Raw genomic sequence first — 72,089 nt, 5'->3', positions numbered from 1 at the left:
CACAGCTTATGCAGGCGCTGCGCACTTCAGAGTGGTCTTTTGACCAATAGGTGCTGGGATCAGGACTTTATATCCCATTGATTGGCAGCATAAACAGCACCTAAAATATATACAAATGATTGATACATTTTTTAAGTATTTTTATTTTTTTAAGTGGGAAGGATAGATATCTTTATAGTCTCTAGCAACAGCTATGGCTTCAACACCAAGACCGAAGAAAAATGTTTTTTTTTCCTAATCTATAGGGGATTTGAAGATCCAATCTCCTGATCACTTAGATCAGGGCTTTTCAGTCTTCTTATCATTGGGGATCACTTTTTCTTATGGGGACTTTTATGTTCTGTCCCTAACCCTGCCCCCTTTTGGGCTCATCAGAAATTCTCACTTCTAGGTGGGGTTAAAATAAAACCCACTACACTTTTTGTCCAATGGGTGTCAGCACATGCTCCTTGGGGTGGGGTCTGCATCTCTGCTTTGTTCTTACATGAATGAAATAAACCATTTTCTGGTCTCCATGGGAATCAAACCCACAACCGCTATCATTGCCGGTAACAACTAAAGCTATGAGCAACAGCCTCTGCTGATATCACTGGGAGGATTTTCGATATTTGCACACTCTGAACCCACAGGCAAATGCTACTGATACATAGAGATACATCTATACATAGCAGTGTATTTTTTTGTCCCTGTATTATAGAGGGAAATTAAAAGATTTTTTTCCTATAACATTACTAAAAAATAATGAAAAACAATTACAATAATGGCATTTTCATTGAGCTTTTTAAGATAATAAACATCACAAATCAGCAAATACCATGGACATATGTGTTCCTGTACCTATAACGACCCGCACAACACAGCGATCAGACGATTTATGGCAGGGATGGCAAACTCAAATACACAGATGGCCAAAATTAAAAACTTAGACAAAGTCGCAGGCTAATGTTCATATTTAAAAAAATGTCTAGAATTGCAGACGTTTTTCCCTATCAAATATGATGATGAAACTTTTGTTAAAGGGGTTGTGCCACGAACAAAGTACATTTAATTAATAGATCTTAGAATAAAATAAAAGACAATCACAAAAAGGGCATACTGGAATAATATAATGTTATGTAAGAGCAGTAAAAAGCAAATGGCCCAATGGCCTAATTTAAATATGTAATAACAAAAGATAAAAAACTTTGACTTAATAAATAATACAGATAATAAAGTATGAAGCAAAAAAAGTGCCTCCCAAACACAGTATGATACCATCACAGTGATTTCCTCCATGGTAACCCTCCACACACACGGTATGATGACCCTACTGTGACCCCAACACAATGTGATGCCGCAACTGTGATCCCCACAAAGCTCTCCATACAGTATAATGGGCCCCATAGAGTCCTCCATACAGAATAATGGGCCTCACATAGCCCTCCATACAGAATAATAGGTCCCACATAGTCCTCAATACTGAATAATGGGCCCACATAGTGCTTCATACAGTTTAATGTGTCACCTCATAGTCCTCCATACAGTATAATGGGCCCCACATAGTCCTCCATACAGAATAATAGGCCCCACATAGTCCTCCATACAGAATAATGGCCCCACATAGTAATCCATACAGTATAATGAGCCCCTCATAATCCTCCATACTTTATAATGGGCCCCTCATAATCCTCCATACAGTATAAGGGGTCTCACATAGTCACCCATACAGTATAATGGGCCCCACATAGTACTCCACACAGCATAATGGGCCTCACATAGTCATCCATACAGTATAATGGGCTCCACATACTCCTCCATACAGAATAATAGGCCCCACATAGTCCTCCATATTCAATAATGGGCCCACATAGTCCTCCATACAGTATAATGTGCCCCACATAGTCCTCCATACAGAAAAATAGGCCAACTAATTGTCCTCCATACAGAATAATGGCCCCCACATATTCCTCCATACAAAATAATGGGCCCTAGATAGTCCTCCTTACAGAATAATGGCCCCCACATATTCCTCCATACAAAATAATGGGCCCTAGATAGTTCTCCATACAGAATAATGGCCCCACATAGTCCTCCATACAGAATAATGGGTCCCACATACTCCTCCATACAGAATAATGTGTCCGACATAGTCCTCCATACAGAATAATGTCCCCACATCGTATTTCATACAGAATAATGGCCCCACATAGTTATCCGTACAATGTAATGTGCCAACTCATAGTCCTCCATACAGTACAATGGGCCTCATAGTCATCCATACAGAATAATGGGCCCCACATAGTCCTCCATACAGAATAATGGGCACCACATAGTCCTCCATACGGAATAATGGGCCCACGTAGTGTTCCATACAGTATAATGTGCCACCTCATAGTCCTCCATACAGTAAAATTGGCCCCACATAGTCCTAGATACAGAATAATAGGCTCCATATAGTCCTCCATACTGAATAATGGGCCCACATAGTGCTCCATACAGTATAATGGGCCCCTCATAATCCTCCATACAATATAATGTGCCACCTCATAGTCCTCCATACAGTACAATGGGCCTCACATAGTCATCCATACAGAATAATGGGCCCCACATAGTCCTCCATACAGTATAATGGGCCTCACATAGTCCTCCGTACAGAATAATGGGCACCACGCAGTCCACCATACAGAATAATGGGACAACTTATTGTCCTTCATACGGTATAATGGGCCCCACATAGTCATCCACCCAGAATAATGGGCCCCTCATAGTCCTCCATACAGAATAATGGCCCCAAATAGTCCTCGATTCAATATAATGGGCCCCACATAGTCCTCCATACAGAATAATGGCCCCACATAGTCCTCCATACAATATAATGTGCCACCTCATAGTCCTCCATACAGTATAATGGGCCTCACATAGTCCTCCATGTAGAATAATGGGCCCCACATAGTCCTCCATACAGAATAATGGGCCCCACATAGTCCTCCATACAGAATAATGGGTCCCACATCTTCCTCGATACAGTATAATGTGCCACCTCATAGTCCTCCATACAGTATAATGGGCCTCACATAGTCCTCCATGTAGAATAATGGGCCCCACATAGTCCTCCATACAGAATAATGGGTCCCACATAGTCCTCCATACAGTATAATGTGCCCCACATAGTCCTCCATACAGAATAATAGGCCCCACATAGTCCTCCATACAGAATAATAGGCCCCACATAGTCCTCCATACTGAATAATGGTCCCACATAGTGCTCCATACAGTATAATGAGCCCCTCATAATCCTCCATACAGTATAATGGGCCCCTCATAATCCTCCATACAGTATAATGGGCCTCACATAGTCACCCATACAGTATAATGGGCCACACATAGTCCTCCACACAGTATAATGGGCCTCACATAGTCATCCATACAGTATAATGGGCCCACATAGTCCTCCATACAGAATAATGGGCCCCACATCTTCTTCCATACAGAATAATGGGCCCCACATAGTCCTCCGTACAGAATAATGAGCACCACATAGTCCACCATACAGAATAATGGGCCAACTTTTTGTCCTTCTTACAGTATAATGGGCCCCACATAGTCATCCACCCAGAATAATGGGCCCCTCATAGTCCTCCATACAGAATTATGGCCCCAAATAGTCCTCGATACAATATAATGGGCCCCACATAGTCCTCCATACAGAATAATGGCCCCACATAGTCCTCCATACAATATAATGTGCCACCTCATAGTCCTCCATACAGTATAATGGGCCTCACATAGTCCTCCATGTAGAATAATGGGCCCCACATAGTCCTCCATACAGAATAATGGGCCCCACATAGTCCTCCATACAGAATAATGGGTCCCACATCTTCCTCGATACAGTATTATGTGCCACCTCATAGTCCTCCATACAGTATAATGGGCCTCACATAGTCCTCCATGTAGAATAATGGGCCCCACATAGTCCTCCATACAGAATAATGGGTCCCACATAGTCCTCCATACAGTATAATGTGCCCCACATAGTCCTCCATACAGAATAATAGGCCCCACATAGTCCTCCATACAGAATAATAGGCCCCACATAGTCCTCCATACTGAATAATGGTCCCACATAGTGCTCCATACAGTATAATGAGCCCCTCATAATCCTCCATACAGTATAATGGGCCCCTCATAATCCTCCATACAGTATAATGGGCCTCACATAGTCACCCATACAGTATAATGGGCCACACATAGTCCTCCACACAGTATAATGGGCCTCACATAGTCATCCATACAGTATAATGGGCCCACATAGTCCTCCATACAGAATAATGGGCCCCACGTCTTCTTCCATACAGAATAATGGGCCCCACATAGTCCTCCGTACAGAATAATGAGCACCACATAGTCCACCATACAGAATAATGGGCCAACTTTTTGTCCTTCTTACAGTATAATGGGCCCCACATAGTCATCCACCCAGAATAATGGGCCCCTCATAGTCCTCCATACAGAATTATGGCCCCAAATAGTCCTCGATACAATATAATGGGCCCCACATAGTCCTCCATACAGAATAATGGCCCCACATAGTCCTCCATACAATATAATGTGCCACCTCATAGTCCTCCATACAGTATAATGGGCCTCACATAGTCCTCCATGTAGAATAATGGGCCCCACATAGTCCTCCATACAGAATAATGGGCCCCACATAGTCCTCCATACAGAATAATGGGTCCCACATCTTCCTCGATACAGTATAATGTGCCACCTCATAGTCCTCCATACAGTATAATGGGCCTCACATAGTCCTCCATGTAGAATAATGGGCCCCACATAGTCCTCCATACAGAATAATGGGCCCCACATAGTCCTCCATACAGAATAATGGGTCCCACATCTTCCTCGATACAGTATAATGTGCCCCACATAGTCCTCCATACAGAATAATAGGCCCCACATAGTCCTCCATACTGAATAATGGTCCCACATAGTGCTCCATACAGTATAATGAGCCCCTCATAATCCTCCATACAGTATAATGGGCCCCTCATAATCCTCCATACAGTATAATGGGCCTCACATAGTCACCCATACAGTATAATGGGCCACACATAGTCCTCCACACAGTATAATGGGCCTCACATAGTCATCCATACAGTATAATGGGCCCACATAGTCCTCCATACAGAATAATGGGCCCCACATCTTCTTCCATACAGAATAATGGGCCCCACATAGTCCTCCGTTCAGAATAATGAGCACCACATAGTCCACCATACAGAATAATGGGCCAACTTTTTGTCCTTCTTACAGTATAATGGGCCCCACATAGTCATCCACCCAGAATAATGGGCCCCTCATAGTCCTCCATACAGAATAATGGCCCCAAATAGTCCTCGATACAATATAATGGGCCCCACATAGTCCTCCATACAGAATAATGGCCCCACATAGTCCTCCATACAATATAATGTACCACCTCATAGTCCTCCATACAGTATAATGGGCCTCACACAGTCATTCATACAGAATCATGGGCCCCACATAGTCCTCCATACAGTATAATTGTCCCCACATAGTCCTCCATACAGAATAATGGGCCAACTCATTGTCCTTCTTACAATAAAATAGGCCCCACATAGTCCTCAATATTGAATAATGTGCCACCTCATAGTCCTCCATACAGAATAATTGGCCCCACATATTTTTCCATACAGAATAATGGGCCCCACATAATCCTCCATACAGAATAATGGGTCCCACATAGTCCTCCATACAGAAAAATGGCCCCACATAGTCCTCCATACAATATAACCACATTGGCCGTAACAGGTCATGCCTAGTTATAGTTGTTCATTAAAGTCAGATGCTTCCTAATGAGTCACGATCACACATGGGTCAACAGGTCAATAGCAACAATGCCATAGTGTTAAATGATTGCACACAGTCCTTATAAAACAGCATGGAGCCGGCCCCCCGAATTATCACCGAGGTATTATACACTTTACAAGTCACAAAATATAAGTCCAGCCGTAAGTGGCACAGTATAATGTGTTGGCAAGTAAAGTGACAGGCAAAGTAAGATCAAAGCTGGTGGAGATTATCGTGCAAAACATTATTGGAATTTAGAAGTTAAATTAAAGGGATTCTATCAATTCTGACATCCAAATCAAAGTAATCACAGGTCCTTGTTGGGGTTCTTGCACTTAGGCCATTAATGACATCAGTGTGCAATCAGTGTGTGATCAGTGTGTCATCAGTGTGTGATCAGTGTGCCATAGTGTGATCAGTGTGCCATCAGTGTGCCATTAATGTCATTGGTGTGTGATCAGTGTGCCATCAGTGTGTGATCAGTGTGCCATTAATGTCATTAGTGTGCCATCAGTGTGCGATCAGTGTGTCACCAGTGTCATTAGTGTGTCATAGTGTATGATCAGTGTGCCATCAGTGTGTGATCAGTGTGCCATTAATGTCATCAGTGTGTGATCAGTGTGCGACCAGTGTGTGATCAGTGTGTGATCAGTGTGCCATTAATGTCATCAGTGTGTGGTCAGTGTGTGATCAGTGTGCCATCAGTGTGTCATCAGTATCATTAGTGTGTAATCAGTGTGCCATTAATGTCATCAGTGTGTCATCACTGTGCGATCAGTGTGCCATTACTGTCATCAGTGTGCCATCAGTGTGCGATCAGTGTGCCATTACTGTCATCAGTGTGTCATCAGTGTGTTATCAGTGTGCCATTACTGTCATCAGTGTGTCATCAGTGTGTTATCAGTTTGCCATTACTGTCATCAGTGTGCCATAGTGTATGATCAGTGTGCCATCAGTGTGTCATCAGTGTGTGATCAGTGTGCCATTAATGTCATCAGTGTGTCATAGTGTGTGATCAGTGTGTCATCAGTATCATTAGAGTGTGATCAGTGTGCCATTAATGTCATCAGTGTGCCATAGTGTGTGATCAGTGTGTCATTAGTATCATTAGTGTGTAATCAGTGTGCCATTAATGTTATCAGTGTGTTTTCAGTGTGCCATTACTGTCATCAGTGTGCCATAGTGTGTGATCAGTGTGCCATCAGTGTGCCATTAATGTCATCAGTGTGCCATAGTGTGTGATCAGTGTGCCATTAATGTCATCAGTGTGTCATAGTGCGTGATCAGTGTGCCATCAGTGTGTGATCAGTGTGTCATCAGTATCATTAGTGTGTGATCACATGACCAGCGGTGGTGCATGCATGATGATTCCATATGGATTGCACTGAGTGACAGTTGGAAGTGACAGTTGGAATTGCCCAGCGACAGTGGAGGAGATGTCGTCTGACCCAAAGCAGAGCAATAATATGGATGCAAAAGAGGAGGCGATTGTGGTGAGGACAGAAGGAGTGAAGACTGGAAAACCTTCCCATGACACATCTGATGATGAGAGGAAGTCTTCAGTCAACAGGACAAAACAACCAGTCCACAAGAAAGAAGAAGTAGAGGAGAACGTGGTGAGGAGAGAAGGAGCGAAGAGACTAAGACCTTCCCATGACACATCTGATGATGAGAGGAAGTCTTCAGTCAAACAACCAGTCCAGAAGAAAGAGGAAGCAGAAGAAAAGGAGAAGGTAGAAAGTCAGATGATGGGAGCCAAGAAGAGAGGAGCCATCTTCATCTCATCGGGGGACAAAAAGGAGAAGAAAAGAAGAAGGATTACATCAGGACAGAAACCCATGGATCTAAAGCAGAAGGCTGAAGAAGCTGAAGGAAGCAGCGGTGTTCGGCCAACCGGCTCCAAAAGCACAGTCTCTGATACTGATACCATCAAGAGGAGATTATTATTCCATCATGTGCTTGGCCAGGGAAGTTTTGGGACGGTCCTGCTGGCGGAAGATTCATCTACCCGCAAACATTTTGCTGTTAAGATCATCGGCAAAAGAGCCCTGCTTGCTGAAGGTGATGAGCGTGTGATGGTGGAGCGACGGGTTTTACAGCTGGCATCTGGGAGCCCCTTCCTTGTCCACGCAGACTTTGCATTCCAGACCAAGGTACAGTATTGATTGCTCGATATTAGGAAATGTCACACGTACCACACACTGCTCTGCCTCATGGACCCCACTGATATCATCTTCTTACATCTCAATGTAGCGTGTCCCAAGGTAACCACAGAATATAAGATTAATGTGACACTTATACACATGGGATATTGTGGCCCCTACTGTTATTAATATAATTCATTGTGGGGCGCGGTACATTGGGAATCATTTATTAACAGCTTTTACTTTTCCAGGTCAGTTAAAACAATCTTAGCTGATCTCTAATTGGTTAGTATGGGTAACTAGTTTTCTAGTAGGCAGATTTATTAATGAGGCCCAATGTACCCCGCTCTATAAATGATTGAAAATATCAGATGTCATCATAGAGGTCAATGAACTGTAAAAATTCACTTCCCCCGGATTTCATGATTCTAATTGGGTGACTGGTAATATTTGTATCATTTACAGTATTAGCTGTGCACTCTATCGTTTGTAGGCATCAATGCCATGTAGTAGTCTATGGACATTTATATCCACTCTGTGATCGGGGCTGTTACAAAAGAGGCTCGATATTCTTTGTAATATTCAACCTGCTGCTGCAGAACCTCTTCCTGCCGTCATCACCTTCTTGATATGACTTATACATTGCTCTGAAGGAAATTTTTTGTATAAAGTAAAATGTGTTTATATGTTTTTTTTGGACTCTATGCCATTTCTTTGACACTATAATTTTGCATATTATTATCTTGTATAGACATGGGATTTCAGAATAGATTAAATGTATTTGTTATTTTTTGTTATTTCCTGGATGACATTGTATTTTGTGTATACCATATGGGGGACCCTGTGTACACTATATGTCAGGGCTATTGACTTTTGTGCACTTTATATACAATTTGAAAATGTGTTATTTTTGTATACAAGTATTATCTGTATCTTAATAAAGTTTTTTTAATTAATGGTGGGACAATGTTATGTACTTGGGGTCACTTTTTTTTGTATGAATATACTGTAATAAAGTACCAAATCCACTGTGTTTGAGTGAAACTTCTTCTAACTTAACCAACTAATGGAAAAAATGGTATTATATTGAGCAGGGGCGGGCTGGGCCAGGGGGCAGAGGGGCACATGCTCACTGGGCCGGCCACCAAGCAGCTGTTGAGGGCCGCCCAGCCATCTGCTGCTTTAGAGAACGCAGGGCGGCCCTGTATATGTAAATGTGTACATGTGCCGGCCGGGCGTCTGCAGCGCAGCACAGCAGACACTGCTCACATTCTTCTGCCTGCCGGAGAGAAGCTTCAGCCGCTGAGCAGTACCGGAGAGCAGACATCTTTGATTCTTATAAGTCTGAGCTCCGGATAGTGGTCAGGACAGGAGATTTATACTTTTTGTAGAGTGTGGAAGTGGCAGGATGCTGCTCACCTCCTGACAAGTCCAGGGCCAGATCCTGAATGTTATCTATGGTCGCTCTGCTGATGATCAGAAAGATTTATTGTAGCAGATGGACCCTTCATGCAGGTTGGGGTCGTGCTGTCAGTGTGAGATCATCGGCTCTCGATCTGTATGAATGTTCAAATCACATCGGACCCGAGATAGAGACACTGCAGACCTGACTATAAAGACCCCTGCCCAAGACTGATCCTGCACCGACTACAGGACAACACAGATTATATATATATACCGCCATCTCTACAAAGTGATGTCTTGTAGTCGGTGCAGGATCAGTCCAGGGCATATATGATCTAATGTCAGTGCACAATATAGAAATATGAATATCAAAAGACTGACCGTCACTTCCAAACAGAAAACAGGTGTGTACAGGCATACCTCCCAACTTTGGAAGAAGAGAAAGAAGTACAGATCGGCAAATTTGGCCATGCCCCTGGCCACACCCATTTACCATTTCTTATTCCCAGGGCTGGCTCCAGGTTTTCGCAGGTCCCGGGCCAAAGAGTCTCAGTGGGCTCCTTTAACACATACCATGATACGTGACACACAGATATGGCAGAGAAATCCCTGTGCAAGCCCCCAAATGACCCTTTTCCTGTGCAAGCCCCCAACATTACATCCTACCCTGTGCAAGTCTCTCAACATGACCCCCTTCCCTTTGAAAGCCCCCAACATGACCTCCTACCCTGTGCAAGCCCCCAAATGCTGAGACTTGTAATCCTTATTCCTCACTAAGACTATGTTAATACTAATGATGACAAAAAGTACAAAAAAGTAATAGTACTTGTAGTGCCATACCCTTTCCTACTTCAATTTGCCTGATGACAGAGCTGCTGGGACTTGTAGTGCCCGATCCTACCCAGTAAATAACAGCACATTATAGCCCCTCTCTATATACTAACCCCTTCCTACTGTACTTGCATGATGACAGAGCTGCCTGCATGCTGGGACTTGTAGCTTCGCTCTCCACCCCGTACACAATGCTAATCTTCACCACACCCCTATGTAATAACAATATTACACTTCTGTCTCCCACATCTCCCTGTCAAGTACGAAACTGTATTTCCCGGCAGCCACATAAAACCACATCTAGGGAAACAGGAAGTTCAAGGATGCAGTGTATGCTAGGAAACGTAGTCCTAGTCCAATCTATATACACCCACTATGCACTTAGCATGCGGTTAGAGTCAGCCATCTTCTCAGTGCACAGTGACAATGCGCTCTCTCACCAGCTCTGGTCAGAAGTAATGAGACGGTAACAGAGTGCACTGTCATTACACATTGTAAATAAAAAAGTAGACCAGTGTCGCCCCCACAAGTGATGTCAGATAAGAGATTCAGCAGCCAGGTATCAATTAACTGAATGCTGGACCAGAGTCCCACATATCGATCCGCTCACCTCTGGTTATGTCCTTTCTTTGTAGTAGACCTAGATACATTTAAAAATGTGGTGCAAATTTTGTTTAAGGTCATGTGCAAATGTTGCATGTTTGATGCATTTTTTTCAGCACAAATTTGGCACTGAAAATATGCAACGTTTTTCTGTCCCAGCAAAGTGAATGCAGACATCGCTTATTTTTTTCCTAGCAGATTTGCATCAGATTCAAATCTGAAGCATGTCAATTCTTGTAGCTTTTTTCACCCATGCTAATGAGTGGGGAAAAATACGCAACAAAAATGCAAGTAAAAAACGAGGCAAAAACAGGTGTATTTTATGAAGAGTTTTCTCTGCCAAGACATCAGGATTTGCAACAGAATTTTCTGCTGCAAATCCTGAATGTTTGCACAGAACTTAAGGTTATATGCACACGTTAAGTATTTGCTGCAGATGTTTCTGCACCAAAAATGTGTCCATTGGCAGGAAAACCGCTGCATAAAATCCACACGTTTTTGCTGAAGTTTTTTATGCGTTTTTCTCCACTCATTGGAATGGGGGAAAACACTGAAAGAATGGACATGCAGCAGATATGAAACTACTTCAAATCTGCAATTAAGAAATAAGCAACGTGTGCATGAGATTTCAGATATCTCAATCACTTTGCTGCGTTTTTTGCAGCAAAAAAGTGGGGAAACCGCAGCACAAAGGCAATGTGTGCACATACCTTAAGGTGGTTGTTCTTGTTAAAATCTAAGCATTAGCTAAACGAGTGCACATTAGAAAAACCACAGAAGGAATTGAGAGGCAGCGCTCTGCAGAGCCATACACTGTACTAGTCAGTGTTACCTAGCCTTATGTATGACTAGCTTTAGGCAGCGCACACGTTTTTAGAGGTGCAGTAAAGCAAGGTACGCTGTGCTGTTCTACACCCCTGAGAAAAACGTATGCCAGGAGTAATGGTGGTCACACAAGTATAGGGGTACTACAGAGTTACCTAGAAATGTCGCTTTTTTTTGTTTGTGTTTTTTTTGCAAATCTACACACTCAAGCAAGTCACAATTGAACTCAACAACATGAAACGGGTAAAAGTATATTATATATGACTAACTTATTATGCTGTATATACCAGTATATATCAGTATTGCACATACAGTATACAGAATATATGTCTGGTATATATTATAGTATGACAACAGACATCAGATATTACACTATCACATATTATCTATATGTAATATCTAATGTCTGTGCACTTAGTATGTTGCATACAGTATACAGAGGAATATGTGACTGGTGTGTGATATACAATGTGAACAGACATCATATGTCTGTACGCAAAGTATAAGGCCTCATTCACACGTCAGTGTGTCCGGTACATGTGGTGATAGTTTTCACACGAACTGGAGACACTTACACATGTAGACCCATTAAATGAATGTGCCTGTGCACATGTCAGTGTGTTTCCACGGACCATGTGTCCATAGGCAAAACATGCTGAAATGTCAATTTTTTGCACACCGTATGGGTCGGAAGATGTCCAACACACGCGCACACATCTGTGTGTCATAAGTATGACACGTACCAGCGCCTGGGAATCAGCGTACAGTTAGCGCTGTTACGAAGCGCCGGATGCTGGAGGCATCTCTCATCATTGTCCCCTGCTTGCGCTGAGATCAGCCAGCAGGGGACAATGTTAAGAGTAGTATTCTGCTCCTTCTGTCTCCAACAAGTGTAAAAATAAGAATAAAATAAAAAACACATTATACTCACCTGTCCGAAGTTGAAATAATCCAGTCTTCCACGATGTAATCCATCTAACCGACATTTGTTCATCAGCGTGATCAATGGCTTAAGGCGATCACACATGCTGAGGAACAGAGGAGAATGACTCGCTGCAGCGAGCGGGCCCCTGAACTGCGCTGAGTTCACTGACCAGTGTCCTGTCACTCACTAAGCTCAGAGCAGTTCAGGGGCCCGCTCGCTGCAGAGAGTCATTCTCCTCTGTTCCTCCGCGCGTGCGGTCGCCTCAAGCTACCGATCACACTGATGAAGAAATGTCGGTCAGATGGATTACAGCGTGGGACACTGGATTATTTCAACTTCGGACAGGTGAGTAGTGAGTATAATGTGTTTTTAGAGCTCGTACCTCTTCCATACAAATTATAAAATATAACTTTTAATATCTGTATTAAAATTTTGACAGCCATAAAATAACAAACCACAACATCAGTGCACAATAAGAGGAGGGGAGGGTGCCTCACCCTATTTAGGCCCTATTTCACCCTACCTTGCCGCGGAGGTTGGCACCCTATTTTCCTGTGCAATGGCGCCCACGCTCAACGATGACTCTCCCTGGGATCCCTATAACACCCTATATTGACGGCCAGTGGGGTACAGGGATTCTTAGTGGAGAACACACAGTTTCTTGTGACAAATAGAAACAATGCAAAAAATACTCAAAAAGTTTTTATGTATCTGTAGCCCTGATCAGTACAATTCGACCACAGATACAGAAGGGTGCATGAATATAATCAAAGCGCATAACATGGATCAATTTTTAAAATCTTGTTTGCTCGAAATCATGCCACATAGAAAGGGGAAACGCGTTGAGTTGTACAGGCATTGAGTCATATATGCACGATATATTTTCATTCATGACATGTAATCTTAGTTGTGCAGGCATTAAGTCATATATGTATAGATTTGGTAATATATTTTGATTCATGACAGTTAAACAGTGGCCATGAGCTACATATGAATTGCCTTGAGCTATTTGGGCATTTAATTGTGGTTACATCTACTAAGCAATATTTATTTGTATTAAATGGATCCCTGGTCCAAGACAATTTATTAACTGAGATCATGAGCTATATATAAACTGATCGGGCATTGAGTATTATCTTGAAACTAGATGGTGGCCCGATTCTAATGCATCGGGTATTTTAGAACATGTATGCGGCCGACCGGGCGCGACTAATCAGCGAAGCAGTGTTTAAATGGGTTGTGCACTACTTTAAATTAATCCCCCAATGCATCCTCCAGGGGCCCCTAATGAATTTTGTGCTAGTGAGGACCGGGGAGCGGCGCTGCCTGTGTGGGTACTTCCGCAGCGAGCAGCTGACCTCCGGCTACATCCGGTACTTCCGGCTACATCGCCGCTGACCTCCATGCGGCTACCGTAGGGAGATCATCGGCTAGGACCGCTGATCTCCCGACGGCAAGTGTGAAGGGAGGACCGGGGAGCGGCGCCGCCTTGGCCACCGGTCGGGGTACTTCTGCTGCGAGCAGCCAGGAGATGACCGGCTACCGCCGGTCATCTCCCGGCTGCATCGCCGCTGACCTCCATGCGGCAGATGAGCCGCTAACAGCCGCCATCTTGTTCTGAAATCCCGAGTCGCTGATTGGCCGTGGCCGGACCAATTAGCGACGCGGGATTTCCTGGACAGACAGACAGACAGATGGGATAAGCCGATTATATAGTAGATGGATCCTCTGTCCATGTCATGGAAATTAAGTAGTGCACTTTAAGATTTATCCTTCTATGTGGCATGATTTCGAGCAAGCAAAAAAGATTTTAAAAATTGATCCATGTTATGCGCTTTGATTATATTCATGCACCCTTCTGTATCTGTGGTCAAATTGTACTGATCAGGGCTACAGATATATAAAAACTTTTTGAGTATTTTTTGCATTGTTTCTATTTGTCACAAGAAACTGTGTGTTCTCCACTAAGAATCCCTGTACCCCACTGGCCGTCAATATAGGGTGTTATAGGGATCCCAGGGAGAGTCATCGTTGAGCGGGGGCGCCATTGCACAGGAAAATAGGGTGCCAACCTCCGCGGCAAGGTAGGGTGAGATAGGGCCTAAATAGGGTGAGGCACTCTCCCCTCCTCTTATTGTGCATTGTCTTGCATTTGGAGGAACCCAGGGCCAACTGCACCAACATATGGTCTCACAAGGGGTCTGAGGATCTCATCTCGGTACCTAATGGCAGTCAGGCTACCTCTGGCGAGCACATGGAAGGCTGTGCGGCCCTCCAAAGAAATGCCACCTCACACCATTACTGACCCACTACCAAACCAGTCATGCTGAAGGATGTTGCAGGCAGCAGATCGCTCTCCACGGCGTCTCCAGACTCTGTCACGTCTGTCACATGTGCTCAGTGTGAACCTGCTTTCATCTGTGAAGAGCACAGGACTCCAGTGGTGACTTTGCCAATCCAGGTGTTCTGTGGCATTTCTTTGGAGGGCCGTACAGCCCTCCATGTGCTCGCCAGAGGTAGCCTGACTGCCATTAGGTACCGAGATGAGATCCTCAGACCCCTTGTGAGACCATATGCTGGTGCAGTTGGCCCTGGGTTCCTCCAAATGCAAGACAATGCCAGACCTCATGTGGCTGGAGTGTGTCAGCAGTTCCTGCACGATGAAGTCATAGAAGCTATGGACTGGCCCGCCCGTTCCTGAGACCTGAATACGATTGAGCACATCTGGGACATCATGTCTCGCTCCATCCAACAACATCACGTTGCACCACACACTGTCCAGGAGTAGGCGGATGCTTTAGTCCAGGTCTGGGAGGAGATCCCACAGGAGACCATCCGCAGCCTCATCAGGAGCATGCCCAGGCGTTGTAGGGTGGTCATACAGGTAAGTAGAGGTCACACACAATACTGACCCTCATTTTGACTTGTTTAAAGGACATTACATCAAAATTGGATCAGCCTGTAGTGTTTTTTTCCACTTTAATTTTGGGGGTGACTCCAAATCCAGGCCTCCATTGGTTAATACATTTGATTTCCATTGATGATTTTTGTGTGATTTTGTTGTCAGCACATTCAACTTTGTACAGAAAAAAAGTATTCAATGAGAATATTTCATTCATTCCGATCTAGGATGTGTTATTTGAGTGTTCGCTTTATTTTTTTTGAGCAGTGTATATAGATCGTTTACTGTGATTCTTATAATGTGTTTTTAATTTTATTCTTATTTTTACACTTGTTGTAGACAGCGGGGGCAGAATACAACTCTCAACATTGTCCCTTGCTCGCGCTGATCTCAGCGCCAGCAGGGGACAATGATGAGAGCTGCCTCCATCACCCAGCGCTTGGGAACAGCGCTAACTATACCGCTGATTCCCAGGCGCCGGTACGTGTGATCCTGCTGTGGCATATGGGCGGCACATGGTTGCCACACGTATGCCACACAGGGAGACACGGACATCTCCGGTACTGGTTTTTCCAGTACTGGAAATATCAGGACGTGTGAAAGAGGGCTAGCACATACAGAATAATATATTACTTGCATATAGTACTGTTATACAAACATCAGATGTTATACAGGATACACATTGTTGTATGTATATTCATATATCTGACAGTGTGTGTACTGTATAACATCTCATGTCTGTACACAAAGTGTAAGGGTATGTGCACACGTTTAAGCACCACTCCAGCATTTGTTTGTTCTCAGCACTGGAGTGGCGCTTTAAGTGTAAGCCCCCTGCCCCTGGTCATATACTCATCCTCCAGCATCTTCCCCGGTTTTCAACACCGCTCCGGTCCAGCGGCACCATCATGTGAGTGCAGCTTCTGAGTGTCCGGAAGTCAGAAGTTACGTCACAAGCTCTCAATACAGGTCTATGAGAGCCAGAACGAGGCTCACATAGACTTGTATTAAGTTTTGACCTCCAGCGCACTCCTTGAAATACAGGAGCTGCAAGCAGGTCACTTTTCACAGGAAACAAACGGGCGCGGTGTCGAAAACTGATGAAGGCTACAGGTGGGTATCAGATAGGGGGCAGGGGACTTACATTTAAAGCACCACTCCAGCAATGCAATAAAAAAATGCTGGAGTGGTGCTTTAAGTATTTGGTGCAGAAACTTCTGTACCCTTTCTGCATCTCTTGGCAGAAAAAATGCTGCATATAGTAGACACGTTTTTGATGTGTTTTTTTTACTTGCGTTTTTATTGCAGATTTTTCCCCACTCATTAGTATGGGTGAAATCTGCAGCAAAAATACTTAAAAAATTTACATGCTGCAGATATTTTGCCCTTCAAGTTTTGTGACGAATATGTTAAGAAAAATCTGTCATAATTTGCAATGTGTGCACAGGTCCTAACACACAGGATAATATATGACTTATACAGTATATACATTGCTGCATGTATATACAGATATATCACAATGTGTATACTGTATAACAGCTGATGTCTGTATTATTCTTTATACTATAGTGGTATACTATGTGCAAAGATATACAATGAACTATGCACTGGACTGATCATTCCTGCACCTGGCACAGGATATACTGTACAAGTGCTTCTCACAAAATTAGAATATCATCAAAAATTTAATTTATTTCAGCTCTTCAATACAAAAAGTGAAACTCCTATATTATATAGAGTTATTACAAACAGAGTGATCTATTTCAAGTGTTTATTTCTGTTAATGTTGATGATTATGGCTTACAGCCGATGAAAACACAAAAGTCATTATCTCAGTTAATTAGAATACTATATAACACCAGCTTGAAATTTTTTTTAATGTTTTTAAAATCCGAAATATTGGTCTACTGAAATGTATGTTCAGTAAATGCCCTCAATACTTGGTCGAGGCTCCTTTGGCATCAATTACTGCATCAATGCGGCAATGTGGCATGGAGGTGATCAGCCTGTGACACTGCTGAGGTGTTATGGAAGCCCAGGTTGTGCTGATAGCAGCCTTCAGCTCGTCTGCATTGTTGGGTCTGGTGTCTCATCTTCCTCTTGACAATACCCCATAGATTCTCTATAATAGATTCTCTATGGGGTTAAGGTCAAGCGAGTTTGCTGCCAATCAAGCACAGTGATACTGTTGTTTTTAAACCAGGTATTGGTACTTTTGGCCGTGTGGACAGGGGCCAAGTCCTGCTGGAGAATGACATTTCTATCTCCAAAAAGCAGAGGGAAGCATGAAGTGCTCTAAAATTTCCTGGTAGACGGCTGTGCTGACTTTGGTCTTGATAAAACACAGTGGACCTACACCAGAAGATGACATGGCTCCCCAAACCATCACCGATTGTGGAAACTTCACACTAGACCTCAAGCAGCTTGGATTGTGGCCTCTCCACTCTTCCTCCAGACTCTGGGACATTGATTTCCAAAAGAAATGCAAAATTTGCTTTAATCTGAAAACAACACCTTGGACCACTGAGCAACAGTCCAGGTCTTTTTTCCTTGGCCCAGGTAAGACGCTTCTGGCGTTGTCTATTGGTCATGATTGGCTTGACACAAGGAATGTGACACTTGTAGCCCATGTCCTGGATACGTCTGTGTGTGGTGGCTCTTGAAGCAATGACTCCAGCAGTCCACTCCTTGTGAATCTCACCCAAATTTTTGAATGGCCTTTTTTAACAATCCTTTCAAGGCTGTGGTTATCCCGGTTGTTTGTGCACCTTTTTCTACCACACTTTTTCCTTCCACTCAACTTTCCATTAATATGCTTGGATACAGCACTCTGTGAACAGCCAGCTTCTTTAGCAATGACCTTTTGTGGCTTACCCTCCTTGTGGAGTGTGTCAATGACTGCCTTCTGGACATCTGTCAAGTCTGCAGTCTTCCGCATGATTGTGGAGCCTACTGAAACAGACTAAGGGATCATTTTAAAGGCTTAGGAAGCCTTTGCAGGTGTTTTTTCGTTAATTATTCTAATTTACTGAGATAATGACTTTTGTGTTTTCATTGGCTGTAATCCATAATCATCAACATTAACAGAAATAAACACTTGAAATAGATCACTCTGTTTGTAATGACTCTATTTAATATACGAGTTTCACTTTTTGCATTGAAAAACTGAAATAAATTCCATTTTTGATGATATTTTAATTTTGTGAGAAGCACCTGTATATAACATGTGATGTCCAGTGTCCATACTCAGGGTTGATCAGTCCAGTGCATGATTCTGTATTGTGTCTCTGGTCACTCTGAGGTATAGGGACAGAGATTTATTGCAGCAGACTGAACTTTCCTGTGGATCTGATGACGCTGGAGCCGATGAGCTGGCACTGACAGAGCGACTCTGAGGGTTCAGACTCCTGCAATAAATCTCAGGGGAAATCATCAGATCGGCCACAGACACAATCCAGGACCCCACACAATACAGGTCCCGGCCCTGTATTTATCAGCAGGTGAGCAGCGTCCTGCCATCTCCTCACCACACAGAGAGCTGAAGTTCGTACTCTCAGATGCCTCCTGTCTGTCCCGCCCACATGCTCCTCTGCGTCAGTAAGAAGATGCAGCCACGCTCCCTCTACTTCAGCAGACGGACGACGCACACACCATTCAGTGGGCGTGTTTGCTCCACTGTGATGCGACCGGCCTGCACTTACTGTATACAACAGCATCAACCCACCAGTGGCCTTAATCAGCTGCTTAATGTCCGGCCCAGAGGGCATATGCCCCTCTACCCCCTGACCCAGCCCTCCCCTGCTCACATATGAGTGAAGTGACTGTGTGATGACTGCTGGAACCTGCAAGCAGAGCTGAATCCTGACAGTGAGTATATTACACACTGTTTGGATTGGCATGCTACAGGGCTTCATTTTATAATTAAAGGGTTTGTTCAGGTTTGAGATGAAAGTCTGCAGTCACAGCACATGCAGTACACACTTTTAGGAGCCTCCCTTGCACAAGTATGCGATTTGTATACTTCTGGCCACATTCTGACTAGACGTATCCAGCCTCACTCAATTCATTTTCATTGAGTTAGGCCACACATGTCTAGTCGGCATGTGACCGCATGTATGAAAATCGCCGGCACAAGAAAATCCTGACAGTGTGCAGTGCACTGTTAGAATTCAGAAGCCTGCAGTCACATAGAGTGACTGCTGACTCACCACAAACTTGGACAATCCTTTTAATGCTTCTAACATAAATAAAAATATGAGAATCAGTACTGAGTTAGTATCACAAATAACATTTACATCCAGGTACCTTATAGATGTTGTTGTTTCTAGTCGTTCTCTTTCTTTTCTTCTTCATCTTGTCCAGACTCCATGATGAGTTTTCTCATCCAAAGCTCGTCTCTGCAGACTTCTATCTTCTCTGATCTTCTGCAGCACATCCCACACGATGCCCTTAAAGATAACAATGGCATTATAATGCTCCTGAATAAAAATATGTGTCCTATGCTGAACCCCTGAATAAATAATTGCCCCTCACTATATTCCCGGCATGAATTATCACCCCCACACTGTCCCTCCTATGGTACATGCTCTGTACACTGCACTCTCCTTTCCATACTGGGTCCCTTCTTCACAGTGTCCTCTCACACTGTGTCCCCCTTATAGGGCCCAGTGTCTATACTATGCTCCTGCACCATACTCTCCCCCTCCTTGGCTTACTATCTCTTCCTGGCTATGTCCTTACACTGTTCCCCAATGCTTACCCCCAACTACTCAATCTCTATTCTGTGCCTTCTCATCACACTGCTCATCCCCTCCTTGGTATACTGTCCCCTCCTGGCTGTGCTCTTACACTGTCCCCCTATGGTACCCCCTACACTACTCAGTCTCTATTCTGTGCCCACTCACACTTTTATCCCCCCCTTACTGTCTCCTCGCACTATTCCCCTCAATATCTCCTCACACATTACCGGCTTCCTCCTCGTACATTTACCCTCTCACTAAACAATACTGCCTCCTTACACATCTCCTCAACTCCCCAAACTGTATCTGAACCCATCCCATCACCCTCACTGTCACGCCAGGTGTGGGAAAGACTAGTGCAACACAAAGGGAAAGGGAGTCCAGACTCTAGGGAAAAGGGGGAAGGGGAGACCTCCTAGTCTCGTCTAGTGTCACCCTGTCTCAACTACCCTCCCTATATTGGCTCTTCATCAATTGCTACACGGGTGCCTCGCCCTGACTTTCCCTGGCGTATGGCTAAGGCTAGGGACGGGAGGAGATGAGCACTAGTAGATATCCACTAAACTCTATAGACAACAAGGGTAGTCAAACAGGGGGATATTGCTTAGCTTTTGACGACTCCAGACAAATGCACACATGGCCTCAAGCTCCAGAGAGGACGAAGTACTGCTCTTGCTAAAGCCTCACAAGTCGTAATGAATATCGCTGGCACCTCCCTCTCAGACACACCAGGTATTTATACACCCAGCCCAGGGAGCTAATTAGCCAGAGGGAGGTAGTCGCTGGGTCCTAGAGACAGTCAGCCTCTAACAAGATGTCTGTAATGCCAAACGTAGAGATCTCCTGCAACCAACTGCAGGGTGACTGTCTGTCACCTCTGACACACCCGTGACAGTACCCCCCCCTCTACGAGTGGCCTCCTGACACTCAGGAACGAGTTTCTCAGGAAAAGAGGTGTGAAATGAGCGAACCAATCTGGGAGCGTTCACCTCTGATGCTGAAACCCACATCCTCTCCTCTGGACCATAGCCTTTCCAGTGCACCAAGTATTGTAGAGAATGATGTTGGAGACGAGAATCTACAATCCTCGAAATCCGGAACTCCAGATTAACATCAACCATTACTGGGGGCGGTAGTAGAGGCGAGGGTTCAAGAAGTTCCACATGTTTTTTAAGTAAGGACCTATGAAACACGTTGTGGACTTTAAGGGCCTGAGGAAGTTCAAGACGAAATGCTGCTAGGTTAATGACGGCGGTTATTTTATAGGGACCAATAAACCTAGGTCCCAGCTTCCAAGAAGGAACTTTCAATCTTATATTCCTGGTAGGCAACCACACAAAGTCATTCACATTCAGGTCCGGACCTTGCAAGCTTTTTCTGTTAGCCATACGTTTATACCTGTCTCCCATGATCTTTAAATTACTCAGCACACCCTGCCATACCGAGGAGAGCGATGAAGCAAACCGTTCCTCCTCAGGAACTCCTGAAGCTTCTACCCCACTAAAGGTATCAAACTGTGGGTGATAACCGTATGCACCGAAGAACAGTGACATGCCAGTGGATTCTTGACGATGATTATTAATGGAAAATTCTGCCAGCGGTAGGTAGGATGCCCAATCCTCCTGATTTTCGGAAACGAAACACCTGAGGTAGGTCTCCAAATTCTGATTGACACGCTCGGTCTGTCCATTCGACTAAGGGTGGAAGGCAGAGGAAAAGGACAGCTGCACCACCAGTCGAGAACAGAATGCCCTCCAGAACATGGAAACAAACTGGGTCCCCCGATCTGACACCACATGGGAGGAAACCCCGTGAAGCTTCACAATCTCATTTATGAACACCTGAACAAGTGTCTTGTCATTTGGAAGTGCAGGCAATGCGACAAAATAAACCATTTTACTGAACCTATCTACTACCACCAAATCCACCGTTTTGCCTGCAGAAACCAGTAGGTCAGTAATAAAATCCATGGACAATTGTGTCCATGGCCTACTAGGGATAGGTAGCGGAAGAAGAGTACCAGACGGATGGGTATGCGAAACCTTAGAACGCGTGCAAATACTACAAGCAGCTACGTGTTCAATTACATCCTGATGCAACCCCGGCCATCAAAAACGACTAGCGAGGAGGTCTACCGTTGCCTTACCACCTAGATGCCCAGAAAGCACAGAGTTATGATGTTCCTTAATTACTTTGCAGCGCAGATTGGATGGTACAAATAACTTTCCTGAAGGGCAGGAGGCAGGGGCGTCCCCCTGTGCCTCCAGCAACTCACCCTCCAGTTCAGGATAAAGTGCCGAAATGAATTCACCTTTCTGTAATATCGCAGCAGGGTTCTCATGGTCACCACCACCAGTGAAACTTTGGGACAAAGCATCAGCCTTGACATTTTTGACCTCTGGATGAAAAGTGACAACAAAATTGAACCTAGTAAAAAACATGGACCATCTGGCTTGCCTACGGTTGAGACGTTTAGCTGACTGGATATATGACACGTTCTTATGGTCAGTAATAACAGTAATAGGATGGACAGCCCCCTCCATCCAATGTCGCTATTCTTAGAATGCCAACTTGATCACCAAAAGTTCCCTATTACCCACGTCATAATTTCTCTCAGCCGAAGACATTTTTTTGTAGAAAAGAAGGCGCATGGACGCCATTTACCAGGGGACGAATCCTGAGACAACACAGCCCCAACCCCGACATCAGACACATCAATAAAGAGTTGAGAAACATCGGGTTGACTGAGTATAGGTGCAGTGGCAAAATGATTCTTTAAGGAAGAAAAAGCCTGGATGGAAGAATCCGACCATTTGGAAAAATCAGACCCCTTCTTAGTCATGTCAGTAAGGGGTTTCACAGTAACAGAGTGATTCTGGATGAATTTCCGGTAAAAATTAGTAAAGCCCAGAAAACGTTGTAGAGCCTTCAGGTTCTCGGGACGTTCCCAGTCAAGGACTGCACGGATCTTCTCCGGATCCATCCAAAAACCCGAAGATGACAACAAGTACCCCAAAAACTGCACCTCCTGAACAGTGAAAACACATTTTTCTAGTCCGGCTTAAAGTTTGCTATCCCTTAATATCTGGAGTACCTGCTTAACATGCCCCTGATGAGTCTCAAAATCAGTGGAGTAAAGCAAAATATCGTCCAGATAGACCACCACAAACCTCCCTATCAATTGATGGAAAATATCATTTATGAAGTTCTGGAATACCGCAGGTGCATTGGCCAAACCAAAAGGCATAACTAGACTCTCGAAATGTCCTTCCGGGGTATTGAACGTTGTTTTCCATTCGTCCCCTTCTCTGATTCTAACCAGGTTGTAGGCTCCCCTTAAATACAACTTGGAGAATACCTTAGCTCCCACAACCTGGCTGAACAAATCAGGAATCAGAGGAAGAGGGTATGGATCATGGATGGTAATTTGATTTAATTCCTGGAAATCTAAACAGGGACATAGACCGCCATCTTTTTTCTTCACAAAGAAACCTGTAGCCACGGGCTAAGATGAGGGTCTGATATGTCCCTTCTCCAGACTTTCCGCAATGAAATCCTTCATGGCTTGTCTCTCAGGGCCAGAAAGATTATACAGTCTGGACTTCAGTAGTTTAGCTCCGGAGGTCAGGTTAATAGGACAGTCATAAGCACGATGAGTGGGCAAATCCTGACATCCCCTCTCAGAAAAAACATCCTCAAAACCAGACAGAAAAGCAGGTAATATTTCCGTAGAGACAGTAGCAAGGGAAATATCTAGACAGTTCTCATGGCAGTAATCTCCCCATTCAATAATCTCCCCAGTTTGCCAATCAACCAACGGATTATGTTTAACAAGCCAAGGGATACCCAAGACAATCAGTGTGGGAAGATTGTCCAGAACATAGCAAGGGATGATTTCACAATGAACTGACCCCACCCTCACTTTTACATTATGTACAATCTGAGTAAATGCTCTCTCTGCAAGGGTCGCCGAGTTGATGGCGAAAATGGAAATAGGTTTATCTAAAGTACAGCAAACAAGACCATGAGTTTTCACAAACTCAGCATCCAAAATGATGACTCCGGCTCCACTGTCAGCAAACACAGAAATTTTTTCCCCACAAAAAAAGCATGCCTTTTTTCTTGTGAATCTCCAGGGAGATGTATGATGCAGATACACCCCCTTACTGCATGGGTTCTTCCACCTCCCCCAATACTGGTTCACCCCCAGACCGCTCCCCTGGCAGAGATACACAACCCCAACAAGAAGGCCCCGGAGAAGGTGGTCTCACCTGTCAATCCCGAAGGCGTCTATCAAGACGTATGGCCAAAGACATGGCAGCCTCCAAGGACTTAGGGGTTTCATATACTGCCAAGGCATCTTTCAACCTTTCAGTAAGCTCCTTACAAAATTGACTTCTAAGGGCTGAGTCATTCCATTTGGAATCCGTTGCCCATCTGCGGAATTCCGAACTGTATGTTTCCACTGACCGATTTCCCTGCTTAAGGCGACGTAGCCTAGACTCAGCCAAGGCGACTCGGTCAAGGTCATCATAAATGAGGGCCAGAGCCTCGAAAAAACACTCCACAGACTGGAGACAAACAGAGTCCTGCGGTAAAGAAAACGCCCATGACTGAGGATCTCCCTGTAATAGAGAGATCACAATACCAATCCGTAGCTCCTCATTACTAGAGGAGTAAGGATGAAGTTTAAAGTATAATTTGCATGCCTCCTTAAATACTAAAAAACATATCCCTACCTCCTGAAAACCTGTCCAGGAGGACAACCTTGGGTTCAGGCTGGACCTGCCTACCTGCAGAGACCCTCAGATTGGCGACCTGTAACCGCTGATGCTGCTGCTAAACCTCACAGCGGAAGTCATTCACCTCCAGTGACAGACTGTGAAACTGCTCTGCGAGCTCTGCAACTGAACCTGTACGAAGGGAGAAAGGAAAAAAAAGGTCCACGCCAAAAAACACACAGAGAAAGAAAAAAAAAAGGCAGATTTTTTTTTTCCTTTTCAAAACGTGCTCGGCCGGTGATAATGTCGTGCCAGGTGTGGGAAAGACTAGTGCAACACAAAAGGAAAAGTGAAAGGGAGCCCAGATTCTTAGCTTTAGACGACTCCAGACAAATGAACACACGGCCTCAAGCTCCAGAGAGGACGAAGTACTGCTCTTGCTAAAGCCTCACAAGTAGTAATGAATATCGGCACCTCCCTCTCAGACACAGCAGTTAATTATACACCCAGACGAGGGAGATAATTAGCCAGAGGGAGGTAGCCGCTGGGTCCTAGAGACAGCCAGCCTCTAGCAAGATGTCTGTAATGCCAAATGTAGAGATCTCCTGCAACCAACTGCAGGGCGACTGTCTGTCACCTCTGACACACCCATGACACTCGCTCCCAATACTGTGTCCGCATAAATTTTCCCCTTGCTCCTCATACTATGTCCACACTCATCCCCCCACTAACCATACTGTGTCTGCACCAACCCCACACACAGTAAATGCACTCACACACACAGTAAATGCCCTCACACACACAGCAAATACCCCCCCTACAAGCAGTAAATACACCCCCCAGGCAGTAAATATCCCCCTGCAGTAAAACCCCTCTGAGGCAGTAAACCTCTGACTGGCACCATGCTTGACCCGAGCCTCAGTAATAACAGGGCACCCCCTGTAAATGTCTGAAATAAAATTACATTGAATATTAATTGAACAAAATGTACAGCAGTCCTTTAAATCTCCGTATGCCACTCTAAAGAAAATCATTATACATAACCGCATATTTAAATAACCCTCCACAGGAGCATCATTATGATCCCTAAGGTGTCATTTGTCATTAGAGGTGCCTCATATGGTCGTCAGCTAGAACATTGAAAAAATGTTGGGACATCTGAAATGTAATCCCTCTTAAATGGGAAATGTATACTATCAACCTTCCATTTATCCTGTTGCCTATAGTCATACTGACCTATTCTGTAGTATGTGTGTAGATATTGTAATCTTTTGGCAACTTTACCTGCATATAAATATACTTATACGTTTTTCTGTGCTACAGCGCTATGTGCTGCTTGGTCTGGAATACGTGAGCTGCGGGGACTTTAACACCTTCCTTCTGGAGAAGGGGCGGCTTGACATCCCCAGCGCAAGGTACATTTTATATTACCTACAAACCTGATCATAACTGTATAGAAATGTCTAGGGTTGGTTCTGTTCACTTTGGTGCTGTATTATATGCCTTTGGGTTCTGGTGCTTTTTATATCAAAAATATTGTAGACTGCAGCGACAGAAACCTGAGGGGCTCCATTATTCATCAGTGGGATCTGGCAGGATTTGTTGTATGTTCTGCATATGGTCATCTTGTTCTGGTCGATCATGTACATAATATTGGCTGGATCTTGGTGTTTCTTGTTTCTCCTCGGGAAGCTACACTCATTCATGTCTTTCTGTCAGATTCTATGCCGCTGAACTGGTCTGTGGAATCCAGTACCTCCACTCCAAGGGCGTCATCCACAGAGACCTCAAGCCCGAGAACATCCTGGTGGCTGAAACGGGCCATATTAAGATCACAGATTTCGGTCTCGCAATTGACAACATGCATGGAGACCGAACAGCCACCGAATACGCTGGAACACCGGGCTACATGGCTCCTGAGGTGCAGACAATAGTGCTTTCCTATTTCATTTTCACAAAAATTATAGTCCATGGGGTGTTAACATTTTGACCTTTTTGTTCTCTCTTCCATGATAGATTTTTGCTGGCGAGGAGTATAACGCCGGAGTAGACTGGTATTCTTTTGGTGTCATCTTAAAAGATATGGTTACCAGTGAGTGTACGTTCCATCTGACACTCGATGAGGCATCCTCCGGCATTGATGACATCATTAAACAGGTCAGTATAGTTCCAGGTTATTAGTACTATGGGTTGTACAATATTCATTTAAATGGTGAAGTTGTGAGAATGTTTTATTGCCTCTACCGCTTACCTTCATGGGTTTTACTTTATTGTTTTTAGCTCCTACAGAAAGATCCTGCCAGACGCTTAGGAGTCCATGGTAACATCAGAGAGCAGGTGTTTTTCCAGTGTATTGACTGGGTCTCTGTGGAAGCCCTGAAAGTGCCTCCACCTCGCATCCCTGTAGTAAGTATATGAGCAGATCACATTGCACCATCATCTCTGCATAGGGGAAACAATGATGGGTAGAGAACACTTATTGAAAGCTGATAGTTGTTTCTATCATTTTTTGGTGTTGACTTTCTGTTGAGTATTATTTACCGCTGACACTAACATTGTTAAATCAACATCATCCAGAGCTGCAGGTCCTGGTCTGATGGTTCAGATCATTTCACTTTTCACTTTCAAGTTAATGTGGACATCATCCTTCTCCAGAAGGATTAAGATTTTGGTCATTTTAGTGCAGTTTAAAACCAGGAATGTGATAAAAAGTCATATTCTTAATGTTATGATTCTTTTTTTGTTTTATAGCCATCTAAAGCTCATCACCGTTCTCGACCACACCATCTGGAGAAATTAGAAGCAGCAGAGGCCAAAAAGTCACCTCTATCAGCAAAGGACCAGGCCATGTTCAAGGGATTTTCTTTTGTCAACATGGAAACCCTTGTCAAGACACCAGCTCCATAGTCACCAGAGCGAGCTGTCTTCCTCAGCCTCCAGAAGACCTTGAAGAACCGAAGAGTGAACATCACTGATCATCTGGAAAAACTGCTGGAATGAAGATAACCATGGACACAACACTGAGGGACCCCAAAAACAGACTCTAAAGATGGAGAAGCCAGATATTGTAATCATACGCTGGCAGTAAGTATAAGCGCCACAACACCTGCGCTTCACTATACTCATAGACATGTGCAGAACATTTTACACTAACCGGTAATTGGATTTCCTCTTGCTCATGACAGCTCCATCTTTCGGTGCTGTCTTGGGCTAAGAAGAAATAACATGGTGTGCGATGGCCGGCTATTAAGGGGAGGAAGGAGGCCGGATTTTTTTTTTTTTTTTTTTTTTTTTACAGGTGAGCATAAAGATGACAGTGGATCCCAGTGGAAGAAAGAGATGCCAGCAGATCTACTCATATGCTGGCGGTAAGTATAAGCGCCACAACACCTGCGCTTCACTATAATCATTGACATGTGCAGAACTTTTTACAATAACCGGTAATTGGATTTCCTCTTGCTCATGACAGCTCCAACTTTCGGTGCTGTCTTGGGCTGAGAAGAAATAACATGGTGTGCGATGGCCGGCTATTAAGGGGAGGAGGAGGCCGGATTTTTTTTTTAAACAAACATCATTGCACATGTCTATGATCATTTTTACCATTACCGGTAGTAAGATTTCCTCACTCTCATGAAAAAGCTGTCATGGGTGTTGGGAAAAGGTGTGTGATGGCCGGCTATCAAGGGGAGGAAGGAGGCCGGATTTTTTTTTTTTTTTTTTTTTACAAGTGAGCATAAAGATGACAGTGGATCCCAGTGAAAGAAAGAGATGCCAGCAGATCTACTCATATGCTGGCGGTAAGTATACTAACCGGTAATTGGATTTTCCTCTTGCTCATGACAGCTCCATCTTTCGGTGCTGTCTTGGGCTAACAAGAAATAACATGGCGTGCGATGGCCAGCTATTAAGGGGAGGAGGAGGCCGGATTTTTTTTTATGCAGCTGAGCATAAAGTTGACAGCGGATCCCAATGGAAGACATCGAAGATAAAGGAGTCAGCAGATCTACTCATAAACTGGCGGTAAGTATATGCACCACAATATCTGCACTCCATTATAATCATAGCTATACGCAGAACATTTTACACTGTCAGTCAGCAGCCGATTACTATGTACTGAGCAGTGACTGAAGCCGCGTCAGCTTTATTAAGATCTGGGCCCCAGTCACTCACAGCCGCAGCTACTTACACTGTATGGCCGCAGCAGAGTGGGCTGGCCTCATCTGACATCAGTGACATCAGACACTGCCGACCCGCTCTTTGTTCCCAAGCTGCCGGCGAACCCTGGTTCTTGCGGCACAATAGGAGTTGAAGGCCTCAAAGTGATGAGGTGCACGCGCACACCCACTCGTAAAAAGAGGGTGCAGCTATGCCAACTGGTGCAGTAACAGAAGAATCTGCGGAAACACGGTCCAGTACCATGTCACCAAAGAGTCCTTCTCACAAAATGCTCCCTCCCACTGTTTTTATGGAGATGGAAGAAGAGCCAATGCCTTCATGTTCATGTTCCATTTTAGAACATGTATATGAAGGACAATCTTGCGGCCAAAGTGCAGATGTAATGCAGTTGCCGGAATGCAACGCACAGAGACACAAGGCAGGGACAGTCAGAGATGATTATAAACAGTTTATGTATATATAAAACAGGTATTTTGAACAAGGGGATAGCAACAAGGGTATTGAACGGTAATTTGAAATATTAGCAAAATACGAAGTCTCTCAAAGTAATGTGGTGCACCCAGTCAGGGGAGTCACCACGTCAGTTCTTTATCTCTATATATGGCTCTAGCGAGGGTCACCGGTTATTCCCGCTAGGCCGCAAGTCTTTTCCGGACAAAATCAATTAAAGCAAGTTTAGCTTCTTCCGCCCCAACTATTCCCCTCCCAACCTGAGTACCTAAACCCAACTGGCCCCAGTACCGTGAGTGAACAGAAGAATGACGGCCCTGTTCACGTATGCAGCTCTTCTGCTTTCACTGGCGTGACTTTCGTGGCTCAGCAGTCTCTCAACTCCTCTCTTCCTGGCCGTTGGAGGCAGTCTCTCAAGCCGGGAATAGGGGGGTCCAGACCTTGTCTGTCGGCGGGCGACGTCGGGTTCCGCGAACTCACTCAGCACCACAAGCAGGTTCCGACTCTCCTCAGTAGGTACAGCACTCAGGTCACATCTGTGAGGGATCTGGAGCTCATCCACCGGCGTCCAGCTATGGCACCTGGCAGGCCTCCGGCTTAGGCCTGCCACGCGGGGCTTCTCAGCATGCAGGGAGCACGTCTGCTCCTCTCTGCTGCTTGGCGCCAAAAACTCCTCAGGCTTGGCGCGCTTGGCTCTTATCTCCAGGAACTCCTTCCTGGAAGTCACCTTGACGGGTCCTGCATCTAAATCTGCTCTCTCTTCTACTTCCCTTGTATATCTTGGCTCCGCTTGACTGTGTCTGGCCAGCAGATGGCAGTCTCTTTCCATCTTTGAAGCATCATGTCAGAGTTCTCTTAAAGGCTCTCTTGCCTCTACTACATTCCTCCCTCCTTTTTGTTCGCCAGTCCTCGGGCAAGTGGATTTCTTGCAGGATTGACGTCTCTTTCTAGACAATGCAAGCTCAGACAGGAGTTGGGCACACTCCTGCGTTTTGTGTTGGGCACACTCCTGCGTTTTGTGTTGGATCTGAGACCAGATAAACTCTTCTTGAGCATACCGATTAGGAGGAATTCCGGCATTAGCCCGCTCAGTTCTGCGGGGCTCCTCCTGCGGAGGTGACTCTGGGATATCCGATCAATCAACCTCTGGGGATTGCAAGTCACTTCTTGATTCATTCAGGGTCCTACTCGGGGTTTGCATCGACGGTTCTGACAGGCCCAACTTCATTGTGGCCCATCCTTCTTCATCCCCCAAGGTTCCGGTATGCGAAACCTCAGCCAATTTGTTTGAAGGCCCAACTTCGTTACAGGCCTCTGCTTCAGAAGAGCAAGGTCGCAGCATATTACGGTGCAACACCCTGGGTGTCGCAGCGTCATCCCCTTCGGGCCTTACCTCGTAGACTGGGTTGTCGGGGTGAATCTTCTTCACCACCCAATATGGTATCGCCTCCCAACGATGGTCCAGTTTACTCCCAAATCGTTTGGCCCTGACCAGCACACGGTCTCCTGGCTGGAGTGATCCACCTGAGGTCGGGGGCCGATCTGCATCCTCTACTTCCTGAAACTTCTGAGAGACCAATCTTCTCACCGTATGAAGCCGGCGCTTGTGCTCTCGAATCCAGGTACTCGGGCTACTGCCCGTGCTGGAGTCTTCTGAGTCTAGCTCTAGTTCAGTAATTTCTCGTCCACTCCTTCCAAACAGCAACATGTAAGGGGTGTAGCCAGTAGTCGCATGAACTCGATTATTATACACCCACACCAGTTCGGACACAAATTCGGGCCACTTCATCTTTTTGTCCGCTTCCAGCGTTCGCAACATTTGCAACAGGGTTCGGTTGAAGCGCTCGCATGCGCCGTTCCCTTGAGGGTGGTAAGACGTTCGGGATCGGTCGATCCCATAGATACGGTATAGTTCATCCATCACTCGTCCTTGGAAGCAGGCCCCTTGGTCAGAATGTATTCGCTTCGTACACCCATAAATCCGGATGAAATCCTGACAGATGGCCTTAGCTGCGGCTTCTGCTGTCTGGTCTTTGGTAGGCTTCACTACTGCGAACTTGGTAAAGTGATCAGTCATTACCAGTGTCCGTAACCATTGTATGAAGTTCCGATCATCAGATAGTCAATCATCAGGACTTCCAAGGGTGCAGAAGTTCGGATGGCCTGAATGGGAGCCCTTTGTTCCAGGGGTTTGCTCAACTCACACTGGCAACATGTTCGGCTGACCCCTTCAACTTTTTGCTGCAGTTGAGGCCAATACACCAGCCATTGCAACCACTGAAAGGTCTTCTCCACACAGAAGTGAGCACCTCTTCTATGAGCCTTCTGGGCTACCTGTGTTACCAGCGCCTCTGGAACTACTACCTGCCAGGTAACATCAAACTCTCGAGGTAGCTGGATTCTTCGGCATAGCAAGCCATCCTTCAGGAAGAGCCTCTCCCACTGGCCTAGGATTTGTAGGGTAGTTGGTAGGGAAGCGGCCCTGGCCTCCTGGTCGGGTCTTTGACCAAGGGCGACCCATTCTCTCAGCTTTGCCAGCTCTGGGTCGGATTGTTGCAGATGTATCCACTCGTCTCTTGAGCGGCCCAGGATTTGAGTGGGCCTCGGCTCCTCTCTGGTCTCCTGGGCGTCGACCACAGCAGCAGCAAACTGGCTGAAATCCGGAATCTCTATCCCTCTTCATGCCCGTCTAAGTAACCCGGGACAGGGCATCTGCATGAGTGTTCAGAGCCTTGGACCGATAGGCGATCTTATACTGGTATTTGGACATCCTTGCGACCCACCGCTACTCTAGCGCGCCCAGCTTGGCGTTCTCCAAGTGGGCCAAAGAGTTGTTATCTGTCCACACTTGCACTTCTGACCCCCACAAGTACTCAGCAAATTTCTCGGTCATGGCCCACACCAGTGTCAGTAGCTCCAGCTTGAACGAACTGTAGTTGTCCGGATTCTTCTCCGTATCGCGGAGCGACCTGCTGGCACACGCAATCACCCGCTCTTTTCCTCCTTGCACTTGAGCCAGCACTGCTCCCAGTCCATGCAAGCTTCCATCAGTGTACAACACGAAAGGCTGCGAAAAGTCAGCATAGGCCAGAATTGGGGCATCCGTTAGCGCCATTTTCAATGCTCGGATTGCCTCTTCTTGTCGTGGGCCCCACTGAATGGGCTGCCGCTTGGTTCCCCCAGCCGTTCCTCTCAGCAATTCATTGAGCGGGATCGCAATCTTAGCGAAGTCTTTAATGAATCTGCGGTAGTATCCAGCGAGCCCCAGGAATGCCCTCAGTTCTCTTAGATTGGCGGGTGTGGGCCACTTCTGCACGGCAGCTACTTTCTCCGCAGTGGGGTGCACTCCCTCACTGGACACAGTGTGCCCCAGATATTCAATTTCCTGCTTGAAGAGACGACACTTACGAGGCTTAATTTTCAGGCCGTGCCTCCGAAGCCGTTCTAACACTTGTTCCAGTCGTCAGAGATGATCTTCAAACGGTAGCGGAATAGATAATGATATCGTCCAGATATATTAAAGTGGCTTCAAAGTTGAGGTCCCCCAAGCATCTCTCCATCAGTCTTTGGAAGGTTCCCGGTGCATTTGTTAGCCAGAACGGCATCCGATTGAACTCAAACAGGCCCATAGGGAGAACAAAAGCTGTCTTCGGACGATCCTTCTCAGCTACTGGGACCTGCCAATAGCCACTGGCCAGGTCGAGGGAAGAGAAGAACTTGGGGCATCCTAGCGCAGATAGAGACTCTTCAATTCGGGGGAGTCGATAGGAGTCCCATACTGTACAGGCATTCAGCTTCCGATAGTCTACACAGAATCTCAGGGTACCATCCTTCTTCTGGACCAGCACGATAGGAGCCGCCCAAGGACTCTGACTTTCGCGGATTACGCCGTTCTGCAACATGTGGGCCAACAGCTCTTTCACCTCCTGGTTCATTTGAGGCGGGATCTGCCAATATCTCTCTCGAATGGGAGCAGTATTTCCGGTGGGTATTTCGTGTTGAATGTCCCGAGTGCACCCAAAATCGTCTTCATGTTGTGCAAACCCTCCATCATATCTCTGTAGAAGTTGTTCGATCTGCCTTACTTGTCCAGCAGAAAACTCAGTAAGATTAGCCTCCATTTTCTCCAAGAGGTGGCGCCCAGCCAACGGTTCTCTTCCATTCTCTTGGCTGTTGAGGGACACCTCCAGGGTCCATGGCTCTCCTTCCACAGGTGCCAGCCCTATAGTGTCAGCTCTGGTAAGGGCCTCTGGCATTATACAGACTCACGCCACCTCTTGTCGGGGCAAAAACTGTAAACTCATGCCACTTAGATTGATGCAACGCACGGGCACTCGACCCTGCCGCACGGTGGCCAGGGTCCGAGCAACTTGGAGTCCTGAGGGCGCTTCCTCTCCCTCCACTGGTTCAATTTGAAGGTCCACGCACACTAAGGACACAAGTGCCAGCACCCGTAAAGTGAGTACAGTCTGTCCCACTGGCAGTGTCATTGTGGCTTCAGGTGGTATCGATACCTTACCAAGGTACTGAGAGGTAGCGGGCAATTTTTGAATTTGACTGACCCACACGAGATGCTGGAATACTCTCTTGTTAGCTGGGTCACGAGTGGCGCGGTCCAGTTGTTTTTGTTACAGCCCTCGGCCAGGAACTGTCCGACCTCCTTCAGCACATTCATGCCCAGAGTTACAATGGGCCCATCGCCTTCGGGCCCTGTGGTCAGTACTATCCCCTTCCGACTGAGGTCCTTTCCACATGCTCGGACAGACATCCATACTACTCCCGCTACTGGGATAGGTAGTTGATTAGCAGCCACCAGCTTGACAGTGGGATCCTGCCAGGAACAAGCAACTTCAGGAAAGTGGCTTTGGAAATACGCCTCAGGCATAGTGGTCACCTGAGACCCAGTGTCCATTAGGCAGTGGATCCGCTGCCCATTAAATTCAGCCCAGATAATGGGCCTCTCAGAGACAATGTCTTCAGAGCTCCCTCTTCCACTTTCTGACGCTCGATACCCCACAGTATGCTCCACAACCGTGGGGCATCTTAGTTTAACGGCTGCCCCCGCCTCCTCCTTTCTCGGTTTGGACAGTCTTTGGAGATATGCCCCCTACCATTGCAGGTCCAACACTCTGGTCCTCATTCTACCGATAGGTCTGGTACATGATGTGTTGGGGCCTGGTAGGAACATCTTTCTTGCTCTGGTCTCTACCCATGTGGGGCAGTAGGATGCATCAGCAAGGAGGCAGTAGGGGCCTTTCTAATAGTGTTCAGCTCACCCCGAATATCTCGAATTTCCTGACGTATCTCCCGTACCCAGTCAGGCTCCTTGTTGGTGAATCCAGGGGTAATTGCTTCATGACTTCTAACTGTGGCTTTGAGAACAGGAACTTCTTTCTCCAGGACTCTAGCTTCAACCCCTACCTCCAGGAAGCCCAGATCAGGGCTCAAACGCAGCCGCTCCATCAAGATCTGCCTCAGGAAAGGGTCTTTCAAGCCAGAAATCAGTTGGTCACGCAACACTTTATCCAATGGTCCCAGTCCTTGGTTCCCATCTCGAGTCTTCTTAGTGATATGGGCCGTCACTTCCTGTAATGCATTAACATATTGATTTATGGTCTCATGTTCCCCTTGGACCCGCTGAAACAACCGTAGGCGCAAGTGTCCCAGATTTGTGGTGTCACCGTGCATGTCCTCTAGGATTTTTATCACTTTGTCCACGGTGTCATGGTCCCCAGGTGGGCGGTACATCGCAGTTTGCCGGGCCTCCCCATCAAGGGTTAGGAGGGCCAGTTCCGCCTGGGCTGGGGGATCAAGGGGATACATACGTAGCACACTTCTCAGTCTTTCTACCCAGTCCCACAGTGACATGCCATCTCCCGTGAATTTGGGAAGATGATTGAGCATAGCCCCCAGGGGTATATGGTTCCGGCCAGCCCCAGCCCCAGACTGATCTGCCATCTCTGCGTCTGAATGTTGCATCCTGCCGACTACGCCAAATGTAATGCAGGTGCCGGAATGCAACGCACAGAGACACAAGGCAGGGAAAGTCAGAGATGATTATAAACAGTTTATGTATATATAAAACAGGTATTTTGAGCAAGGGGATAACAACAAGGGTATTGAACAGTAATTTGATATATTAGCAAAATATGAAGTCTCTCAAAGTAATGTGGTGCACCCAGTCAGGGGAGTCACCACGTCAGTTCTTTATCTCTGTATATGACTCTAGTGGGGTCACCGGTTATTCCACCTAGGCCGCAAGTCTTTTCCGGACAAAATCAATTAAAGTAAGTTTAGCTTCTTCCGCCCCAACTGTTCCCCTCCCAACCTGAGTACCTAAACCCAACTGGCCCCGGTACCGTGAGTGAACAGAAGAAGTGACGGCCCTGTTCACGTATGCAGCTCTTCTGCTTTCACTGGCGTGACTTTCCTGGCCCAGCAGTCTCTCAACTCCTCTCTTCCTGGCTGTTGGAGGCAGTCTCTCAAGCCAGGGATAGGGGGGTCCAGACCTCGTCTGTCGGCGGGTGACGTCGGGTTCCGCAAACTCACTCAGCACCGCAAGCAGGTTCCGACTCTCCTCAGTAGGTACAGCACTCGGGTCACATCTGTGAGGGATCCGGAGCTCATCCACCGCTGCCCGGCTATGGCACCTCACAGGCCTCCGGCTTAGGCCTGCCACGCAGGGCTTCTCAGCATGCAGGAAGCACGTCTGCTTCTCTCTGCTGCTTGGTGCCAAAAACTCCTCAGGCTTGGCGCGCTGGCCTCTTATCTCCAGGAACTCCTTCCTGGAAGTCACCTGACCGGGTCCAGCATCTAAATCTGCTCTCTCTTCAACTTCTCTTGTATATCTTGGTTCCGCTTGACTGTGTCTGGACAGCAGATGGCAGTCTCTCTCCATCTTTGAAGCATCATGTAAGAGTTCTCTTAAAGGCTCTCTTGCCTCTACTACACAGAGTCGTTTTCTTCAGAGGAGTGCACTCATGTAACATTACAAGGAGAAGAAATCAATTGGAAAGACCCAGCAATGTGGCCAGATGTCATCATGGACAAGGAAAGGGAGAAGATTGTATTTTCAGGGCTTTCTAATAACGAAGTATTGAAGCAGATAGTACAATCTCTGCCTAAGGATGTTGATGACCGTTCTTTTAGTGACTTTCTCCTATATGCCAAGTCATCTAATGGGCGTGAACATTTTTTCTTGGATTGGCTAACATGGAGCCCAAGTAAGAAAGCAATGTATTGTGTAGCGTGCATGGCATTTTCTGTTGATCAGAGAATCAAGACTGGGAGCAGACTTTATCAGAAAGAAGGTTTTAATCCTTTGGTTTTCAAATGGCATCGCCTGTACCTCAAGTTACCAGAGCATGAACATATTGCACAGAACAGGAAGCACTACTGGAGTTGGAGAACACTCCAAAATGCCCTAGATGGCCATGCTGTTGACTTTGAGATGCAATGAAGTTTAGCGAAGGAAGCGGAGAAGCTCGTGACTCTTCTAGAAAGACTTTTGGATGCGACACTGCAATTAGGTTAATGCAACATGGCTTTCAGGGGAATATTGCAGAGAATTTGAGATCTACATAACGGCAATTTTCTTGGAACTTTGGAAATCCTGGACAATGCAAAATAAATTTATAAATATTTATAGAAAACATGTCCTGGATGCCATATTTTCAGATAGGAAAGAAGCTATTTATTTTTATTTGTGATGCTACTTCAGACGTCTCACGCACTGAACAGAACGTTGTACTTTTGAGGTATGTCTCCAGAGAGACATACATTTTTTTCTCAGAAGACACGAGAAGAAATTGAGGACATGGTTATATCAAGACTGAATGAGCATGCCATTGACCTAAAAACTGCAGAGGCCAGGTATATGATAAAGGAGCAAACATGTCTGGTAGGATTAAAGGTGTAAGGGCCAAAATTCTAGTGATATTTCCAAGGGTTCTCTTTAGTCTTTGTACTGCCCATTCTATAAACTTTGTGGGTGTTCATGCTGTTGCAAGCTGTCCTGAAATGAAGACTTTTTTTGAAGCCTAAACCGGCTATACATTCTGTTTAGCAACGGTCTTCCAACTTGATGCAGTTGGAAGGCCTTTACATGGTCTAAGTGACACCCGGTGGAGCTCAAGAATAGAGGCTGCCAAGCATTTTGAAGTTTCTTGATGAAGTTCTTTCTTACGGAAAACTTACAAATGATGCACATTCAGAAGCTGAAGATGTCTAAGACTATTTTTTGTCTTTCAGGGCAGTGATTTTAGCAACATTTTGGGTAAAAGTTCTTACAACTTTTGAGGAGAGAAAAAAAATACTACAATCTAGATCTGTCTCTTTTGGAAGTTGGAGCTGCCAACATTAAACCTCTCTCTGAAGAAACGATATTACTCAGGGAAAAGTGTCCCACTCTGCTTTCTGAAGCTGGTTTGGTAGCAGATTCCAGATTGCAAAGGACCTATTGAATGCTCAACAATAGTGCCAAAGAAAGTCAAAGCATCATGAAGCTGCAAATCCTGAAGAGCACTTCAAAGCTAATGGCCTTCTTGTGGCAATGGACACTATAATTTCTCATTTTCACCAGCGCCTCAGATCAATGGAATATGTCTGCAAGTTGTTTGCTCCAGTTCTTAAGGTGAGGACAATTAGTGAAAAACAATCTGGTGGCATCCACTGAAGAATTGATCTCTGCATACTCTAAGGATCTAAACATCATCGTTACTTTCTGAGCTGCAACATCTTCGGACAGTTTATGAAGGTACATTTACAGAAAATATGGGTCCACTGGATTTACTAAACGCCATCTACAAATTCGAGCTTCAAGGAATATATGGAGAGGTGTGTATTGCACTCAGAATTTTTAGCATCCTACCACTTTCAGTAGCAGAAGTACAGATAGCATTTAGCAATCTCTCATTGGTAAAGAACTATCTGCGTCCTACAATGACAGAATAACGGTTAAACAGCCGAGCCCTTCTGTCAATTGAGCATGAGCTCTCCAGACGCCTGAATATTAAAGACCTGATTAAGGATTTTTCTAACCAGAAGGTAAAACGACTGCCTGTTCCATACATGTAAATTTGCATCTTCACATCTTCTACATTGCAGCCAGTTTTACATTAGTGTGTTATTGCCATGTAGGTTCCCCTGTATTATGGATGAGTGTCCTAGCCTGACTGCGGGATTACTGACCCAAAGTCCTAGCATTAGACAGATGTAACAGATCAGTTAGTAATGTTTCAGTTGTGGGACCTGCACCTGACTGACCCTGCGATGCACTATCCGTACCCCAGATGGGAATACCCATTTAATATTAGGGCTCAGTTTTTAGGATAGAGCGCACTATTGTTTGTTGTTCTTAGATTTATGGAAATACGTCTTTATTATTATGGTTCAGTTCCTTAGATCGTGTGCAATACTGTTTGTTGTTTTTATATTGCATTTTCCTGACCTCACAAAATGACCTTATTTTCATTGTATTAATTGGTTATACATGTTGTCATTGTTTTGTTTTCTGTTTGTTTTGTTACTGACACTATAATTTGCACTTTACATAATTGACCAAAGGATTTAACTAAATGACTCTCGTGAAAAAGAGCGAAATGTTTAGTGGGAATGTGTTCCGAAGCTTTTATGTTAAGGGCATTGACCACTCTCTGGTTATTGTTAACCAATGTGTTTGTAAGAGGAATAAAAGGCACTTAGTGACAAAATTCAATATAGACTATATTTCTATTTCCCATATCTCATATTTAGTGCCAAAATTCAAGAAAGGCCATATTAGTAAGTGCCTTATCATCCTCTCAAACACATTGGTCAACAATAACCAGAAAATGGCCAATCCTTTTAATCATAGCTTAAAGTTTTGGAAGAATTTACTTTAAAGTTTGTCACCCCTTATATCACAAAATAATAAATATTCAGAAACTGCTTTTCTAATAGACTGACACATCCAGAAGAGATCCCTTTTCATCAGTCACCTCATTATTATAACAAGCAGGATTACAATGAGAGATAACAGAATCCACCATTCACATTAGGTCGTGTCACAGCTCACCTCTTCCCCTTTCCTGCACAATGACATCTTCATGTCCCTAATATAAGAACATGGAAGGAAAACTGTCCCAAGGAAATACATAGAGTCCCCTATAATGTCTAATGTCCATATCTCCAAATAGGCAAGAGAGCAGCTTCCATAAATGTACAGAAAACAGAATACAATAATCTGCAATCAGAAATACAGATTATAAAAAATTATCACAATCTGATTTCAATTAGTTTAAAAATGTATGTGACACATTCCCTTAAAGAAAAATAAAGAAAAATATCACTAAACAGAGTATTGGATATTTTAAGAAATGTTTAATAGGTTAGAGTAGAGTAGGGCCCTGCCAAAGGAGTCTACCTTGTCGTGGTGGCAGGCTTAAAAAATCTTTTGGCCAAAACAAAAGCTGCTGGCTATGTATGTGATATAGTGTTTGATGGGAACTGTTAATGTGTGATTGGTAAGGACGTGGTGCAGAAGTGGAGTTTTTCCAAGATTGGGTGGTGGGAGTGTGGAAGATTCAAGAGATGGAGGCGAAGCTGGGGTGGAGTTTCAAGGGGGCTCGAAAATATTGCCAGAATGGGGTGCTGAAATTCCTGATGACAGCCCTGCTTCTTTATATATCAAAAATCACAGTCTCCTACTCTCCATAGGCTGGTGTTCAAAGGAGTACTGTCATGACAAGCACTGGCGTGTTCAGCAGACCCAAGGCTGTCATGGCAACCCTACATGTAATCTATTTTGGGAAGAAGAGGTTAAATATAGGGGGAGAATCTCCCCTATTTGTATCTCAATCCGCCTGTTGGTAGACCCAAAATGACATAAAAGGGATTTTGTATCATAAAATATAAATTTTATTAAATGATATTTAAAGTTATACAAAGACAATAAATAAGGAAAGGAGGGGAGGGGTTGGGGATAGGAGAGGACAGCTATAGAGGCAGGATGAGATGGTAAAGATCCTGCAAGGAGACTAACATCCCTAAACCAGCATAGATTGTATCACAAATGTGAGTGTAAGCTTCCGGCCAGGTAATATAATGGTAAAAAACCAAGCATAGATCGTATCAAAAGGTACCTTCACATAAGGAGCATTGATAGCAAAGGTAGGTATAACATGTGGCTTTCAAGGTAATAACCTTATAAGGTAAGTCAGTGACAATAGTAGGTATAACATGTAACAAGAAAAGGTAATAATAGACAATAGATTCAGAGGTTACATTATAAAAGATATCGTCATTGTCAAAGATTTCCATTACCTTGTGCCATAAAGATAAGATCTAAGGCAGCGTGCACTAAGATGCTGGGGGGGTGTAGCAGCCGCAGGTGGAGCTTCCCTCCATTCACTACTGTTAGAAGCAGATGATAGCTGAATAACACAGCCGTCATCTGCCAGCTCAGTTCCCAAGTCCACATCAAAGAACAGGGATGTATGTTATTTTTTTTTATAAACATTTTATTTTATTGTTTTACTTTTTTTATTTTAGTCCCTATACAGAACGTGAACCTGGTTGCTTCATTGCGCGATGCTGCGAGGCATGATTTAACATTGCAGCTGTGGGGGCCATTGTGTAGGTTTATTGACTAAGAAAGCCCCCTAACTTTATTTAACAACCTAGATGCCACTGATACTATAGGTTGCGGCATCAAAGAGGTAAATTAAAGATAACAGCTAGGATCAAAGACATTGACTGCTCAGTTCCTGCAGGAGCCCCTCAGTGATCCAGCTGGAATGGTGCCAGCACCGGAGGTGAGTATAGCTCCTATTATTTTACTTTGTGGAAACATAGTGATTGAGAAGGGTTGGTCCTAGTAGTGGACAACCCTTATATAGACTAAGGGCTTGATTCATTAAGGGGTTTATGTTGGAATTGTGTAAAACTCCTTAACAGTGATGAGCGAGCGTGCTCACCACTGCTCGGTACTCGCCTGAGCATCACCCTGCTCGACATGCTCGGCGAGTATTTTCGGGGTTGCTCGGGCGGGAGCTCTGTTCCCCGCCCTGCATGTTTGGCTCTCTTTAGAGAGCCAATGACCATGCAGGGATTGTTTGCCACACACTGTAATGTCATAGCCATGTTGGTTGTGGCATTACAGTGATTGGCTGGCCGAATAGCGTCATCGAGTCTATATAAGACCGGGCGCCGCTATGCTCATCAAAGTCTATCCCGGAAACAGGCAGAGTACGGAGAGGTCCTGCTGTGTGAGGGAGAGAATTGGCGGTGTAATAGTTACATATAGGTAGTGGTACTTCAGGAGTATGTATATATATATATCCATCTGAACTAACAGTCCTTCTGAGGACTAATCCAGCTGCATATATTAATCCTGATAGCACGAGTTAGGTGTAATTACCGGTGGTCCGAGAGAGATCCAGTGAGTCACAAACTGAGACAGAGACAGAAATAAACAACACTTTCTTTACTAAAACAGGGATTAGACTAAAATTCTGTATTGGATGAATCAGTCTCAGGTTCTGCCTGGGACACTACCTCTACTAGATACACACAATCAGCAAGAGCTGAAATCAATGTGCCAATCTCAAGGTTTCCAGCTCATGTAAATTATTCTAAAGATCTGGAACAATTTTACCTAAACACAGTGTCAGACTAGTGAGGGCGGTATATGGGGACCCCCTGAGATGGCACACTGCATACAATCCTACCACTATAAACAATAGTAATGCAAGAAACTATATCAATTGCTCTTATTATTAGGATATCCGGATATCTTAAAGTTATGGTACCGTTAACCTCGGATGCAGTCTATCACAGGCCTGTGAATCGCGGTGGCTGCAGCTAGTCCCGGAAAACTTTGGCGCCAAAACAAAAACAGAGTTCACAAAACAGCAAAAATTCCTTGTCTTGTCGGCCGATGCCGAGCCCACACGCCGGGGACTTTAGTCCTGTAGCCTCAGATTAAGGTCTGGGAAGATCTCTTCACAAAGTCTTGTCAATATCCTCTCAGTGGAAATAGCACCAGAAATCGTCTTTCCTCCCGAAGTCTCTCACTGTTATCCAGTACACCATACACGTGTTCAGTCACAGAGATGGATTGCTCAGCCTCTTCATCACCCGACAGTGACTCCCCAAGCACAAAGTCTATAATCCACTCAGCATGGACTTTCACAAAACTCCACAGAGCCACACAGCTTCCCCAGCTCAGCACTTGTTCTTAAACAGAGGAAGGGGTAAACAAACTCCACACAGAAGAGAGCAAAGACAGCATCTTCTTGCAGCTCCTTCTCACAGACTTCCTGTCTAGACTCACACATCAGACGCTCTCAAAATACACACAGTTTCTAGCCCTGCCCCTCCTCTGAGCCCAGCCATGCAAAAGTCACAGGGTCCTAGAGCTCTCCAGCTGTTATCACATTTCACACTCTCACATCAGGCAGGCAGGCAGGGTTTGTGGCAGTGTACACAGCACAAGAGGGTCCACTGCACGTTCTGTCTGCTCCTGCTGTTACAGATATCCATAGACATAGCCCCAGATATCAGGGGCCAGAGCTATTTTTTTTATGTTAATCCTGATCATTTGCTTAAAAAAGCAATCCAGAGTACACCACTTTACTTCTCCATTTGCTTGTTAGCACTGCAGAATACAGCCAGATCTTTTCCATCATCAGACGTGATCCCATTTACAGCGATAAAAATTCAGAAATGTGTAGTGAACGTGGAAAATATTATCCTTCATTTACAGTTTGTAGCAGTGTGTCAGTGAAGCTATTCACACGTGGTCGCTGTGAATAATAGGAAACTACAAGCCCGCTATTTAAAACAGTAGGCGTCCATCAGACATATCACATATAACTGCGGTACAAATCCAGCCATTTGTAGCAAGCGTGTAAAATATTGTCTTCCATTTGCAGTTTGTAGCAGTGTGTCAGTGAAGCTATTCACAAGGGCGCATTGAGGAGCATTTTTGTTTTTGGTTATTTATTTTGCCTTATATACAAGTCATTACCTTGGAAAGGATGTTCCTTGACATTTTTCCCACGAAAATCTATTTTGGTTTAGTTTTTGCATGTTTCATTGTGAATCCGTAAAAGTGGGGTAATACTCTGACAACATTGTTCACAGCAGTGACCTGGGAGTCAGAGATGCTTCCAGGGGTCTTCCCCATGCTGTTCCCATGCCATTTGAGCACTGTTCTTATTGATTTGGACAGTTTTTGGCCCCCTGCAGACCTCCGGGGTGGGGGGGTGCCACCGAAAAAATGCTCGAGTTTACCATAGACTTAAATTGGGCTCGTTGCTGGGGTCGAGCACTCGAGCATTCCAATTTGCTCGATTCGAGCAACTAGTACCCGAGCATTTTAGTGCTCGCTCATCACTACTCCTTAATAAGTTGCAATGTTTAGCATAAACGCCAGCTCCACTATTATGAGATAGAATGTGCAGGATATAGACGGGGCGCGGCTACTCCAATCATGATACATTATGCCACTCTAGTGGTGTAACTTACTCCAGAAGTGTACTCCAGTCACTAATTGGAGGACACGTTTGGCTACAGCGCATGCTGGTTATCAGATACACCTAGTCCATTAAGAGTCATACTCTACTTAATGAATAAGGCACATTGTACTCCAGCAAGCCCCTTCATTAAAACTTATGTGCGTAACGCCAGTCTAAATGAATGTGCTTCTAAATGTACACAGAGAAACCTCAACTGAATAAAACTTAAGCCACCAACAAAAAAGTATAACCAAATTTTAGTTTACAAGCAACTTATTACTTATATACACTATTAAAGGGAATCTGACTGCAGGTTTTTGCTATGTAATCTGAAAGCAGCATAATATAGGGCAAGAAAGCCTGATTCAAGCAATGTATCACTTACTGGACAGCTTGGTACAGTTTTGATATAATCCATGCTTTATCTGCTGTTGATATAGCAGCGCTATAAATGCTGAGCTCGATGTAACCCCTCCCCCACCGCTGATTGGCAGCTTCCTATGTACATTGTACAGTTTCAGAAAACTGCCAATCAGTGGTAGGGGCGGGGTTACACAGATTAACCTGACTGGCCTGCACATGAGACCTAGTCAGGCTGTGATAATCTCCTGCTGATGAATTAATAAAATTCAGTGAAACACATGTGGTGTCAACATGTGCACTATACCTCTAAATTCATTGAAAGGTACAGTTTTTTTTTAAATGTGGTCACTTTGGGGGTTTCTGCTTTTCTGGTACATCAGGCGTTCTGCTGATGTGATATGGCACCCCAAACCATTCTGGCCACATACTGGAGATTTGTATTTTCAGGAGAAAATTGTATTATGATTTATAGGGTCCAATTTTTCTTGTTATCCTTTCAAAACGTTGGGGCTAAACCAACATTTTGGTTGAAAAAATGTCATCCTTCAATTTCACCTCCAAGTGTTTAGTGACTTGTCACCCGGTTTAAGATGCTCACTACGCCCAGAAATGAATTCCTTGAGGGATACAGTTTCCAAAATGGGTTAAATTATGGGAGTTTTTGTGGGTTTCTCACCTTATGGGCTCTTGAAATGTGACATGTCATCTGCAATCTATTCCAGGTAAAATTGTGAGCCAAAAGTTTTATAGCGCTTCTTCCCTTCTGAGCCCAAAGAGTAGTCTCCGACCACATATGGAGTATTGATGTACTCAACGTTACCCTTGTAAAAATGAAAATTTGTGGCTTCTTCAACATCTTAGTGGAAAAAAACTTTTTTTTTCTTTTTCACGGCCTAGTGTTATAAAAGTCTCTGAAATGCCTGTGGGTTCAAGATGCTCACCCCACCCCTAAATGAATTCATAGTGGGTGTAGTTTTTATAATTTGGGTAATTGTGGGAGGTTTTGGATTTTAGCACTTCAGGAGCTCCGCAAATGTAACATGATGTTTATAGCCTATCTCTTCCAAAATAGCTTAACAAAGGCCAAATAGCGCTCCTTTCCTTCTGAACCCAGCTATGGGCCCCAAAAATAGGTTTCAGCCTCTTATGGGATTTCAGTGTACTGAGACATTTGGGGCTAAAGTAACATTTTCATAGAAAACATTTTTCTTGTTCCAATGTTATAAACTTTTGTGAAGCATCTTTGGATCTAAAATGGCCAGCATACCCTTAGTTGAATTCCTTGAGGAATGCAGTAACTAACATGGGGCCTTTTATAGGGGCTTTCCGTTCTTTGGGCACCTCAGGAGCTCTGCAAATGTGACATGGCATATGGAATCTATTCCAGCCAAAATTGTGCTCCAATGTAAAATTTTGCTCCTTGCCTTTCAAGCCCTGCCGTTTGTCCAAAAAGTATCTTCCAGCCACATGTGGGGTGTTGGCCCAAAATTAATTGTCTATTTTCTTCTGCTCCGTTACTGAAATGACAAAATTGGGAGCTAAAGTAACATTTTTGTGCATAAAAAGTATTTTTTCATTTAACAGCATGAAGCCCTGTGGGGTATACAAAATTTCTCAATACAGTTTTGAATATCTTGAGGGGTACACGTGACATAGGCCCCTCAAAATCACTTCAAATGTGTAAAGGGCCCCTAAAAAAAAGAGAGTTTGGAAATCTCATTGAGAAAAAGAAAAATTACTGCTAAACTTTTAACCCTTATAAAAAATCCTAACAAAAAATATCAATTAAAAATAGAGCTTATTTAAAGTAGACATATGGTAAATGTTATTTACTTTAAAAAATTCAGCAGTATGGCACAAAAATAAAGTTTTTAGGGACATAAAAATTTCAAAGTTCAAAAATGGAGATTTTTTCAAAATATATGCATCAAATTTCTATTTCTTTAATATAAATGCCAATCATATTAACCTAAATCTACCACTAACATAAAATACAACGTGTCAAGAAAAAAAATATTACCACATAAAATAGCACATTGGTTTAAAAAATTTGGCCTGGTAAGGTAGGTGAAAACTACCTTAGACGGGAAAGGGTTATTCCCAATATATGTGATAACTCTGAAGTGGAGCAGACTCCACAATACAAGCTGTTCACATTATTAAATAGATTTCTTAGGCCTGATAAGGCTTGTTTAGTTACGTTGAAAATCCACTTGCTTTTGAGCTGACGCATTTCCACCTGTTCACACGGGCCAATAAATACACCATTTTTGATGTAATTTTCTATAAAGTGCTACCCTCTTTTTTGCTTACTTATGTGCCATAGCTTGGTGGTTTGCAGTCTGTGTGCTGGAGCCTTTATTTAGGCTTTTCCAGCTCCTTTTTTTGTTAATCTATCTATCATCTACATTTTGTATTAGTAACCATCCTCCAAATCCCCTTGTCCGGCCACTTTCTGAATAGTTTGGATATTCTATTTGGACACATCACGGCTCATGGAAGAAATAAATCACACAATGACAGCACATCCATATAAAAAACATTCTGTTTCATTATGAAGCTTACAACAGAGTGGCAAGTGACAAGACATAAACACTAGAGATGAGCGTTGTTCTACTCGAACTGTTCGCCAATCTCAAATTCGAGCTGTTTTGGGCGGTGTTCGAGCCGTTCGGCGAACACGAACAATTTGAGAAAAATTCGGCTGTTCGAGGTTATGTTCGATAACTGTTCGTGCACCAAAATCATAACTGGATTTTTTCTCAGTAATGATGAAAATTAATGTTAATACGCAATTTGAGTGTACAGCGGGGTGGGGGGAGGGGCAGGGGATGGATCTCTGCAGGAACAATGAAGATCTCCATTTTTTTTTCTCTTTCCCGCATTTGCAGTGGGGAGGTGCAATCTGTCAGCCTATCAGCAGCGCACACACGGAGCGAAGTGCTTTTTTTCACACAAGCAAGGGCATGTGTCATTGGCAGTGTATGTCACATGTCCTTGCCCTATAAGACCAAGCCATTTTCCCCGTCGCCACCATTTTCTCACTGCTGCAGCTGCGTGTTAGACGGCACCGCTGTTGCTGTGTGCGCTATACCTTGTTAATTTCCAGCCAATTTTCGCACAAATCTACAGATAGCTTGGGAGTAGGGAATAGTTGTGATTGCAGTCCTTTTAAGGACTAGGTTACAGCATTTCCTACGACTTTTATCAGGCAGGTCTGTGCTCTTAAATAGATAGATTGTGGGAGTAAAGACTAATTGTAATTGGAGTCCTTTTCAGAACTAGGTTACATCAGTTCCTATCAGTTTTTGCCAGGCAGGTCTGTGCCAGTGCTGTGCAAGTTTTTTTCACAGCATTTGGCTGAATCTAGCAAAGCTAATCCTTTTTGGCCTATTGCAGAGTGTGTTAGTCAGTGGAGTAGCCTATCTGTGTTGCAAGATATACCACCTGTGTATAGAATACCAATTTTTTTACTGCACCTAGTGAAGTAAAATCTTTTGGGCATAGCATCATTCTATTAGTCCATCTATACTGACCTCCATCAGGTTGCAAATTGAATATAATTTTTTTCTGCATCTAGCTCTGAAAAAATATTGGGCTTCTAGCTGTGTGTGGGACTTGTTGTATTAGTCCATCTATACTGACCTCCATCAGGTTGCAAACTGAATATATTTTTTTCTGCATCTACTTCTGAAAAAATATTGGGCTTCTAGCTGTGTGTGGGACTTGTTCTATTAATCCATCTATACAGACCTCCATCAGGTTGCAAACTGAATATATTTTTTCTGCATCTACCTCTGAAAAAATATTGGGCTTCTAGCTGTGTGTGGGACTTGTTGCATTAGTCCATCTATACAGACCTCCATCAGGTTGCAAACTGAATATATTTTTTTCTGCATCTACCTCTGAAAAAATATTGGGCTTCTAGCTGTGTGTGGGACTTGTTCTATTAATCCATCTATACAGACCTCCATCAGGTTGCAAACTGAATATATTTTTTTCTGCATCTACCTCTGAAAAAATATTGGGCTTCTAGCTGTGTGTGGGACTTGTTGTATTAGTCCATCTATACTGACCTCCATCAGGTTGCAAACTGAATATATTTTTTTCTGCATCTACCTCTGAAAAAATATTGGGCTTCTAGCTGTGTGTGGGACTTGTTCTATTAATCCATCTATACAGACCTCCATCAGGTTGCAAACTGAATATATTTTTTTCTGCATCTACCTCTGAAAAAATATTGGGCTTCTAGCTGTGTGTGGGACTTGTTCTATTAATCCATCTATACAGACCTCCATCAGGTTGCAAACTGAATATATTTTTTTCTGCATCTACCTCTGAAAAAATATTGGGCTTCTAGCTGTGTGTGGGACTTGTTGTATTAGTCCATCTATACTGACCTCCATCAGGTTGCAAACTGAATATATTTTTTTCTGCATCTACCTCTGAAAAAATATTGGGCTTCTAGCTGTGTGTGGGACTTGTTGTATTAGTCCATCTATACTGACCTCCATCAGGTTGCAAACTGAATATATTTTTTTCTGCATCTACCTCTGAAAAAATATTGGGCTTCTAGCTGTGTGTGGGACTTGTTGTATTAGTCCATCTATACAGACCTCCATCAGGTTGCAAACTGAATATATTTTTTTCTGCATCTACCTCTGAAAAAATATTGGGCTTCTAGCTGTGTGTGGGACTTGTTGTATTAGTCCATCTATACTGACCTCCATCAGGTTGCAAACTGAATATATTTTTTTCTGCGTCTACCTCTGAAAAAATATTGGGCTTCTAGCTGTGTGTGGGACTTGTTCTATTAATCCATCTATACAGACCTCCATCAGGTTGCAAACTGAATATATTTTTTTCTGCATCTACCTCTGAAAAAATATTGGGCTTCTAGCTGTGTGTGGGACTAGTTGTATTAGTCCATCTATACTGACCTCCATCAGGTTGCAAACTGAATATATTTTTTTCTGCATCTACCACTGAAAAAATATTGGGCTTCTAGCTGTGTGTGGGACTTGTTCTATTAATCCATCTATACAGACCTCCATCAGGTTGCAAACTGAATATATTTTTTTCTGCATCTACCTCTGAAAAAATATTTGGCCTTCTAGCAGTGTGTGGGACTTTCTCTATTAGTCCATCTATACTGACCTCCATCAGGTTGCAAATTAAAAATAATTTTTATCTGCATCTAGCTCTGAAAAAATATTTGGCCTTCTAGCAGTGTGTGGGACTTTCTCTATTAGTCCATCTATACTGACCTCCATCAGGTTGCAAATTAAAAATAATTTTTATCTGCATCTAGCTCTGAAAAAATATTTGGCCTTCTAGCAGTGTGTGGGACTTTCTCTATTAGTCCATCTATACTGACCTCCATCAGGTTGCAAATTGAATATAATTTTTTTCTGCATCTAACCCAGCCAATAGTTTTGGCCTAATACCACAGTTTGGCCACTCAGCTCTGCTCGGTTCCCATCCATTGTTTTTTTGTGCAAACAACTCCAGAGTTGTTAATTAGTTAACCACCAAAATGAGTGGAAAAAGGCCTGCTGCTGGTGGAAAGGGGAATAGGCGTGTTGGGAAGGGGAAAAAAGGTTGTGTCCGTGGGGTAGGTGTTAAAGCAACAGTAACATCTGCAGAAGAAAGACCATCTTCCAGCCAAACTAAAATGTCTACTTCTTTTAGCGGACAATGTGATAAGATCCCTTTCTTACGGCCATGCCAATCGCTACAAATTCCAGATGAGGCACAAAAACAGCAGGTGCTTCAACGGATATCAAGTGCTCCTTTAAGTGGGCTCTCCTCCACATCAACTTCAACATCACAAATACTCCAGTCCTCAAAGGTGTCACCCCAATCGCACTTGCTTCCTCACAGCTCCCAAATCTCCAGCTGCCCGTCTGAGTATGAGGTAGAACAGATGGTTGAGTCTGCTGAGCTGTTTACTCATACTATAGCCTGGGAATCAGAGGTCGACTCCAGCGCTTCTGTGAATCCAGACGAGGAAATGATCTGCACTGATGCCCAGAATCTTTATGAGTCGGATCCAGGACCAGACGCAGAAGGTTCTGACCATAATGTAGACCCTCATTCCCAAACTGTAACTCCTGTTGGTGGAGACAATGAGGAAGACGATGATAAGACTCAAATACCTGATTGGAGCGACAACTTTAGTTTTTTGTCAGGGCAGGAACAGGTTGGCTCTGAGGACGACGGGTGTGATAACGCACAGGGTGATGATGATGAGGTTGGAGATCCCACTTACTGTCAACCCACAGTCAGCAAAGAGATGAGGTCAGCAGAGGAGGTGGAGGAAGATGCTAGTGACGACGAGGTCAGGTTGCGCCTTCCTGGACAGAGACGTAGTACTGGAAGCACGTCAACAACTGCATCCTCAAACACAACTCTGCCTCTCACCACAAGTCGTGGTGGCTCTTCAGGTCGCATGGGTGCTAAGCCTTGCATAGCCTGGGCATTTTTTCAGATCGATAAAGATGACCCAACTCGTGTTATCTGTAACATTTGTCAGCAAAAGCTAAGTAGAGGCCAAAAAATACATAGTTTGAGTACTTCATGCATGAACCGGCACATGGACATGAAGCATAAGTTGCAGTGGGAAGCTCAGTGTGCTACAATGCGGCCTAGCCGGCCGGGCCAACCACCGTCTGCCATATCTTGTGCATCCGCGGCCTCTTCATCCTCTGTGATTGGGGGGACAGCAGTCACACCTGTTTTGGGGCGCAGACCTGCCACCTCTTTACCCGCAACAGCCAGCGTGATTGGCAGGTCATCATTTTCTTTGGAGGTGGTAACACCAGCTGGTGTTGAGCGCTGTCCGACATCGATAGCACCACCTTTGGATCAAGGCAACCTAACATGTCCGCCTGCATCTTCCTCACAGACCGGCAGTTTGCCGGGGACACCCTTATCAACCCCGTCTAAGCACAATAGCCAGCCCTCGGTCCCTCAGATGTGGACAAGTAAAAGACCATTTCCTCCTAGCCATGAGAAAGCTAAGAGGTTGAATTTCACCATCTGCAAGCTCTTGGCTACAGAAATGCTGCCTTTCCGCCTGGTGGACACAGAGGATTTTCGAGACCTTATGTCCGTCGCAGTGCCCCAGTACCAGATGCCCAGTCGGCACTACTTCTCAAAGAAAAGTGTGCCTGCGCTCCACCAGCATGTCGCACACAACATCACCGCTTCTTTGAGAAACTCTGTGTGTGACAGGGTGCATTTCACCACAGACACTTGGACGAGTAGGCATGGACAGGGGCGTTACATGTCGCTGACTGGGCACTGGGTAACTATGGTGACAGCAGGACAAGGGGCTGCTGTCCAAGTCTTGCCGCCCCCACGAGTTGTGCGTCAATCCTCTTTATCTCAAAGTTCCTCCACTGCTTCTGCCTCCTCAACCTCCTCTCGGTCTTCCACCTGCACCCAAAGCCTGTCTGGTCATGCCACAAGCTTTCTAACTGCGCAGAAGGGATCCTGCCCACCTCCTTACTATGCTGGCAGTAGGGCTCAACGTCATCAGGCGGTTTTTACATTGAAATGTCTGGGAAATGTGAGTCACACAGCTGAGGAGTTGTGGTCAGCTCTGGAGAACCAATTTCATGAATGGTTGTCTCCACTGGACCTGAAACCAGGGAAGGCCGTGTGCGACAATGCTGCAAACCTGGGTGCGGCCCTTCGCCGGGGCAATGTCACACACGTGCCTTGTATGGCTCACGTGTTGAACCTGGTTGTCCAGCAATTTTTAGCCCACTATCCCAGACTAGATGGCCTTCTGCAGAGGGCACGGTCGCTGTGTGCTCACTTCCGCCGTTCGCATCCCGCAGCTCAGCGACTTACATCTCTACAGAAGTCGTTGGGCCTGCCACTTCACCGGCTAAAATGCGATGTGCCTACCCGGTGGAATTCAACTCTGCACATGTTGCAGCGACTGTGGCAGCACCGACAAGCCCTGGTGCAATACGTTCTGACGTATAGCCTGGGCCAACGAGATCCAGAGGTGGGGCAAATCACGCTGGAGGAGTGGTCTCAGATCAGGGACCTATGCACCCTTCTGCACAGTTTTGAAATGGCGACGAAGATGTTTAGTGCTGACGATGCCATTATCAGCATGACTATTCTGGTGATTTACATGCTGGAGCACATGTTAAACAGAATTCGGAGTCAGGTGGTGGCACAAGAGGAGGTGGAGGAAGTAGAGGAGGAGGAGTTGTATGCGGAAGGGCTAACATCTGCAAGGTCCAGACGGTCGGCAGCACCAAGGCGGCAGGCATGTGAGGGTGGGGGAGATGGTTTTACCAGGGCGCATGGTAGCAGCCAAACTAGTGAGGAAGGTGCAGGAGCCCAGGAAGAAGTGGAGGACGAACTGATGGAAGACTCATCAGATGAGGGAGACCTTGATCACATTTCTGTTGTGCGAGGTTGGGGGGAGAGGACAGAGGAAGGAAGCATGATTGTTACCTCGCTACCAACACAACAGGGACTTGGTGCTCCTGGATGCGCAACACACATGAGTGCCTTCTTGCTGCACTACCTGCAACAAGACCCTCGAATTGTGAGAATTAGAAATAATCCTGACTACTGGGTTGCCACACTGTTAGATCCCCGGTACAAAAGTAAATTTGCAGAAATTATTCCTGCCATAGAAAGGGATGCACGCATGCAGGAGTATCAGCAGAGACTGTTGCAGAATCTTACATGTGCTTTTCCACAAAATACCAGTGGTGCACGTAGTGAATCTCACAGTTCCAACTTGCCAACCGTGGGACCGTCAAGTGTTCAGCACTCAAACCGTAACAGAACCACAGTATCTGCTGGTAACATCAATTTTGCGGAATCATTTCACCACTTTTTTAGCCCATCCTTTGCAAGGCCACAGGAGACAAGAAGTCTGACACATAGTCAACGCCTAGAGACTATGGTACAGGAGTATCTCCAAGTAAACATTGAAGCCATGACTGTGTCACTGGACCCTTGCTCTTTTTGGGCTTCCAATCTGGATAAATGGCCGGAGCTAGCCACTTACGCCTTGGAGATCTTGTCATGCCCCGCAGCCAGCGTTCTGTCTGAACGTGTGTTCAGCGCTGCTGGTGGTGTGCTGACAGATAAGCGCACGCGGCTCTCCACTGATAATGTAGACAGACTCACGTTCATAAAGATGAACAAATCATGGATCCGAAACGACTTTTCTACCCCTGTGTCATCCTGGGGAGAGTAAAAGCTTGATGATTGGTTAAAATCACCCTACCAACCGTTTTAAGCTTTCAAATTACTAATCATGTTTATCTGTATCTTGGCTGGAAAATAATTTGGGCTTTGTAGCAGTGTGCAGCACTGATTCTATTAGGCCATCTATAATAAGCTCCACCAGATTTAAAATTACTAATCATGTTTATCTGTAGCTTGACTGGAAAATAATTTGGGCTTTGTAGCAGTGTGCAGCACTGATCCTATTAGGCCATCTATACTAAAGCTTCACCAGATTTAAAATTAATAATAATTTTTAGCTGCATCTAGCCCGGAAAATAATTTTGGGGCTCCGAGATGCGCAAGACACATAAGTGCCTTCTTGCTGCACTACCTGCAGCATGACCCTCATATTGTCAGAATTCGAAGTAATCATGACTACTGGGTTGCCACACTCTTAGATCCCCCAAACTTTTCGATCAACCTTTTCATTTTAATAAAGACCAAAAAAATGGTCATTTTTGTAATTATAAGCATTAGCAGGTTGTTAGAAACTGAAATCAAACAGTTTTCAACTCAAAACTTTATTCTAGGTGATGTTACATTTTCACATAGGACCCCTTGTTCGAAAGGAGCTTCTGAACTCTCTCGTCCATTGAATTTGTCAGGTTTTGGATGGTTTCTGCTTCAATTGTTTTGCATGAGGACAGAATACCCTCCCAGAGCTGTTGCTTAGATGTGAACTGCCTCCCGCCATCATAGACACTCCTTTTAATGATGCTCCAAAGGTTCTGAATGGGGTAGAGGTCAGGGGAGCATGGGGGTCACACCATAAGTTTGTCCCCTTTTATGCCCATATCAGCCAGAGATGCAGATGTTTTATGTGCAGCATGAGATGGTGCATTATCATGCAGAAAAATGATCTTGCTGTGAAATACACGGTTCTTCTTCTTGAACCATGGCAGGAAGTGCTGTTTGAGAAAATCCACATACATTATGGAGTTCATCTTTAGCGCCTTCAGGGATCCTAAAGGGGCCGACAATCTCTCTCCCCATGATTCCAGCCCAAAACATTACTCCACCTCCTCCTTGTTGGCGCTGTAGCCGTGTTTGCGTGGGGTGTCCATCAACCAGCCATCCTCCACTCCATCCATCTGGACCATCGAGCACAGCACGGCACTCATCCGTGAACAAAACAGTTTTGAAATCAGTCTTCATGTAATGTTTGGCCCACTGGAGCTGTTTCTGCTTGTGTGAAGTGGATAGAAGAGGTCGACAGGATGGCGTATGCACAGCTGCAAACCTCTGAAGGATCCTGCATCTTGTTGTTCGGGGGACGTTGGAGGCACCAGCAGCTTCAAAAACTTGTCTGCTGCTATGACAAGGCTTTCTTGCCGCTGCTCTTTTAACCTGACGTAATTGCCTGTAGGAAAGAGTCCTCAATTTGCCCTTATCAGCACGCACACGTGTGTACTGTGAATCAGCTACATACTTCTTGATTGCCAAGACACTTCATCCTGATCATCGCACAATGTTGATTGTAGTCATGCCTTGACCTAAACACTCCACAATTTGTTGCTTCTCAGCAGCCGACACATCCTTTTTCTTTCCCATTTTGGCAGAAAATGTAGGCTGCTTAATAATGTGAGAGAGCCTTCTTAAGTAGTCTTGCCTTTCATTGGACACACCTGCCAAACTAATTAGCACAGGTGTCTGCAATTGCTTACAGTGATATAAAGAGCCCTGACACACATCACCATCAATGAGTTTAACTGACAAACAAACAAATTCTTCCCTTATCACTCCTAAACACTTTTTGCATAATAATTTGGAACGCAGTGTACATGTGCTTTTCCACAAAACACCAGTGGTTCACGTAGTGAATCTTACAGTTCTAACTTGCCAACCGTGGTCTGTATGGAATTGTTCAATAAAGGGCCCAAAATTAAGATAACATAGATGGGAGAGGTCTCTATGAATAGGAATTCCTAAGTATTTGATACCCTGTGAGGGCCAGGCAAAGGGAAAGTTGGACTGGATGGAATCCTATATGGATTTGGGGAGGGAGACATCGAGGGCCTCAGACTTCGCTGCATTGATTTTAAAATTTGACCATGTAACAAAGTGATCTATTTCAGCCATAACAGCATGGATGGATATATGTGATTGAGTGATATATACTAGGACATCATCAGCAAATAGAGAGCACTTGTACTCGGTGCCTCCCACCTCAATCCACCTAATATTGGGGTTATGGCGAATTGATGAGAGCAGGTGCTCCGTCACTAGGATGTATAAGAGAGGGGACAGAGGACATCCCTGCCTTGTCCCATTGGTGATTGTGAAAGGTGATGAAAATGTTCTGATGCACCCCCTGGGCCTTGGGACACCCGGAGCCGGACCCTTTTTGGTGGATGCTGGTGGTTGTAGTCTTCGTGGCGGCGACCCGGTTCCGTGGCTCAGGGCGGTCAAACCAGTAGCGGAACTATTTATGTGGTTTTGATGTTTAAATGTCCGACTACGCCACCCGTGGATTGCGGTCAGAGTGAACCGCCGCTCCAGGGCAGACCGCTGAGGCTGGTGTTGTGGGTGCAGCAGAGCGTAGCATAACTCCCCACGGGAGGAGTATAGCCTCAGGGCAGTGTATGCGGAGGATGGGGGTGATGGTGCAGGGCAGCAGCAGTAATGACACGGAGTCAGTGATGCAGTCCAGGGCCTTTACTCACAGTTCTTATTATCCAGACCACGTCTGCAGGTAACGGCTGCCCACGTCGTACTGTACTCACCAGGTGAGGGGCTCAGACAGCTCCCAGATAACTTTGGAGCGCTTCACAGGACCCCCTTTGTGTGTCCTTTGTCTGGCCTTTCTTACCAACCCTTCTGTCCGGCTGCCTCGGGCCTCCTCTTGGTAAACTTGGCGCCAGTTTCCCTGACCCTATGTGGTGCCTTCCTAGCGGGTGTAGCGAGGGGCTGCGCCACATAAAATGTCACAGCCTCCTGTTTCTAGCTGAGGGTCGTTTCCTGCCTCCACTAGTTTCGGGGACCGGTCTCCCCCTTTGGCCTGACCCCTCCACGCAGGTGGATTCGGGCGTGCGGTGGCGACTCGCCCGTCCGCACCCCTGAGATCCCTTCGTTCCTCGTTCCTGGAGCCTTCTCCGCTCCTCTTCCTTCCTTCTCCCTCTTCCAGGCCTGGGCCTCTGTTACTAGGCCCGCCTCCGGAGCAGAGCTCATGCAGAGCCCCTGCTCCCTGCCACTTCTGCTCAGACTTCTCTGCACTGAACTAAGATGGTGCCCACCTTTTATACTCCCTTCTCAATGCACCCAGGAACTGCTTCCTCCCTGCTCCTGCACTACAGGGTTCCCCTTCCTCAGTGTTCCCTCCCCCCACTCCAGCCAGGGACAGGGACTGTCGTGCCCATCTCAGGGGCATATTGGTCGCCCTGCCCCACGGCAATGTGGTGTAATGCATGCAGGTGTCGGGTCCTGATCCACACTACATCCTTACCTGAGAGTGAGATATCACACCTCTGGGTGAGGTGCAATACCTCTGTAGCAACCGAGCCCTCAGGGTGCTACAGTTCCATTTATCTTCAGCCTAGGTGACGTATTGCGATACAGGGCCGTGATTTTGGCTATAAAAGGGTCCCCTAGACCCCTACCCCAAGCTTTTTAAGAGAATCATATATGGCGTGCCAGGAGACTCTATGGAATGCTTTCTCAGCATCCAACGAGAGTATCTAATTACAAATTTTTAACTGCATCTAGCCCAGGAAATACTTTGTGCCTAGTAGCAGGGTCTGCTAGTCAGCGGATTATCCCGGCTGTTAAGCAAGCTACACCACCTGTAGTTTGGACACTTCATTTTTTCAAAGGAAATGCTTCGGGACCACGGGATACTCAGTGAAGAGCATCAGGAGGCACCCCAAGGCATAGGGGCTGGGACTGGCAGTAGGATGCCTTGCGGTGGACAGCCGAGCTCGATCCTTATAAAAGCTTTTTAACTGCAGCAGCTTTAGTGGACGCTACTGGAGCTGGAATTACGCGGCTGCTGGCATGAGACTTGCCCTCTAATAGATCCTTGTAAATGGATTTAAAGTGTATTCATTCAAATTAGAGGGACAATTTAAATTAAAAAGCTTAGAGCTGCCTCCACCACAGGGGGGCTCGCTCGACCCACCAGCGGACAGGCACCAGTATTGGGAGAGGGGGGCTGGCCGTCAGGGTTCACCGCGGCTCTGGCACAAACCCGGCGACACGGAGGTGGCACGGGCAGGAGCGGACTGAACGTGTCGGCTTCTCACTTTTTGGATTTTAGAAGGGCATGACATGCCTATATCTGTGTCTCCCCCTCCTTTTACTCCTCCACCTCTTTTCTTTTCTTTTCGCATGACTATATGTACTTGTCACTTTTCCATGTGTTAGTTGTGTCTTCTGAGCAGTTTGTCAGCTTTTGGACACCTTTGAAGGTGTTTTCTATGTGTTTCTATGTGTTTTTGTTTGCCTGCCATTGGTTTTAACGGTGTTCGAAGGTGTTCGACGAACAGTTCGACGAACCGAACCGAACTCGAACACTACGGGGGTGGCTCAACACTATTAGGGATATGATTTTTGAGAGCAGATTTAGTGACACGGGATGTCTGCACTCCTGACTTGTCTGACCTCTTTTCCACCCTTTTAAGGCTTGACTGATGATGAATCTTTTTGTCACATCTCCCCAATTCAGTAGTTGGAAATGAAATGCTACTCCGGTCCGCCACCGCTGCGCTGACGCCCCTGATATTCCCCTCATTATTAGCTGGTGGAGAAATTCTATGGTTACATCTAGTCTGGCTTGTTCACATTGGTCAACCAGTCTGCCTGCTACTAGTCGTGTCCAGTCTTCCCATGCCTTACCGTATGCTTTCCACATTGACGGGGCGACTGACGCTCTGATTAATGGCATCAGCTGTTCGCCACTAGATCCCATAGGGAGGGTGGGCAACTGGTGCCCGACGGGTGGGCTTTGGGGAGGCGCTCTCTGAAAACCTGCCAATTGAATTGTGATAAAGCGTTAGCAGCAGCGTTAGATCCCCCCTCCACATTGTGGCTAGCGTGGACTCATACATTGTGTTTTAGGCACAGGAATGCTAGCCGGCGTAGTAGGCCTAGCACTGGGAGAAACGATGATGCCATCTTATTAATGCAGTGCGCTAGGCTGGTGTTATTTGTTATGAAGCGTATATTTTTGTTCGCTAGGTATGTGCCCCATATTTCTATGGCTACCACTATTGGGAAGAGTTCCAGGAGTGTCTGTTTTTTTGTTAACCCTTGTTCAGACCAATACGGAGGCCATAAGCCTGTGCACCACTGGTTATCTAGTATCGCTGCATATCCGCCCACTTCTGCTGCCCCGGTGAATAATGTTAGTTCAATGTTGGACTGTTCTGCTGACATAAATAACGTGTGACCATTGAATGATTGTAAGTATGTTTTCCACACCTCTAAGGCAAGAAAGCCTTGTCATAGCAGCAGACAAGTTTTTGAAGCTGCTGGTGCCTCCAACGTCCCCCGAACAACAAGATGCAGGGTCCTTCAGAGGTTTGCAGCTGTGCATACGCCATCCTGTCGACCTCCTCTATCCACTTCACACAAGCAGAAACGGCTCCAGTGGGCCAAACATTACATGAAGACTGATTTCAAAACTGTTTTGTTCACGGATGAGTGCCGTGCAGCGCTCGATGGTCCAGATGGATGGAGTGGAGGATGGCTGGTTGATGGACACCCCACGCAAACATGGCTACAGTGCCAACAAGGAGGAGGTGGAGTAATGTTTTGGGCTGGAATCATGGGGAGAGAGATTGTCGGCCCCTTTAGGATCCCTGAAGGCGCTAAAGATGAACTCCATAATGTATGTGGATTTTCTCAAACAGCACTTCCTGCCATGGTTCAAGAAGAAGAACCGTGTATTTCACAGCAAGATCATTTTTCTGCATGATAATGCACCATCTCATGCTGCACATAAAACATCTGCATCTCTGGTTGATATGGGCATAAAAGGGGACAAACTTATGGTGTGACCCCCATGCTCCCCTGACCTCTACCCCATTCAGAACCTTTGGAGCATCATTAAAAGGAGTGTCTATGATGGCGGGAGGCAGTTCACATCTAAGCAACAGCTCTGGGAGGGTATTCTGTCCTCATGCAAAACAATTGAAGCAGAAACCATCCAAAACCTGACAAATTCAATGGACGAGAGAGTTCAGAAGCTCCTTTCGAACAAGGGGTCCTATGTGAAAATGTAACATCACCTACAATAAAGTTTTGAGTTGAAAACTGTTTGATTTCAGTTTCTAACAACCTGCTAATGCTTATAATTTCAAAAATGACCATTTTTTTGGTCTTTATTAAAATGAAAAGGTTGATCGAAAAGTTTGGGGGATCTAAGAGTGTGGCAACCCAGTAGTCATGATTACTTCGAATTCTGACAATATGAGGGTCATGCTGCAGGTAGTGCAGCAAGAAGGCACTTATGTGTCTTGCGCATCTCGGAGCCCCAAAATTATTTTCCGGGCTAGATGCAGCTAAAAATTATTATTCATTTTAAATCTGGTGGAGCTTAGTATAGATGGCCTAATAGGATCAGTGCTGCACACTGCTACAAAGCCCAAATTATTTTCCAGTCAAGATACAGATAAACATGATTAGTAATTTGAAAGCTTAAAACGGTTGGTAGGGTGATTTTAACCAATCATCAAGCTTTTACTCTCCCCAGGATGACACAGGGGTAGAAAAGTCGTTTCGGATCCATGATTTGTTCATCTTTATGAACGTGAGTCTGTCTACATTATCAGTGGAGAGCCGCGTGCGCTTATCTGTCAGCACACCACCAGCAGCGCTGAACACACGTTCAGACAGAACGCTGGCTGCGGGGCATGACAAGATCTCCAAGGCGTAAGTGGCTAGCTCCGGCCATTTATCCAGATTGGAAGCCCAAAAAGAGCAAGGGTCCAGTGACACAGTCGTGGCTTCAATGTTTACTTGGAGATACTCCTGTACCATCGTCTCTAGGCGTTGACTATGTGTCAGACTTCTTGTCTCCTGTGGCCTTGCAAAGGATGGGCTAAAAAAGTGGTGCAATGATTCCGCAAAATTGATGTTACCAGCAGATACTGTGGTTCTGTTACGGTTTGAGTGCTGAACACTTGACGGTCCCACGGTTGGCAAGTTGGAACTGTGAGATTCACTACGTGCACCACTGGTATTTTGTGGAAAAGCACATGTAAGATTATGCAACAGTCTCTGCTGATACTCCTGCATGCGTGCATCCCTTTCTATGGCAGGAATAATTTCTGCAAATTTACTTTTGTACCGGGGATCTAACAGTGTGGCAACCCAGTAGTCAGGATTATTTCTAATTCTCACAATTCGAGGGTCATGTTGCAGGTAGTGCAGCAAGAAGGCACTCATGTGTGTTGAGCATCCAGGAGCACCAAGTCCCTGTTGTGTTGGTAGCGAGGTAAGAATCATGCTTCCTTCCTCTGTCCTCTCCCCCCAACCTCGCACAACAGAAATGTGATCAAGGTCTCCCTCATCTGATGAGTCTTCCATCAGTTCGTCCTCCACTTCTTCCTGGGCTCCTGCACCTTCCTCACTAGTTTGGCTGCTACCATGCGCCCTGGTAAAACCATCTCCCCCACCCTCACATGCCTGCCGCCTTGGTGCTGCCGACCGTCTGGACCTTGCAGATGTTAGCCCTTCCGCATACAACTCCTCCTCCTCTACTTCCTCCACCTCCTCTTGTGCCACCACCTGACTCCGAATTCTGTTTAACATGTGCTCCAGCATGTAAATCACCGGAATAGTCATGCTGATAATGGCATCGTCAGCACTAAACATCTTCGTCGCCATTTCAAAACTGTGCAGAAGGGTGCATAGGTCCCTGATCTGAGACCACTCCTCCAGCGTGATTTGCCCCACCTCTGAATCTCGTTAGCCCAGGCTATACGTCAGAACGTATTGCACCAGGGCTTGTCGGTGCTGCCACAGTCGCTGCAACATGTGCAGAGTTGAATTCCACCGGGTAGGCACATCGCATTTTAGCCGGTGAAGTGGCAGGCCCAACGACTTCTGTAGAGATGTAAGTCGCTGAGCTGCGGGATGCGAACGGCGGAAGTGAGCACACAGCGACCGTGCCCTCTGCAGATGGCCATCTAGTCTGGGATAGTGGGCTAAAAATTGCTGGACAACCAGGTTCAACACGTGAGCCATACAAGGCACGTGTGTGACATTGCCCCGGCGAAGGGCCGCACCCAGGTTTGCAGCATTGTCGCACACGGCCTTCCCTGGTTTCAGGTCCAGTGGAGACAACCATTCATGAAATTGGTTCTCCAGAGCTGACCACAACTCCTCAGCTGTGTGACTCACATTTCCCAGACATTTCAAAGTAAAAACCGCCTGATGACGTTGAGCCCTACTGCCAGCATAGTAAGGAGGTGTGCAGGATCCCTTCTGCGCAGTTAGAAAGCTTGTGGCATGACCAGACAGGCTTTGGGTGCAGGTGGAAGACCGAGAGGAGGTTGAGGAGGCAGAAGCAGTGGAGGAACTTTGACATAAAGAGGATTGACGCACAACTCGTGGGGACGGCAAGACTTGGACAGCAGCCCCTTGTCCTGCTGTCACCATAGTTACCCAGTGCCCAGTCAGCGACATGTAACGCCCCTGTCCATGCCTACTCGTCCAAGTGTCTGTGGTGAAATGCACCCTGTCACACACAGAGTTTCTCAAAGAAGCGGTGATGTTGTGTGCGACATGCTGGTGGAGCGCAGGCACACCTTTCTTTGAGAAGTAGTGCCGACTGGGCATCTGGTACTGGGGCACTGCGACGGACATAAGGTCTCGAAAATCCTCTGTGTCCACCAGGCGGAAAGGCAGCATTTCTGTAGCCAAGAGCTTGCAGATGGTGAAATTCAACCTCTTAGCTTTCTCATGGCTAGGAGGAAATGGTCTTTTACTTGTCCACATCTGAGGGACCGAGGGCTGGCTATTGTGCTTAGACGGGGTTGATAAGGGTGTCCCCGGCAAACTGCCGGTCTGTGAGGAAGATGCAGGCGGACATGTTAGGTTGCCTTGATCCAAAGGTGGTGCTATCGATGTCGGACAGCGCTCAACACCAGCTGGTGTTACCACCTCCAAAGAAAATGATGACCTGCCAATCACGCTGGCTGTTGCGGGTAAAGAGGTGGCAGGTCTGCGCCCCAAAACAGGTGTGACTGCTGTCCCCCCAGTCACAGAGGATGAAGAGGCCGCGGATGCACAAGATATGGCAGACGGTGGTTGGCCCGGCCGGCTAGGCCGCATTGTAGCACACTGAGCTTCCCACTGCAACGTATGCTTCATGTCCATGTGCCGGTTCATGCATGAAGTACTCAAACTATGTATTTTTTGGCCTCTACTTAGCTTTTGCTGACAAATGTTACAGATAACACGAGTTGGGTCATCTTTATCGATCTGAAAAAATGCCCAGGCTATGCAAGGCTTAGCACCCATGCGACCTGAAGAGCCACCACGACTTGTGGTGAGAGGCAGAGTTGTGTTTGAGGATGCAGTTGTTGACGTGCTTCCAGTACTACGTCTCTGTCCAGGAAGGCGCAACCTGACCTCGTCGTCACTAGCATCTTCCTCCACCTCCTCTGCTGACCTCATCTCTTGGCTGACTGTGGGTTGACAGTAAGTGGGATCTCCAACCTCATCATCATCACCCTGTGCGTTATCACACCCGTCGTCCTCAGAGCCAACCTGTTCCTGCCCTGACAAAAAACTAAAGTTGTCGCTCCAATCAGGTATTTGAGTCTTATCATCGTCTTCCTCATTGTCTCCACCAACAGGAGTTACAGTTTGGGAATGAGGGTCTACATTATGGTCAGAACCTTCTGCGTCTGGTCCTGGATCCGACTCATAAAGATTCTGGGCATCAGTGCAGATCATTTCCTCGTCTGGATTCACAGAAGCGCTGGAGTCGACCTCTGATTCCCAGGCTATAGTATGAGTAAACAGCTCTGCAGACTCAACCATCTGTTCTACCTCATACTCAGACGGGCAGCTGGAGATTTGGGAGCTGTGAGGAAGCAAGTGCGATTTGGGTGACACCTTTGAGGACTGGAGTATTTGTGATGTTGAAGTTGATGTGGAGGAGAGCCCACTTAAAGGAGCACTTGATATCCGTTGAAGCACCTGCTGTTTTTGTGCCTCATCTGGAATTTGTAGCGATTGGCGTGGCCGTAAGAAAGGGATCTTATCACATTGTCCGCTAAAAGAAGTAGACATTTTAGTTTGGCTGGAAGATGGTCTTTCTTCTGCAGATGTTACTGTTGCTTTAACACCTACCCCACGGACACAACCTTTTTTCCCCTTCCCAAACACGCCTATTCCCCTTTCCACCAGCAGCAGGCCTTTTTCCACTCATTTTGGTGGTTAACTAATTCACAACTCTGGAGTTGTTTGCACAAAAACACAATGGATGGCAACCGAGCAGAGCTGAGTGGCCAAACTGTGGTATTAGGCCAAAACTATTGGCTGGGTTAGATGCAGAAAAAAATTATATTCAATTTGCAACCTGATGGAGGTCAGTATAGATGGACTAATACAACAAGTCCCACACACAGCTAGAAGCCCAATATTTTTTCAGAGGTAGATGCAGAAAAAAATATATTCAGTTTGCAACCTGATGGAGGTCAGTATAGATGGACTAATACAACAAGTCCCACACACAGCTAGAAGGCCAAATATTTTTTCAGAGGTACTGTAGATGCAGATAAAAATTATTTTGAATTTGCAACCTGATGGAGGTCAGTATAGATGGACTAATAGAGAAAGTCCGACACACTACTAGAAGGCCAAATATTTTTTCAGAGCTAGATGCAGAAAAAAATTATATTCAGTTTGCAACCTGATGGAGGTCTGTATAGATGGATTAATAGAACAAGACCCACACACAGCTAGAAGCCCAATATTTTTTCAGAGGTAGATGCAGAAAAGACCACTGCATCTACTGACCTCAACGTTGCACATTTACTTGTGCTTCTTCATAAGTGCTTGAATGACACATCTTGAACCCTCAATCTGCTTTGAAATTTGTGCCTTAGAGACCTTGCTGATGTAGTATAACTTCCTTGTGTATTCTTGCTCAGTCTTGCCATGGTGTATGACCAGACACCTGACTGTATTATTACAAAATCCCTGACTTTGCGCAGGTGTACCTGGAATAATTGACGCTGTTTTAAAGTGAAAAGTTAGTCACACCAAATATTGATTGGATCTAGATTTTTCGTTTGTTCATTCACTTGTATTTTGTTAATTGATTAAATAAATCATTAACATTTCTATTTTTGAAGCGTTCTTACTTTACAGCATTTTTTCTACACCTTTCTAAAAATAATTTTTATGTGATAGTGTCTTTTATTTGCTCATTAATAATCTGATATACCTTTTGGTATTTTGTGTATAGTTGTTATTTTGCTGTTGGGGTAAATTGTAGGATATTGATTTCAGAGTGGTTTCCTGATCCTTTGATTGTAGGAATGAGTGGTATATATGTGCTAATAAATTAGGACAAAACGTATGAAATTTAGGAAGAAACTGAACATCTCAGCAGTAATAACATGCTGATTGTGATGTCATGAAGATGACTTGAATTTCCACCAATCAGAGATCAGCATGTTTCAGGTCACCCAGATAGAACAGTCCATGAAACATGAGTCACGGCCACTGTGAGGTCATAATGCTGATTAGAATTTCCACCAGTCAGAAAACAGAACCGCCCAGAAGAACCACCCAGGAGGTATGAGTCATCGCCACTGTGAGGTCATAATGCTGACCAATCACAGAGCAGCCACACCCAAATTTTCCACCAATCAGAGAGCAGCCACGCCCAGATTTTCCACCAATCAGAGATCAGCAGTGGGTATAAATAGCCGCTGCCGCCTGCCCGGCTTAGCCTTGCACTGGTTGGGTCTCTCTTTTTTTCTCTCTCTTGGTATCTCCCGGTTTCTCTCCCTCCCCTCTCTCTTCTCTCTCTCTCTGACCCAACGGCCCTCTTAAGGGCTACTCCAAATGCGTAAAAGATAGAACCAATATTTGTGTTGTTTGTCCGTTTTATGAGCCTGTGATTAACCCCTTCCCACTCTTTGCCATATATATATATTATATACATAGTATGTGCAGGTGGGCCTTAAACGGAATTTCCAGGACAAACATATTGATGGCCTATCCCCTGGTTAGCTCATTAATATCAGATTTGTGGGGTTCCGGCACATGGCACCTCAAATACTCAGTTGTTTGAAACTCTGGCAGAGGTCAGATGTAAACATTGTTGAGGAGCTGAACATCACAGCTCTGGTCACTGTGTAGTGGCTGCTACCTGGTGCTGCAGATCAGCTCCTATTACATGAATATTAGCTGACTTGCAGGACCTACAGTTCAGTGAATGGAGCAGTGATGTTCAGATCTTCAAACTATTTACATCTGAGCGTTGCAAACAACTGATGGGTAGAGTCAGTGCCGCGTGTCGGAGCCCACCGATCTGATATTGATAACCCATCCCCAGGATGGCAGATCGATAGCCACCATACCAGGATGGGGGATATTATGCAACAATGGGTACATTATACCAGAATGGGGACATTATGTCAGAATTAGGTCATTATGCCAGAATGTGAGACACTGTAACCGAATGGAGTGCATTGTACCAGGATGGGGGACATTAAACCAGGGCGAGGGACATTAAACCAGTATGATGGTCATTAAACCAGTATGATGGTCATTATACCAGGATGGGGACATTATACCAGAATGGGGACACTATACTAGTATGGCGACATTTTACCAAGATGAAGGACACTATATCAGAATGGGGACAATATATCAGAATGGGGACAATATACCAGGAAGGGGGGCATTAAATCAGAATGGGGACATTATATCAGAATGGGGAAATTATACCAGAATTTGGGACATTATACCAGAATAATGGACACTATACCAGAATGGGGTACACCATACCCGGATGGGTGACACTATATCAGAATTGGGACATTATATCACAATGATGATGTTATACCAGGATGGTGGAAATTATATCACAATGATGATATTATACCGGTATGGTGGATATTATAGCAGCATGGGGGACATTATGCCAGAACTGGAGATACTATAGCAGGATGTGGGGCATTATACCAGCTTTGGGGACATTATAGCAGAATTGGGAGCATTACACCAGCATGGGGGATATTATACCAGTTTAGAGACATTATACCATAATGGGGACATTATATCAGAATGGGGACACTATACCAGGATGGGGACATTAAACCAGAATGAAGGAAATTATGCCAGAATTGGGACATTACCAGACAGGGGCACAGGTGGGGGAAAATGTTATAGCATAAGGCCCTGTATGTGGGAGATTATTACAAGAAGGAGCCAGGATGGGGGACATTCCTACATAGGGAGAGAACACATATACTGTATCTTTTTAGGATCCAGAACGCTACAAGGGCCCATACATCTGACCAACATGCAGGTGGGGGTCTATCAGACTCTAGTTACTTCACTGGGTGGGACCATATAATTTCCAGGACTCCTTGTTCTTTACATTGAAGATAATTCTTAATGACATTGGCTGTATGTTTGGGGTTGTTGTTCTGCTGAAGAAAACATTTGGATCCAATCAGACACCTCCCTGATGATATTGCATGATGGCTAAGTATCTGCCTCTATATCTCAGCATTGAGGGAACCAATAATTCTAACCCAATTCCCACTTCCATTTGCTGAAATGCAGCCCCAAACTTACAGGACCCTCCACCGTGCTTATGGATCACTATTGCCCACAGACACTCATTATTGTACTGCTCTCCAGCCCTTTAGTGAACAAAATCTCTTCTGTAATAACAAAATTTTTCATATTTGGACTCAACCGTCCAGAGCACATCCTGCCAATTTTCTACACCCTGGTTCCTCTGTTTTAATGCATAGTTGAGTCACTTGGCCTTGTTTTGATGTGTAAGATATGGCTTTTTCACCACAATTCTGCTATGAAGAGAACTTCTGGCCAGTCTTCTCTGAACAGTAGATGAGTGAAGCTGAGTCCCACTGGTTGCTGCCAGTTCTGAGCTCATGGCACTGCTGGACATCTTCCGCTTTTGAAGGAAAGTAACCGTAATGTGTCATACATCTGCTGCACTAAGTTTCCTTGGCCGATCACTGCATCTACTGACCTCAACGTTGCACATTTTCTTGTGCTTCTTCATAAGTGCTTGAATGACACATCTTGAACCCTCAATCTGCATTGACATTTGTGCCTTAGAGACCTTGCTGATGTAGTATAACTTCCTTGTGTATTCTTGCTCAGTCTTGCCATGGTGTATGACCAGACACCTGACTGTATTATTACAAAATCCCTGACTTTGCGCAGGTGTACCTAGAAGAATTGATGATGTTTTAAAGTGAAAAGTTGGTCACACCAAATATTGATTGGATCTAGATTTTTTGTTTGTTCATTCACTTGTATTTTGTTAATTGATTAAATAAATCATTAACATTTCTATTTTTGAAGCGTTCTTACTTTACAGCATTTTTTTACACCTTTCTAGAAATTATTTTTACGTGATTGTGTCTTTTATTTGCTCATTAATAATCTGATATATCTTTTGGTATTTTGTGTATAGTTGTTTTTTTGCTGTTGGGGTAAATTGTAGGATATTAATTTCAGAGTGGTTTCCTGATCCTTTGATTGTAGGAATGAGTGGTATATATGTGCTAATAAATTAGGACAAAACATAGGAAATTTAGGAAAAAACTGAACATCTCAGCAGTAATAACATGCTGATTGTGATGTCATGAAGATGACTTGAATTTCCACCAATCAGAGATCAGCATGTTTCAGGTCACCCAGATAGAACAGTCCATGAAACATGAGTCACGGCCACTGTGAGGTCATAATGCTGATTAGAATTTCCACCAGCCAGAAAACAGAACCACCCAGAAGAACCACCCAGGAGGTATGAGTCATCGCCACTGTGAGGTCATAATGCTGACCAATCACAGAGCAGCCACACTCAGATTTTCCACCAATCAGAGAGCAGCCACACCCAGATTTTCCACCAATCAGAGATCAGCAGTGGGTATAAATAGCCGCTGCCGCCTGCCCGGCTTAGCCTTGCACTGGTTGGGTCTCTCTTTTTTTCTCTCTCTTGGTATCTCCCGGTATCTCTCCCTCCCCTCTCTCTTCTCTCTCACTCTTTGACCCAACGGCCCTCTAAAGGGCTACCCCAAATGCGTAAAAGATAGAACCAATATTTGTGTTGTTTGTCCGTTTTATGAGCCTGTGATTAACCCCTTCCCACTCTTTGCCATATATATATTATATGCATAGTATGAGCAGGTGGGCCTTAAAGGGAATTTAAAGGACAAACATATTGATGGCCTATCCCCTGGTTAGCTCATTAATATCAGATTTGTGGGGGTCCGGCACGTGGCACCTCCACTACTCAGTTGTTTGAAACTCTGGCAGAGGTCAGATGTAAACATTGTTGAGGAGCTGAACATCACAGCTCTGGTCACTGTGTAGTGTCTGCTACCTGGTGCTGCAGATCAGCTCCTATTACATGAATATTAGCTGACTTGCAGGACCCACAGTACAGTGAATGGAGCAGTGATGTTCAGATCTTCAAACTATTTACATCTGAGCGTCGCAAACAAGTGATGGGTAGAGCCAGTGCCGCGTGTCGGAGCCCACCGTTCTGATATTGATAACCCATCCCCAGGATGGCAGCTCAGTAGATACCATACCAGGATGGGGGACATTATGCCAGAATGGATACATTATACCAGAATGGGGACATTATATCAGAATTAGGTCATTATGCCAGAATGTGAGACACTGTAACAGAATGGAGTACATTGTACCAGGATGGGGGACATTAAACCAGGGCGAGGGACATTAAACAGTATAATGGTCATTAAACCAGGATGGGGGGCATTATACCAGGATGGGGACATTATACCAGAATGGGGACACTATACTAGTATGGGGACATTTTACCAAGATGAAGGACACTATATCAGCATGGGGACAATATATCAGAATGGGGACAATATACCAGGAAGGGGGACATTAAATCAGAATTGGGACATTATATCAGAATGGGGAAATTATACCAGAATTGGGGACATTATACTAGAATAAGGGACACTATACCAGAATGGGGTACACCATACCCGGATGGGTGACACTATATCAGAATGGGAACATTATATCACAATGATGATGTTATACCAGGATGGGGGACATTATATCACAATGATGATATTATACCAGTATAAGGGATATTATAGCAGCATGGGGGACATTATGCCAGAACTGGAGATACTATACCAGGATGTGGGGCATTATATCAGCTTTGGTGACATTATAGCAGAATTGGGAGCATTACACCATCATGGGGGTATATTATACCAGATTAGAGATATTATACCAAAAGGGGGACATTATATCAGAATGGGGACACTATTCCAGGATGGGGACATTAAACCAGAATGAAGGAAATGATGCCAGAATGGGGACATTACCAGACAGGGGCACAGGTGGGGGAAAATGTTATAGCATAAGGCCCAGCATGTGGGAGATTATTACAAGAAAGAGCCAGGATGGGAGACATTGCTACATAGGGAGAGAACACATATACTGTATCTTTATAGGATCCAGAACGCTACAAGGGCAAATACATCTGACCAACATGCAGGTGGGGGCCTATCAGACTCTAGTTACTCCACTGGGTGGGACCATATCATTTCCAGGACTCCTTGTTCTTTACATTGAAGATAATTCTTAATGACATTGGCTGTACATTTGGGGTTGTTGTTCTGCTGAAGAAAACATTTGGATCCAATCAGACACCTCCCTGATGATATTGCATGATGGATAAGTATCTGCCTCTATATCTCAGCATTGAGGGAACCAATAATTCTAACCCAATTCCCACTTCCATTTGCTGAAATGCAGCCCCAAACTTACAGGACCCTCCACCGTGCTTATGCATCACTATTGCCCACAGACACTCATTATTGTACTGCTCTCCAGCCCTTCAGTGAACAAAATCTCTTCTGTATTAACAACATTTTTCATATTTTGACTCAACCGTCCAGAGCACATCCTGCCAATTTTCTACACCCTGGTTCCTCTGTTTTAATGCATAGTTGAGTCACTTGGCCTTGTTTTGATGTGGAAGATATGGCTTTTTCGCCACAATTCTGCTATGAAGACCACTTCTGGCCAGTCTTCTCTGAACAGTAGATGAGTCAAGCTGAGTCCCACTGGTTGCTGCCAGTTCTGAGCTGATGGCACTGCTGGACATCTTCCGCTTTTGAAGGAAAGTAACCATAATGTGTCATACATCTGCTGCACTAAGTTTCCTTGGCCAACCACTGCATCTACTGACCCCAACGTTGCACATTTTCTTGCTTCTTCATAAGTGCTTGAATGACACATCTTGAACCCTCAATCTGCTTTGAAATTTGTGCCTTAGAGACCTTGCTGATGTAGTATAACTTCCTTGTGTATTCGCGCTCAGTCTTGCCATGGTGTATGACCGGACACCTGACTGTATTATTACAAAATCCCTGACCTTGCGCAGGTGTACCTGGAATAATTGATGCTGTTTTAAAGTGAAAAGTTGGTCACACCAAATATTAATTGGATCTAGATTTTTCGTTTGTTCATTCACTTTGTATCACTTTGTATTTTGTTAATTGATTAAATAAATCATTAACATTTCTATTTTTGAAGCGTTCTTACTTTACAGCATTTTTTCTACACCTTTCTAAAAATTATTTTTATGTGATTGTGTCTTTTATTTGCTCATTAATAGTGTTGAGCGATACCTTCCGATATCAAGAAATATCGTATCGGATTGGATCGGACCGATACCCAAAAAGTATCGGATATCGCTGATTCCGATACCGGAAACCAATGCAAGTCAATGGGACACAAATATCGGAATGAAAATAAACCCTTTCTTTCCTTGCAGGTTAATTCTACATGAAGTAAAACAACTAAGAATAATGTTGAATGTATAACGCGAAAAGCCGGCAATTCATCAGCGCATACACCGGTACCCGACAATTTACAACAGAAAGAATAGAGCTTCACACATAGATTAGATAGATAGAAACATGTCAGTGAAATATATATGAAGTACTGTGACAGTGTTGCTTACTGTACTTGTCATTTAGTGTAAAGGATTTATTAAAAAAAATAATAGTGTTTTCATGCACTGTCTCTTTAAAAAAGCCGGCCGGCAATTCAGCAGCGGTACCCGACAATTTAGAATAGAAGGAATAGAGAATCACACATAGATTAGATAAATAGAAACATGTCAGTCACATATATATGAAGTACAGTGACAGTG

This window comes from Phyllobates terribilis, unplaced genomic scaffold, assembly GCF_046119375.1.
Source record: "Phyllobates terribilis strain yellow unplaced genomic scaffold, ASM4611937v1 Scaffold_498__1_contigs__length_1317049, whole genome shotgun sequence".
Classification (NCBI taxonomy): Eukaryota; Metazoa; Chordata; class Amphibia; order Anura; family Dendrobatidae; genus Phyllobates; species Phyllobates terribilis.
The sequence above is the reverse complement of the archived record's forward strand: the minus strand, read 5'-3'. Positions refer to the sequence as shown.